Source organism: Mastigoproctus giganteus, chromosome 2, assembly GCF_048544385.1.
Source record: "Mastigoproctus giganteus isolate SK-2022 chromosome 2, ASM4854438v1, whole genome shotgun sequence".
In the NCBI taxonomy this organism is placed as follows: Eukaryota; Metazoa; Arthropoda; class Arachnida; order Uropygi; family Thelyphonidae; genus Mastigoproctus; species Mastigoproctus giganteus.
This window is the reverse complement of record NC_143576.1, coordinates 179,824,644-179,896,732: the sequence shown is the minus strand read 5'-3', so window position 1 is coordinate 179,896,732 and position 72,089 is coordinate 179,824,644.

Genomic DNA, 72,089 nt, shown 5'->3' with positions numbered 1-72,089 from the left:
TTTTTTTTTTTTTTTTTTTTTTAAAGAAAGAGAAGTTCCTCATCTTGGCTTAATTTAAATCTTACTTAATTCTATTGTGGAAAAACAACATGATGGAATAGAAGTATCACATAAGCTGCATTTTCCCGTTCATGACATGCAATTTTAATTCATGTTTTTATTATTTTTCAGTCATTTATGGGACGAAGGCTTTTGCACTCTAAGGGATACTATAAGGATTTTTTGGAAGAGGCTGAAAAAAAATTCAATATATGAAATAAACAAAATTTAACCTTGCTGTTGCTTTCTTTGTTAATTCTACTGGTGTTCGGAGAAAATGTTTTAATTTTTGAACTAATAAATCTTGTAAATAATAAATAAATAAATAAAGAAATAAATAAACTAATTAATAAATAAATCTCCCACTAATATAATCTTGAATTCAGAAGCAGAATGATAAAGCTGAAATTGCAGAACCCATTACCTAATTCCAATTTTACATATTTTCTAGTGTATACTACAAAATGGTAAACCGTTTCTTCTAATTGGAAGACTTACTATACTGGTTCCAAAACATCCAAGTTACCATCTGATTTTCCTCCTTATCCATTGGATGCATTCTGTTGAAAATCTTTGAAACCTATTTGTCCCTACAATTTTCGACCACTGCTTGAGCAATAGACCGCCACGTTACCACACATCACTGGAACAAAAATCTACCATAATAAATCTTGATACATTATTTCCGATTCATCTTATCACCTACAGCAGTTCTTAAACAGACATCATCTTCATTGACATAAAATAATCTTTACATAATGTATCAATTCAAGCACTGCTTCAAATATTTAAAAAAAAAATAATTCAAGACAATCGACTCATTAATTTCTGTTCTGCAGAAATTTCCTTAAGGAAAGGAAACCATCATATCGGATTTTTTTTTTAGTAGTTGGCGAATCAGCTTCTGTGGCCATTATGCGTCTCCCAAAGCTTTTGCATTTTTACTCTAACCCAATCCAGGGGCGGATTCGAACTCGCGATCTTTGGGTTGGCAGGCAGGCACTTTACCCACCTGGCTAGCCCAGTCGGCCATCATAATCATCATATAGGATGGCAACTACCAGATTATAACTACAGAAAGGAGGTATAAAATGGTAAAAAGATGAATAAAGAGGTATAAAAGAAGTATATCATATGGCAGGCTGTTTTCAACCACCTCTTTGCAGTCGTCCTAGAACTATGTCTGGTAAATTGAAGTTTTGTATCTGCGCTGGTAGCACTGTGGACCGTCACCGTCCTCCCAACACCGGGTGGAAAAGGCGCAATGAACTTTAATGGGCCTTTTTTCACTCCGTGGCTGAGTTAATCGGTCTCAGGCGAAGGTCTCCTATAAGAAACACTGTTTTTTTTTCCGTAGAGACAAATCGACCGTAGACCACACGCAATTAACATAAGACACAGCACGGCACATGAATTTAAACGTTAGGGTGGCCTAATATAATCATTCTTTTTTTTTGTTTGGAAGTTGCTTGTCACCTCTAATAATCCCAAAACCGACGAAGAAATGTATGAAAATACTGCTTCATAAATCAACCTATTTTTAAATTATTCAGAGATTTCGGGGTTACTATTAAACAAACCAAAAGCAGTCATTTGAAATATCCATCACAAAAATTCATATTAAAAAAAAAGATAATTTTTCATTGATAAATGCCAAACAAATTAAAACATTTGATCACATAAGGATTTTGGTCTTTCTTGGGATGATAACCTTTATTTCGGGAGTAGTTCGTTTACTAAAAAAGAAAACCTATGAAGCTTTCTGGGCAGTCAGCAAAGATTTATTTTTAGGTTTTAAGGCGCAATGGCAACAAGGCCTTAATCAGCTTAACTGTAGTCATGTTAAATGCGTAGTTTTATTTGTATAAATGCTGTTCAAGTTGACACTGGGTTCTAGAGATATATTCCTTTGAGAAAAGTAAGAATTTTGGCCACGTGTGGCGTATTTGTTAGGTCAGCAACACTAAAAGAATTATTCGTCGCGGAAAATGAGGTAAACATAATTTGTGGCTCACTGTTGTATTGGGTGCAATCAATGAGTACATATTGGAGAGTAAGAGGGGTTTTTCAATATGTGACTCCTGTAATTAGGTGCCTCTAAGCACAAGATGATCTGTGAGGTTTGTGAACCCTATTCGTAGTCGAGCTATTACGATTTATTCATGTTTGTTCTCGCGTATAACTGATTTCGACGGTTTGAGATCTTTATTCATAGAGAGTTGCTTAATTACCTCCATGTCTTTGCCAGATGTGTTGCCTCAGTTCAAGACATCGCTTCTTTATAATTAACTTGTAATCTGAGACCGGTATGCTAAAGGATTGATCTATAGGTTATCTATAACCTTCACTCAGTAAAGTCCAGTGAGGCTGCGATATTACTAGATAATTGTGTCAGTAACCTAGACAGATTCTGTTTTCCTTGAAGGTAGCACTTCTGGATAGCTAATACTAAACGCTGTTTTATCTGCATTGTAGGAAGGCATATCGGAGGTATGGGCGGTGTTGAAAGATTGTTATTTTTAAGACTGAACCGAGTAATGGATAAAAATGGTTTGACCCTGCCTTACCAGTATGGTTTCAAGAGAGAGCATTCTACAGACGATACCCTTAATGATCTCATGAATTTCACCAACCAGGCAGAGGACAAGTATGTGTTAGCCATCTTTATAGATTTTACTGGAACTTTTGATATGGTGTGACACGAGAGTATTCTGTCTGCATTGAGGGGTATGCAATGTCCAGATTTCTTGTATAGAACGAACGATACAGAGTTATTTGTATGGTAGTAAAATTATACTTAAACTAAGCATCTACAATTTAATAGGAATCTTTCAAGAGGGTGTCCTCAGGGGGTCTGTATTGGGCCCACTTTTTTTGGAAATTAGAACTTAATTTATGGCAAGAACAATCAGTTGAAAATCTGCATAAAATTGCATATGTGGATGAATTGGTTTTATGTGTTATTGGTAAATCCTGGTCAGTGCTTGAAATAAGAGTGGCACAGGTACTAGAAAGTCTAGTGTTATGGGCTGAGCTGCATAAGCTATTGATATCTACAACTAAAACTGTTATGATGTTTCTTAGGGGGAAACTAAATTATGCGCGACCGCCAAAAGCTTTAATTAAGGGGAGGTAGATTCCCCTAGTATCTGAGGTGAAATATCTAGGTATAAGAATTGATGATAGATTATCGTTTTCTCTTCATTTAAATTACTTCCACGAAAAAGTTAAAAATTTAGTGCAGCAATAATTCGATTAAATAGATCAGATTGGGGGTTGAAAAGGAGAGTTCTAAATTTATACTACAAGGCAGTATTCTTACCCATAGTTGCGTACGGCGCATAAGCATGGTACTTCATAATTACTAACGTTAAATTTAAACAGAAATTTTTACTATTCAGCACTCAATGCTTTATGTTATTTCTAGTTTGTGCAGAACAGTCTCAACGAATTCTATGCAGCTTTTGGCCGGGCATTTCCCTCTACACTTGTACATTGTGTATCGGGTCCTTTGTTTTTACGTAAAAAAAAAGGCATAGTTGTTTCTTTCATGAATATTACATCTGATGTCAATATAGAGATAGCTAAAGCTAAGAAAAATGTTCTAACACAGTTGATTGGTATGTGGCAACAGAGATGGGATCTTAGTGTAACTGGGGAGGTGACTAGATTGTTCATTCCAACAGTTACATTTACTTATGATAGTAACAAAAAATTGTTTTTTCCTTCCATGGTAACATCGTTTATTTTAACTAGCCATGGGTCATTAAATTTTAAACTACGTTAATTTCGTCTAGTCAGCTCGCCTGTATATACCTGCGGTCAACCTAAGACTTGGAGTCATTTATTATATAATTGTAGATTGTATGTTAAACATAGAGAAAGGTTAAAAGTGAAGATTAGTGATCTAGTTAGAGGATGTGAAAGTGATCTTAATGCTAACCAGGCTAAATTTCAAGCAATGCAAGAGTTTTCTGTAACTGTTTTTCAATGGAGAAGACATTGGAATAATTTAATGCTTACTAATTAAGACTTTGTTATATATACTTTGATTACCTGTTTTGTTTTTCTACTTTGTTTACATCGTGTATATATATCCAATATTTTAAATAAAATAAAATAAAACATTAGCCAGTAGTATGGCAAAAACTGTAGAGCGAAAATTAACATAAAAATTAACCCAAATAAACAAACCAACAAAAAAAAAAGATAGATATAAATAGTAGCCCAGAAACCCTTGTATAATTTCGAACTTTAAATCCAATTAACAAAATCTTTACAAAATTTAGGATAATGCCAATTACATATTAATTTAGCGGTACCCCGCCCCCCCCGAGAGGTACCAGATTATCACCAAAAGTTAATTTTATATTAATTTTCCTCTACAGTTTTTGCCATACTACTGGCTTATGTTTTATTTTATTTAATTTAAAATATTGGATGTATTTCAGCTTCATATGGAGGAATTGCAAGTCGCTGCCTTTAATGAATGCTTAATTATTTATTTATTTATTCAGTTTATTATAATAACTTATGTTAATAATTAATATAATTCAATGATAGTATATATATATATATATATATATATATATATATCTCCAAGTATGAAAAAGCAAATAGTAAATGTTTTAATAAATATAACTATTATAATAAATATTAAAATAAATATAAATATTATAATAAATATTAAAATAAATATTAAATATTCACATAACCAATTAATGCCATCTAGGACGATTAAACATTACATCGGTCTGTATAAATATGAATATGAGTTAAGTTAATAGTGGTAAGAGTTTTTAAAGGTAAAATATGATATACTAGCTTAGCAGGTAAACCAAAAACCATGGTGGGTACCCAACGTGACCGGGAAAAAATTATTAATATATGCCATGACCTAAGCAATAAATTATAATATATAAAAAACACTATTAAAATGTTAATTATGGCAATAAGATACATTGAAAGGGACTTTTTCGAGGGCTATCTCTTCAATGTATCAACCATAATTAACGAGCTATCCGTTTCTGTAGTCGTCGTCCAGCATAACTATGTCCAAATATATGTAAAATAGTAGTAAGTTAGAGCCAAAAGGTTGTTAGTAACGAGAATAAAATTTTGTTAATTAATCCCAAATTTAGCAGTAAGCTGGCAAGATGACTGTTAGCCCGACGGATAGCTAAAATTTAAATTAAAATTTTAGAAAGAGCTATAATTATTGTTAGGCTTATGTGCGTAGTTGATAATAAATTTAAAGTTAATTTAAATTTTAGCTATCCGTCGGGCTAACAGTCATCTTGCCAGCTTACTGCTAAATTTGGGATTAATTAACAAAATTTTATTCTCGTTACTAACTTACTACTATTTTACATATATTTGGACATAGTTATGCTGGACGATGACTACAGAAACGGATAGCTCGTTAATTATGATTGATACATTGAAAGGGTTAGCCCTCGAAAAAGTCCCTTTCAATGTATCTTATTGCCATAATTAACATTTTAATAGTGTTTTTTATATATTATAATTTATTGCTTATGTCATGGAATATATTAATAATTTTTTCCAGGTCACGTTAGGTACCCACCATGGTTTTTGGTTTACCTGATAAGCTAGTATATCAAACTTAACTCATATTCATATATATATGTTTTTATGAAAGTCGTCTGTTTTCATAGTATGGTTTGTTGTTGATCTCTCAATGTTTACTAAATATTAAGTAGCCTTTTAACACCCTCATCCACCTATAAGTAGCCTCTTAACACCCTCATCCACCTAAATCTCTCTAATTTTTCATTATGACATAAGCTGGTCAGGGTTGTGTTTTTTGTCAACCTGCTACCTCAGTAGAGTGGAAGCCGCCTTCGCACATGGAATGAAAAAAAAAAAAATAGTGATTTCATGCAATATATTAATATACAACAATAAAATAAAAGGCTACAAAACCATGTTTTTACAAGCTGATTAATCTTCCTTTTTAAAACCTCTAGTGGATTCTGAAACACTGCCTTGCAGATTGATAATAAGTTCAGTGACGTTTCGCGATTGGAAAATGATCGAACGGCTGATCAAGCCGGGATATAAACAAGAATCTCTTCTCTCTCTCTCTCTCTCTCTCTCTCTCTCTCTCTCTCTCTCTAATAAACATAACATAATTTATTCTTTTCTATTTCAGGCAAAATCTACACTACCTTTACTTCTCACATATATAATTATATTATTACGCAAAGATAAGTAATAGGCATAGTGTACTATTCTAATCAGAACTTTCCTTCACGATTATTCAAATACAAATTATGTTCTTTACCATTATAACCAATTGCTGACAACTCTCCCCCTAACACAGAAGCAAGTATTGCTTTATCCTTAAAGCTTGGTTTGAACCTTAAGAGAACCACAGCAACTGTTTCATCTTGAGGCATCGGACCTTTAAAATGTTCAGACACGACAGCATTTCTTGGAACAGAGGGGCGTAAACTCTTCGCTCAAGGCTGTAGTTATGGATCTCTAAAAGAAGTGCAGGGGTGTGTCTGTCCTGAAAATTCAGGTTTTATTCCAAATATAAGCAAACTGGCCGGAGGAATATGATCTCGCGCGTAGCACAGTTCGTAAATTCGCCATCCTCCTTATGCTGTGTGGAAAATACGTGAAGAATAATTATGATTTTTTTTTAACATGGCTGAGTTAGTCGGTCTCAAAGTCGGATGGCATGGCTTTTTATTCCCTTAACTCAGGTTTTTGATTCAGCAAACCAGAAGTCAATCACGGAACACACGCAGTTTTGCTCAAAATGGCCTAAGTCCTTGCAAGTTCTTGAGGTGGAGTGTAAACTGAGTAGAGATTGAAAGAAATGTTTTTAAAAGAAAATGTTGAAAGAATAAATAAATAATTTTAAATATATTTTAATATTTTAATTTTTTCGCTAACTAAAGTACATTAAAACGTGCTGTACGTATGGATTAAGAGGGAATGCAACTTAGGCTATGAGGTATCAGTTAATATGACTGCAAATTGCATGTTTTCTGGAGGATAAACCCAAGGTTCCTGTGCGAAAATCCATGTTACTCGCCTAAAAGGGCTAACTCTCTCACGTTGAAAAAAAACATCCATGAAATTTTTCCATCATTGACTGGACTTGAACACGGTTCTTTTCCATCCATTGTGGAGAAGATGGTGATTATATCCACTATGCTATTCGCAATGGCTCAAGTCATATTATCTCCTTTACTATATATGCAAACGTTTACTGTATTTCTTCAAACAGGCCTCTGAGGTTGGGTATATTCATACTGTAGTTTTTAGTGTTTTGCACCAACCTTGCGTAGAAATAAAAATAAAAACACCAAGGAAACTGAACTTTTGATAACTGTGTTTATAATAAATTACAATAACCTGTATTTACAATAAATTTAACTTTACAATAAATTATACATACGAATTATTAAAATCTGCTACATTACAATCAATAAAATGCATTAAAATATACTAGATTAAAAGCGATAAAAATCGTAGCTTTCAAAGGCTCCAGCCTTCTTCTTCAGCGGTGTTTTCTTGTTCTGCAGTACATCTTTAAATATCAGTAGGTTAATGGTACTCCTCACGTGTTTTCATTCACACGTGTTCCGTTCTCTTGCGTTGTGGAACCGGAAGTGGCTCGAGCGGAAGTCATACGGAACCGTTCATCCCTTCTGAGGATAGTGGTCTCAAAGATGGGATGAATCCGCGTACCTCTATCTCTATTAATGTTAATTGTAGAACAAATCCGCAAACTCTCGAGCCACTTACGGTCCCAGAACTTATGCGCCCGATCGGTGATGATAGCATCGTCCGGGGAGATCTGGTGTTGCTTCTCCCAAAAATGCTCGGCCACGGCGGACTTGCCATATTCCGCATTTCTTATTGCCTTAGTGTGTTCCCCCAGACGATCTTTAAGACGGCGTTTTGTTTCCCCTACATAACATTCCCCACAATCCGGGCATCTAATGCTATATACGACCCCACTTGTGTTCTCTTTTTGAATGGGGTCTTTAACCTGAGACACGATTGTGTGCAGCCTCCGCCCTGGAAGCTGCACACAACGTGTCTGGTACTTTCTTAGTATTCTAGCTATATGATCAGTCAAACCCGGATAGTAGGGAATGTATGCAGTGGCTATTGGTGTAAAAGGCTCGCCTCTCCTCTGATTTCCTTTAACATATTTCTCTATAATCCTCTGGGGGTAACCACATTTTGCAAGATCCGTCGTGACCCGTTCATACTCTAACTTTCTATCATCGGAGGTACTGCAATGCGATTTTGCTCTATCAACTAAAGTTCTTATCACACTGTTCCTATGATGGTTGGTCTGAGCTGAGCTGTAATGCGAATACTGCCCTTTACACATGGACTTCCTATATACCCTAGTCTTTAGCTGTCGATCTTCCCTACAGACCAACACATCTAGGAACGGCAAAACCCCTCCTTCTTCCACCTCCGATGTAAATTGTATGAATGGGGAGAAGTCATTTAAGATGTTCAACACCTGATCTTCACTCCCCTTCCGAATAATTGAAAACGTATCATCCACATACCTTTTCCAGGGGCGCATAGGGAGAATACTAGCATTAAATATTCTGGCCTCGAGCTCCTCCATAGCTAAATTAGCTATAATTGCGCTAATGGGGGAGCCCATGGCTGTACCATTAACCTGCTTATACATAGTATTGTCAAACACCATAGTGGTGCTTGAGAGGCATAACTCTATTCCTTTCTCAATATCCTCCAGCTTTAGCTGCGTTCTAGTATTTAGGGTGGTGTCCCTCTGTAACGTCATGTGTGCACACCACACCCCATGCTCAATCGGAATACATGTAAATAGCGATTTCACGTCGAAAGAGATCATGATTTCATTCTCTTCTATGGGTTGGCTTCTAATAAACTGCACAAATTCTTTACTATCTTTAATACTGTATTCTGAAAGTCCCACTAGTGGGGATAATAATTTGGCTAAGAAACCAGAAAGTGCATAGGTTGGACTGCCTATAAATTAGACTATGGGTCTAAGTGGCACATCTACTTTGTGAATTTTAGGCAAGCCATAAAATCTTGGCATTTGGCTACCTGTAGCGTGCAACATCCAATATTGTTCCTTAGAAATTTTGTTAGACTTAAGCCAACCCTGCACCATTCTGTTCACTTGCCATTCCAAACTAAGAAGTGGACTTTTCTGAATAACTTATAAAGTTATTCAGAAACTTTTTCCCCCGGACGATGCTATCATCACCGATCGGGCGCATAAGTTCTGGGACCGTAAGTGGCTCGAGAGTTTGCGGATTTGTTCTACAATTAACATTAATAGAGATAGAGGTACGCGGATTCATCCCATCTTTGAGACCACTATCCTCAGAAGGGATGAACGGTTCCGTATGACTTCCGCTCGAGCCACTTCCGGTTCCACAACGCAAAAGAACGGAACACGTGTGAATGAAAACACGTGAGGAGTACCATTAACCTACTGATATTTAAAGATGTACTGCAGAACAAGAAAACACCGCTGAAGAAGAAGGCTGGAGCCTTTGAAAGCTACGATTTTTATCGCTTTTAATCTAGTATATTTTAATGCATTTTATTGATTGTAATGTAGCAGATTTTAATAATTCGTATGTATAATTTATTGTAAAGTTAAATTTATTGTAAATACAGGTTATTGTAATTTATTATAAACACAGTTATCAAAAGTTCAGTTTCCTTGGTGTTTTTATTTTTATTTCTACGCAAGGTTGGTGCAAAACACTAAAAACTACAGTATGTTTACTGTATTTGTGAAATAAAATGGGAAAAAATACAGAAAGCAATTGTTGCATTCTGTTTAACAATTTCACATTCTTTATGCTGTTTAAAATCAGGATTTATTCTGTTGAAAACCCTTTTCGACTGAAACCATAACGCATCGGCGCCTGAAAGAAAAGAAAAAAAAAAAAACTACCGAATAATGACCTCTAAACCAGCCATATATGTATACTTCAAAGGTTGGTAAAAATGAAATGTACCTTGCACTTTTCTTGAGGATAAACCCAAAATTTGTCCTCCAGGAAACTGAAAGATTTCTAATGGTAAGGGCTGATTACGAATATGACAATAAAAAGTTTCTATCACGTCACATTTTTTTTTAGAAAAAAGACAAAAATAATTTAAAAAGAAAAAAAGTATAATAGCTTCAAATCAACGAAATCGTCCAACATCGCACGCCTGTACTTTTCCAGGTTGAATTTATTGTAGCAAGAGACAAATATATGTTGTTTAATGGTATACCGATATCTGTTTTTAGTGTTATAGCCCTGAGGAGTGGCCACTCTGAGTTATAATGCTATTATCCTTATTAAAAAAAAAAAAAAGTTGAATAGCAGCCATTATCAATCCACTGCATGATGGAAGCCTCCTCAGCAATTAATGTTGAGGGAGATGGACCATAATTTGCCACGCTGGTCCAGTGCGGGTTACCAGATCGACCGTTTTTAGCAGTGAGGGACTTGAACTGCGGCCTATTCAAAGAGCGTGTGCTTATGCACTCTCCTCTTGACCATTTGGCTATTATTTACCATATTAGAACGGGGAGGGGGATTCTTACGTTAAATTTAAATGCACTGATTTAAAAAAGGTAAAGATGGAATGTGCAGAGCGTGGTCATGTTGAGTAAAAAGAGAACGCGTGGACGAGGATGCTGAAGCAGTTACTGGACACAACTAGGTTATCGTTGCTGGGTACGTACATGGGCTGAGTGCCAGAGTTTTTCATGTTGTAACACTACAGACTCCATGATTGGGTGTAGTAGCATGCCTCTATTGCGATTAAGAAAGCAATATTTTTTATATTTTAAGTATGTATTCTCACTGGTCACGAAGAGATTCTTAATCTCGAAAGCTTCTGTTAATTACTTAAACTTATTTACTGTTCTTACCGGTTGAACTGACTTTTATTTAACTATGGAACTCGGTACCACAGACGTCCTCAATTTCAGATTTGAATACCAATGAGTTATTCTATTTTAACAAATGTTTTAACTGTAACACACCTGATGTATGAATTAGAAAACAGACAAGCGTTTCCAAATAGAGAATTCTCGTTTAGCAGCATCCAGTGGTGTATAAATATAAGGATAGACACCCGTAAATAAAGTTAATCCTCAAGAGAGATTGAACTTGAAGCTGCCTTGCTTCTCCGTTCTCCTTTTGGCCTTCGTCGGTGGCATGCACTGCGATCAGTACGAATTTGTTAGTCACGACTAGTGTTCATATTGTAGTAAGTATAGCGTAAAACCGTTTTAATGTAATAATAATAATTTAATCTTATAAAGAGAACTTCCTTTTGATTCTACCACTGCTTACGTTGTGTAGCGAGTGGTTAAGTCTTTTCTATTAATAGATATTTGAGTAAGTCTGTAGGTTTCAATATCTGTACAGGGTGATTCAGGCGGAGGGCAGTCGATTGCTGGAACAAACTTCCATCTGTCATTGTGGATGTTGATAGTTTAAATAAATTCAAGGAGGAACTGCACAAACGTTTAGAGGGAATGGATGTGTAAAATATTTATTTATTTTTATTTTTTATTTTTTGGCTGATGCTACGTAAGCTTGCTTTCTTGCGTCACATGCCTCGATTACTGTCACTACTAATAACAGTAATAATAATATATATTTTGGGAGGTTATAATATCGATTATTCGGAGTAAAAAAGTTCATCGAAACAAGTGTCCAGTTGTCAATGGATAGGGAGATACAGCTGCTTGAAACTGGCGGGCACAACTCCCTGAATCAGATGAGACCAAGACGCAGTTATAACCTTACTCTGTTTGGTGTTGGTAGTGTCGTTAAGAACTCCGCAAATTTTCAGACTTGCTGAATATGCCGTTATGGTGTTTGTCTACGGTTTTTGTGGTGGAAATGTAACTGCTGCTGCTTGTAGAGAATACCTTCGACGGTTTTCTAACCGGAGAATCGGTAGAGCGTAGTCCTACTTTTAGCAGACGAAGAATTTCTACGCGTGTCGGTGTCCACAGACAAGAATATGACGAACATTACGTGAACACGGCTTGTATCCATTTCATATACAGCGGGTGAAACACCTTCAACCAGGAGAAGATTGGAATTTTGTCGGTGGGTAAATGCTAATTCATCCAACTACAAAATATGACGTGGGTAAATGCTAATTTACTCACGTCATATTACCACAAGAGTTTCAAAGAGCATAAATGATCGAAAATGATTTTCGGTCCTTTTTCTGAACTGTAAAAAAAATTGTCAATTATTTGTATGTTGTATTATTCAAAAAGTCAATAAATGCAAACAATAAGTCATTAATCGTTCTTTAATACCTCACATAATGGCTTTGTGCGCTCGAGTTTCAAACAGCTGTATCTCCGTATCTATGAATTGGACACACCTTTATATGAACATTTTTACTCAGAATAATCGATACTATAACTTTCCAAAACATTTAATACTTTACTTTTTATACTTTACAATTTATAACAGCAATTTTAAATATTTTTCGATAAATCAAACAAATGAACTAATTTTGACTAAATCACATGGGAATGAAAATGAGAGTAGAAAGTTCGTAGCACTTCAGGTTTTAATACTAAAGCTTACTGCTCGGTTTTTTCCCATAAATTGTGAATTTTTACTTGTAATGAAATCACAAAAATGGAGGAAAAAATGGAATTGCATCTATATTAGTGATTTAATATACTAATCGCATTACTTACAGTTAATTTTACCTCTTGTGAGCAGAATGGTCCTCCCTTATCAGAAACTAGCAATATTCGCCCATCATCGCTGGATCCCATAGCACTTGATACCTCTGCTCCACAGCGTGGATATTTTGGTGGAATCATTCCCCCTACTCGTCATTGACAGATCCCAAGTTGTCGGAAAGAAGTCCAGGGGCGAATGTAGGAAGTGTATCTACAGCGAGATTCGGCATCCTAAATTTCATAGTTATGCAACAATTCTTCTATCAAGCCTTTATAGTTCTCTACTTTTTTTCCATAAAAACTGGATAACAACAGCTCGGAACGATTTCCACGCTGCTAATTCAGTGGCGTTAAGTTTAGTTTCAAAGATTTAATCCTTTAAAAGCAGTGTAATTTGTGGGTCTACGAATATACTCTCATTCAACTTTGCGTCACTAATTTTTGGAAACTGGCTTTCTAAGTTCTCGAAACCTTCACTATTTTTGTCCAGAACTTTTACAAACTTTTTCATGAGACCCAAGTTAATGTGCAAAAGCGGGAGAAGCATCATTTCAGATTTCACTATAGGTGTGCATATGATGTTCAGTATCCCATTCTTTCACAATATAATAGTACTAGTGGCACATGATGCAAGAAAGCAAGTGTAGGAGCTTACGCAGCATCAGCCATAAAAAAAAAAAAAAATCACACCATTCCTTCCAAATGCCTGTCCAGTTCCTCTTTAAATTTATTTAACCTATCAACTTCCACAACGACAGATGGAAGTTTGTTCCAGCTATTAACCACCCGCTGGCTAAAGGCAAATTTCCGCACATCTATTCTACATCTGTCCTTTCTTAATTTGAACTTATGTCCCCGTAGGTTCGTAATCTGAACAAGTGGAAGTATCCCATCAGAATTCAGTGTGCTCAACCCATTCAAGGCCTTATAGACCTCAATCAGATCACCGCGCAGGTGCCTAGTCTCCAGCCACTGCAATTTGCACTTAAGCCTCTCTTGGTACGAGGATCCCTTCATTTCCCTCACCAATCGTGTTGCTCTTCTCTGTACACGCTCAAGCAAATCTACATCCTTCTTAAATGAGGCCTCTAGACCTGTATGCAGTACTCAAGGCGTGGCCTGACCATTGCCTTATACAGAGGGACAATCACCTCTTTTTCCCTATTGCAAAATTCCTATATATCATTGACAAAACCCCATGACCTGCCCTAGCAGCCTGTCTGCATTGCTCAGAAAACTTCATATCTGACTGCACAATTACTCCCAGGTCTTTTACATTTTCTACCACCTTAAGTGTAGTACCACACAGTTGGTACGTTTCTCTGGGGTTACTTCTACCCATATGCAGTACTTTGCATTTGTCAAGGTTAAACTTCAGCTGCCACTTCTTAGCCCATCTGCCCAAATTATCTAGATCCTGTTGCAGTAGCATACTGCCATTACTGTCATTAACAACCCTGCCAACCTTCGTGTCATCTGCAAACTTCGACATTAAGCCTGATATACCTTCATCAATATCATTGATAAATACACAAAACAACAGAGGACCCAACACCGAACCCTGTGGGACTCCACTAATAACATTAGTCCACAAAGAGCAGCACCCATTGATTACCACCCTCTGTCTTCTCGCACTTAACCATCCTTTTATCGATTGTAGCAACTTACCTTTAATACCATTCTGCTCCAATTTGCAAAGTAGTCTTTCATGCGCAACAGTGTCAAAAGCTTTCCTGAAATCCAAGTATATGATATCAAAATTATTTTTTGCATCCAGTTACTTTGTGACCATATCATAATAACCAATCAAATTTGTCAGACAAGACAATGCTGTGGCTGAATTATTGCTGCAGTCTTGTCTAGATGATCCTGCAATGCATCTTTAACCAGTGACTCCATTATTTTACCCGGAACAGAAGTTAAACTAACTGGTCTGTAATTACTCGTGTCACCCTTCGATCCACCTTTGTGAATTGGGGATACATTTGCACATCTCCAGTCCGTGGGAACCTCCCCTGAGTCCAAGGATGCTCTCATAATTAGAGCTAAGGGTTTGCTTAGTTGCTTTGCCGCCTCCTTTAAAATAACTGGATAGATCCCATCCACCCCAGGTGCCTTTCGTATGTTTAACTTCAACAATTTCTCCTCCACTTTGCTCTCAGTTATTACAAAATCATTAAGCACACTGCTCACAATTTGGTAACCTTCTTCCATTTTCAAACTGTAATAATTCCTCACGTGTGAATGTAGATGCAAAATACTCATTCAGTTTGTTTGCTATCTGAGCAGGATCATCAACAGTCGAACCATCGATGTCAAGTGGACCAGTCATATTCATCCCCTTCCTTTTAGAGTTTATATAAGTAAAGAAATCCTTGCTGTTTTTCTTAGCATCTTTTGCCAAAGATTTCTCGTAATCCGCCTTCGCCTGCCAAACCTCCTTTCTGACCTGATTACGGACTAGCTTATATCTGCCACAGGCTTCTGCGTCACCTGATAATTTATATGCATCCCATGCATTTTTCTACTCTGTCACGAGTCTCATTAGTTCATTTGATAACCATTTAGGCCTAAACCTTGAACAATATTTCTTAATCGGCATGAAAAGTCTAGTAGCTTCCACGATTAATTCCTTGAATGCTTCCCAGTTAGAATTTACTGTTTGTAACATCGTCAGTCGATCCCACTGTACAGAATTTAAAAACTGTCTGAGACCACTGTACTCCCCTTTACGGAAGCAGAAACCCTTTCCTTTACCCCTGACGGTAGTTACCTCTTTGAGTAAATCCCACTTCAGCACACTGTGATCACTGCCACCTAGTGGTTCCTTTATCTGCAAATTCTTAATACACGAATGAGCACTGCTGATAACCAGATCAAGAGTGTTACTTCCTCTGGTTCCCTCTCGAACATGCTGCTGCAGAAAACAATCATCCAATAAATCCACAAACGTCTGACTAGTGTGTGAGTGACCAACCGACAAGTTCCAGTCAATATCTGGGAAGTTAAAATCTCCCATTATAAGACATTCTGATTTACTGGCTCACTCTATTTCTCTGTACAATTGTTCATTGTACTCATTCAAGTCATTAGGCCCGTAACACACTCCTACTCTTATTTTTCCTTTCGCAGTGTTTATCTCACACCAAACTGACTCAACAGAGCACTGTTCATCTATATTAACTGGGTGCACTTCCTTTGATTTTTATGTTTTTCTTAATTAACAGCATAACACCCCCTCCCTTTCTGTCCTGTCTATCCTTTCTGTACACATTGCACTCCCCAAATTCCAGTTCAGCATTCCTTATATCTGTTTGACACCACGTCTCTGCTATCCCAACAATATCCGCCTTTGATGTCTTGACCAACACTTCAAATTCATCAAATTTATTTACTATACTTCTAGCACTGGTATACATGCAAGCATACATGCTCCTATGCCTATTCCTTGTTACCCTAACACATCCCATATACCCAACTATTCCATGATGACTGCCATCCGTCCCTAAAACCCCCAACACCCCTCGCTCCAGGTCGCTTCTTATTCTAATAGAAGTTGCGCAAGAATCACCTTTACCTCTGCCTGCGGTTACTGCTAAACTATTAGTCTTTGTATCCCCCCAAACTAGCAGTTTTCCGACCCACCTAACACTGCCTCGATAGCATCAGCAAATATTCTTGCACCCTTTCTATTTAAGTGTATCCCATCCCTGTAGAAGCAATCTCTCCTGTTAACAAGTACAGTCCAGGCTGAAAAAAATTCTACCCCTTGAGCCTTGCACAATCTTTCCAGGGCCGAATTGATCGACAAGGCTCTCATCATATACTCCCTCCTATCGTGTCTGGGCAGAATTGCAGACACTTTAAAATTCAACCCTATTTCACGGCTTTTTTTCAACAGTGACCTGTACTTGTTGAGTAATTCCGCCGGTCTCCTACTCTTAATATCATTAGTGCCAACGTGTACAACTATATCACCTTTTGTGCCCTTGAAAGATGATATCCGCTCTACAACGTCATCAACCTTTGCCCCTGGCAGACATACTCTGGTCCTGTTCCACCTATCCTTTTTCAAAGGATGTTCCCCGTTTCCCTGACAATAGAGTCACCAACAACTACTAGTTCCTGTGGGACCAGCGCATTCTGCCTTAGGGGTTGCCGCTGTGTTGCGTGATGACCAAGTGCAAGCTCTGTGGCGTTGATGTGGGCAGCTGAGAGCCTGATGGGCCCCTCAATTTAGATCTTTCGAGAGCATCCACCCTGTCCTTCAAACTCTCATATAGGCCCATAACAACGCTGAGTTGTCGCCTGATTTCCTTACACTCCTTACATCGCGCACACACAAAGACATCCCCTGTGGCAATATCATGTTCCGTTCCAGAGAGTTCGGCAAACATTTCACAAGTTGCACATTTTTTTAGGCTGTGATGCGTTGGAGAATTTCCCCCCTCAGTTCTCCCCCGAGTCACAGCACTCCTGCCACTTTGTGCCAGTTGCTTTGCTGCTCTAGTTTGGGGCATGGTAGTTTAAATTAATTAAAACAATAAATTAAATGTCAATAGTATTTGAATAGAAACTATTAAATAGAAACAGTGAAGTGTAATACTATATAATTATGCGTTAGAGCTACCTAGCTACTCAATTAAAAAAATTTGAATTCCCTACCACTATATACAAAAACAATGGCTACAAAATGGAACGAAATAACGGTTTTACCTATCGTAAGTAAAATCCACAAAAACTCTCTCTTTATCTAAATTAAAATAAAAAATAACCAGCGTAACTATAACTATATGACTACGTATTAAGTACAATATAAAATAACAATCATGTAAATAAAAGGCAAACACTTATCGTTTTTGCGGAGCCTGTAACTGACAGCTGTAACTATTAAAGAGAGTCAGCGCCCTCACGTTTTAATAATGATGTTCTACTGCTCGACTATCACATAAACACAGGAAACAACAGTACTTAGTAAAACCACCCTGTAGTCCAAGCAAACAAGCGATTAATTTTAAATCATCACAGATTTTCCAACAAAATTTCTTATAGTTTAAGGCATTTAATAGTAATGACATGATATGATTCATATGTTTCTTTAATAGCCACTGAATGAGCCACTTTGACCAATTTTTTAATATTGCCATTGTGTAGCACAATTCCTTTTAAACTAAGTGTTCAAGAATCGATGAATAATCTCCATTATTCAGGAACACAATCTCCATTGTGTTCAAACCCTATTCATCCAATAATCCGTTGACATCTTTGCAAACACAAAGAGAACCTTCCATTTGATAATAACCCGCAAACGTTTCATTCTGGATTCTACACACAGAAATATTCGCGGTTTTTGCCAGCAAATTCCACTGTTATAACCTAGATGATAATAGCTCAGCCTGTTGCTTTGAAAGATTTAAATCCCTAACCAAATCATTAAGTTCACTTTGCTTAATTAAGCGTTGGGTTTTGTCATTTTCAGGATTGTATCTGGGATCGGCAGTAGTTTAGGAGGAGCGGGTATGGGCTCTAGTGACTCTTGCACTTCCACTGCGGACTGTATTTTTCCTTGTAAACCATTAGTATTTTTCAGGCCGAAATAACATTCTTTGAGATTACTTGTTGGTTCTCCGCAGATCATCAGAACAGCAAAAGGAATTTTTGAATTGTTTCCCCTTAATCCATTCAGTCAGATTTACATAGAACGTTATACTGATCACCCAGGTGGCAACGAAACAAAAATAATAAGCTTGTTTCATCTTGTCAGTGTTTGATCGACGTTGCGACTAAATAAATTGCCCACAAAAATAGTACGAACTGCTTGTCGAATTAACTCACACACAGAATTTCACTTCATTTCACCAGCTTTCTCAAGCCCAAAACGGAACTTAAAACACCCCAACCAACCACTAGAATTTATAAATTGAAATAACCGGAAAAAAATGTACATCTAATGGCTAAAGACAGTTTGTAAACAGTTTGTCTTTCACAGAGGCGCCTGGTCGTCGGAAATATAGTAGGGCCCAAACGTGCTACCTCTTAAAGAGTTATTCATTTTGTGCTGATTTTTGAACGAGGCTGTACTTATTTCCTCCTAAATAGTGCCATAATATACACAAGATATTTTGTTAAATTTACTTTACATTTTTTTTTTTTTTTCATTTACAATATTTGTGTAAACGCTTTCCTCTTTTTCAATTTGGTTTAATGCTTGTTGTTGTGTTTAAACTAGAAAAAACTTTCAAAATTGAAACACCAAATTCAAATGTTTTTTCTCTAATTTTGAAAGCCGATACGTTTCTTAACAACGCAAGAGTGTATGAAATGCAGACTGCTAAAAAGTAGTATTGCGAGTAGCTTTGAACCGAATGCTTTTCAGTACACGCGTTTGATTTGACGATATCCTGAGGGGGTTAGGAAAAGAGTTTTATGATATCTGGTGTTAGTTTGTTGTTCTCTCGGTACAAGATCGGATGAGCAGGCTGGATGGGGAAGTATTTCACAAGTGGATCTATGGTTAAAGCCCCAATAAGGTTCCAAATTTTAGTATCGGATGATGCTAGTATCCATGGTAACACTTTTGTAACTAATATCGTATTGAATTCATGCATAAATGTAGGTTACTTCTACCGTCCAGATCCAGTCACTGATAATCATTGAGCAACATGACTTACAACCCATTCAGATACCTTAATTAACTGATATTGTCATAAAATTTATGTGACTGTAGCTACATGAATTCTCAAAAGCTGGGGAACAAACAATAACAACAACAAAAAGGAATGCGTTTCAAAATACAAATAAATATAAAACTAACTGCTCGTAACAAATAATTAATGTAGAGCTCTTACCCGTACCATTATTTGTAGTTTAAAACACCGTAAATATGATGCCAACAACCAACATGGCCTCTTTATAATAATAAATGAAGGTAAAGTTTCGAAACACGCACTTTATGAATGTGCTTGTTTATGCCCTGTTAAGAAACATTCTTTGAAAGGTGAAAAATCTGCTCCAGAATTAGAATAACTTTACACACGCAGACAAGTTGGGTGCAGTCACCCTACTTGGCGATCAGCTGTGACAAAAAGTCAGATGAGCTTATGACTCATCAAATTTGTGTGGAGATCGAGATTTTCGACACCGGGAAAGTAAAAATTTCGTTATATTAAAGAGTTATTCATTTTGTGCTGATTTTTGAACAAGGCTGTACTTATTTCTTCCTAAATAGTGCCATGATATATACGAGGTATTCTGTTAAATTTACTTTATATTTATTTTTCGTTTATATGCCTTCAGTATAGAAAACGTCGATAGCTGCAAATCATCACCTAAATTTAATATAAAATGAGCATATGTCACTCACCAATACGAACTACAACAACGAATGAAGAAAGGGCAGGAGATATATTGAGATAAAGAGTGCTGCAGAATGATTGTGCTCGCTTCTATAAGAATTTAGAAAATGTCATTAATTCAAATTTAGCGGCGCCCCCTTGATGACACTTCCAGTACCAAAACCCATAAGAATTATGCCTTGTGCATTTCATTTTCAAATTACATTTTTATCAACACCTTTTGACATCTCTCATATTGTGGATATAACTTCGCAACCGTGATGGCATGTTGTATAACCAGGGTACTTGCCCACCTACTGATGTTGAAGCCCAATAGCTTCGAAACGATCGTCTGGGTCGTGGTATCCTCTTAAAATAAATTACAGTAGTCTTCTCTACTAGATAAGCATTATTATTTGAAGTAGTGCTACCTCGTTGTGAAGGCAACCACAATATGAGATACAATTAAAACGATGCCTTCTACACTACTGACGTAGTTCAAATTTATGAGTTAACTATGGCGTATTTAAACCGATTCTATATAGTTAATTACCAAATCACATAAGAATTATGCCTTGTGCATTTCATTTTCAAATTATATATATATATAATTATTAATTGTATAGAAGTACTAAGTAAAGATCAATTATAGATCATTCCAAAATTAAAAATATACCGTACACATATTTATAAAGAAATAAACATATAAATTAAAAAGCAAAAGTTTTAGAAACTTAAATCCGCATAACGTGGCACACCTGGAATGTTGTTGCGGCACGCCGATTGAAAACCACTGCAGTAGAATAACTGAGACTATAAGGCGTAGAAAATACTTTATTACCTCTGCAACTGCAGGCATCCTTCAGTGCTTTTGCTGTTTATAAAAAGCACGCAACCTTCGCCTGCGGTTGGCTAACCCAGTCATGAGAAAATCCCATAAACTTTCCCCATGTTATTGACAGGATTCAAACTCAGGATTTACCCCTCACCCGGTGTGCGAGGACCGCGGCTTTACCTACAGTGCTATCCTCGAGGATTTCTTACGAGGGAGTCTCAAACCTGGTCTCCTAATTATCATTTAGGATGTAATGCGATGCAACCATCCAAACTATACCATCGACCTGACGCCAGCAAATGAGAAGGATTTGTCACCCTTTTTAGGAACTGACTGGATATGAGCAAATTTCCAAGCAGAAGGAAAAACACCTGTGGAAAAAGAAGGAGGAAAAGAACAGGAGTAAGTTCAGAAGCGCAGGTTTTGAGAACAAGTAGTACCATCAAGACCTGGAGCTTTCTTAGCATCAAGGTTCTACAAAATCCTTCTGACATCGTTTTGACAGAAGACCACAGGAGTCATTGTATGGGGTGTGCTAGGAATGGTGGGAGGTGTTTAATCAAGATCATTTACGATAAAGTTTTCCTTTCAAGCATGGACTTGAAAGAAAAGCTTTATCGTATTAATAACAATAATAATAATACAATATAATATAATTTATTTTCATCAAAATGATTTGTTTACAATAAATGAACTTGTTAAGAAAAGTAAATTTCCTGACAACCAGTTGTAATTCTTCATATTCAACAGGTTTTCCGCACAAATTTGCTATCTAACAGAAAAGATAATGCAATCACAACGCATAGTACATTCCACACTGCAAACGGAGATAGAAATTTATCTTCATAGCAAATGTAATCTACTGTATCATTGAGTATCAAAAATGATCTTATTAGGAATTTTAATTTGGAGATAGAATAAGTTCTACTGAGCCAAAAATCAACACCATCCAACAAGTTGTTTTTATTCATTGTATTCCTATCTCCAAAAATTTTAGTACCACTAGTGTGAAGCAAAACAAGTGTTTTTTTTTTTTTTTTTTGGTTCCTTAAATTAGGTAAGAAATTCCTTTGCAGATTCAACTCTTCAAAAATAGTGTTAAGATTTTTAAAGATGTGGATAAAGTATTTTGTGTTTCAACAAAAATTTCCCTCTGTTATTCACGTCATTCCAAAAGCTTATCCCCATTATAAGTTTCAAAATCCTGTTAATTAAGTTTTTTATTATTACCCTTATTTCAGTTATATTTGCTCGTGCCCAATTCGATTGTGCGGTTTGATTGTGCGGAAAGATTGTAAAATTCTAATATTTGCCTGCATTTTGCTAGAGAAGCACGACATTAGCCCAGTAACACCTGACAGATTAGCTGACCCAGAATGTGATGCAGATGTTCAAGATGTGTTTGTTGTTTCAATTGGGTCATACTGTTCCTTAAGTTCTTCTTTGTTATCGCCCATTATTAATGTTTTTAGTTTATATTATTTCAAACAATCAAGTGTAAAAAAATTACCTAAGTTTGCTGATCTGAAACAAAAAAAAAAAAAAAAGTTACACAAACTTCCTTTACTGAAATACGTTCTTTAGTCAATAATTTCTCTTTAAATATACAATATGCGGGATGAAAGGCAGGATATTAGTAAAATAGAGAAAGGATCATAATTAGCCGTGAATCTGTCTATGGTGACACACTTTGCAATATCTTAATGCGGAACAGTGCAGTTCTTATCATGTTGAATCCAAACTATATCTTAAATTTGTGGCAGTTTTGAATTGCGACGTCGTTGCTTTTAGTCTCCCCCGCAGAAGCCATATTATAGGTCTATCCTATTCGGATAACATCAAGTGGATGCGCGTTGCTGCAAAACGAATTTTGTGGGTGAGCCAATTGGCATGCAAGGAAAGAGTGAAATTATTGAGAATGACCCATTTAATAACAAAAACAGGTAAAGATTTAATATACTATTTAATATTTGTATACCCTGCCGAATGGGCAGGAGCGGGAGTACAGTAGCACACGCTCTTTGAGTAGACCGGGGTTCAAGCCCTTGACTGCTGAATACGGTCGATCTGCCAACCCGCCCTGGACCAGCGTGGCAGATTATGGTCCATTTCCCTCAACATGAATTGTTGAGGAGGCTTCCCTCCTGCAGTGGGTTGATAATGGCTGCACTTTACTTTACTTTTACTATATATCCTGCCCTACTGTTAATATCTGGACACTTGCCTTTAGACAAGAAAGAGCTTTTATTGTGCCATTTAATATTTTGTGCTGAAAACTTTTGCTTTTATGATGGCCTTCAATCTTCACCTCATACTCTCAACCATCTTTTTATAAATGTCACGTGATATGTTCCTCCACTCGGCCTTTAATGCAGCCACCAGTTAGGCTTTGTTCGTTGGGCGATCTCTACGTGCACGTACCCTGCGATCCAATACATTACAAAGGTGCTCGATAGGGTTTAGATTAGCTTTGGGCTGGTCAATCCAACATCCATGTCCATATCAATGTCCTCAATCCACTCCGTAATGACCCGAGCAGTATGGCATGACGCGTTGTCTTGCTGATAAAGGTAGGCACCTTTCCGGAAATATTGCCATAAGGTTGGATGTGAATATTTATCCAGGTTGTCCTGGCATTGCACAGCATTCATGTTTTTTGTCGATAACCAAACCATGAAAATCATTCTCATATGATGACACTGCCTCCATCAAACGTCATGGTTGGGAGGATACCATCAGGAAGGAACTGTTCACGTGGCATTTGCCACACCCTGGAACGGCCATCAGAGTGGAAGAGTGCGAACCTCGACTCCTCTGTCCATATGACTGTTTTACACTGTTTTACAGTCCAGGATTCGCGTTCCTTACACCATGTTAAGCGGCGTCTAGCATTTGTTGAGGTGATCAATCGGTTGAACTCTTGAGGTAAATCTGTTGAACGCGTCATCTTGCATGCCCACTTTTGCAATTGTCTGTTCGAATTGCCAAATTGTGCACTGGACATACTGCCTGCGCTTTGATTGAAGGTTCTTTTGAACAACTTTACGTAATATCCTTGTACTGCCAGTGTTCTCAATACCAGGATTCAATCCAACCATTCATAGACTATCTTGAAATAGCCATCCAGAATTTGCTGGTTAAAATCATACTCTTTCTCATGGATGCAAACGCTAACTCGGTTTATTGGAACAGTCCTGGGACAGATGACAAAGGTGAATTATTAGAATATTTGATTTTAAATTCACATCGGCACCACCCTATGTGTGTTACTTCATGTGGTTCCTCGTATATTGATGTCTAGCTGGCCTCTCCCACTATTGCTTCTTGTATTACTGGATGGACAGTACATTCTGGTTGGTCTAGCAGTAACCACAATGCTATCACTTTCTCCTTTTGTGATAAAATTATTCGAATCAGGCGTTATGTGAAGGACTTGGCTAGATATCAAACAAAATTGGCCCGGTGGAATTCGTTTGAGGCTTCACTCAAGTTCACAATAACTTCTTTGGATCCTATTGAACTGGAGATGATGGATGCTGCGCAGCTGGTTAAGTTTGTTCAGGATTCAATCTTCAAGCTTGTGATGAGGGTATACCGTATAAGAAGAGGAAACGCTATCATGGGCCCTTGTGGTCTTCGCATTTGACAAACTTAAAATCACTTACCCGTACAGCTAGACGTGATTTTCAAAGGGCCAATAGGGATGGGAATCGCAGTTCATTGGAGATTACTGTTTTGCAAACTAGACACAAAGTTGCTCGTAGACATTATTACCAAGAAATTTATCGACATAAAAGGAAATCATGGGAAAATATTTCTAGTGATCAGGGTAACAGAGATTCATGGGGACTGGTCTATAAATTGGTTAATAACAGAATTGCTCCTGGTGAAGTGTTAACTTCAATCAAACTTGGTACTTATATGGAATCGCTCTCCTGGGCTAACTCACTTAACAAAATCTTGGATATAATAATTCATCAAGATAATGGTATAGTTAGTGACCCGGAACAACAAGTTATTATAGTAAGGAACTCTCGGTATTCTGGCCTTCCTCAAGAGCCTCCCTTTTCTACAGAGGAAGCTGGAAATGAATTCATTCCTTGCGATCGAATAAATGCCCTGGTTTCGATAGACTTAAATTTGAGGTCTTGAAGCGTGCGTGGAAAATTATCCCATGGACAATTGTTACAGTGTTCAATTCTTGCCTTCGTGCAGGTCTGTTCCCTAAGATGTCGAAGAGGGCTGTCTCGAAAATACTTTTAAAAGTATTTTCGAGACAGCCCTCTTCTTTTAAAAGGTACTTTTAAAAGGACCAGAGAAACCAGCCAATGATCCGCTGTCCTACAGATCTATTGCTCTGCTGCCCGTAATGGGCAAAGTCTTTGAAAAATTAATAGCTGGTAGACTTACTAAGGCCTATAACTCAAGAGGTTGGAAGTGTCAATTTGATTTTGTGAAAGGGCGTGGGACAGAGGATGCTGTTCATGAATTACTTGAGCGTTGTGACAACACAGATACAAAATATCTATTGGGTCTCTTTGTGGACTTCAAAAGGGCCATTGATACACTTTGGTAGCAAAGTGCCCTGGAGAGTTTCTGGGAGGCCCTGGTGTCTGCACCGCTCTATAATGTCTTAAACAGTTACTTCTTCAATCGATTTATAAGTGTTAGAAATGAATTTAAAGAAATTACAAGGTCTGCCTCAAGAGGATCTCCACAGGGGTTATTTTTTGGGAAAGAGTTTTCAAGGTGTAAGCATGATTGCTTATGCAGATAACCTTGTACTTCTGATTAAAGATAACTCGAGGAAAACTTTAGAGGATACGGGAAAATCTTGTACTAGCTGATTTACAGCACTGGACAAAAATTCATAAGCTTAAGGTCTCTATTACGAAAACGCATCAAATGCTTCTAAAGCGAAAGTTGGATCCTGGGCGTCCTCCTCTCATTAAATATTATGAGAAGCTAATCAAATATAGTGCTACAGTGAAATATTTGGGCATACTATTGGATGTTTTTTTTTTTTGGTAGTTGTTGGCGCATCGGCTTCTGTGGCCCTAATGCACCTGTCAAGGTTTTTGCAGTACTTTGATCCACGTCCGAGGCGGGATTCGAACCCGCGACCTTTGGGTTGCCCACTTCTGAGAACTGGAAGGCTTAGGAAATAAACCACACTAAGGTAAAGGACTAACATGGACGGGACCCAGGTCCCACGGATGACAACTCGGACATGACACCAGATTGGACACCACCAATTGGATGCCAGACTCAAATATCACACCTAAGATCAAAACAGAACAAACCTTCAGAAAATGTTAAAGCCTCTATATCTCAAGATACTTCCTCCAAGTTTCCAGCCAAAACCAATCAAACACAGAATGTAACTACTGCAGTAAAATCTCAGTTACTCAAACATAAGTACAATATCACAATTATTCCCACAAAAGACCGAATTTTTGTTTCTAGGCTTGGACCCGCCACTAAATCTGAAGATCTTATCAACTTAATTAAAGAAGAATTCGGTTTCGGTGTAGATGTCTGTTCTCTGAAAACACGGTGTCCCGCCTACTCATCTTTTATAATAACATGCCTTCCATCACAAACAGAAAAAAGTGCTGAATCTCAGATCCCTCTTTGTCAGGGGCTCTAGTAAAACGCTTCACGGACAGACCATCAAGGGAGTCCAAAATCTCTTCTCCACAGGCATAGCAATTAGAGACCCTGCTATCTACACATACTACGTTCTCCTCTCGTCATAGAATCCCCAGATCCCAACTCTTCAGTGTTTACCTTCAGAATTGCAGGAGTATAATTAGCAACCTAAACCACTTTAGAGCAATCCAAGGCTCATATATTTATGACATTTACCTGCTCTCTGAAACCTGGCTCTCCATAAATATTTATTATCAGGAGATTATAGATAGGCAATATATAATCCATAGAAAGGACAGAGGATCTCGTGAAGGTGGAGTAGCTATTACATTCTAACAATATACTCTGTGAAATTGCATCAAATTTCACAAATATTGAATCACTATACTGCCTTCTTTATCTTGGCAAGTTAAAAGTTTTAATTGTATTGCTTTACTTTCCACCTCCCTTAACTAATATCGACCTCCAGTACTTAGAAAGCTCGCTGGAATCTATCTTCCCACTAATTCAATCTGCTGACATAGCAATGGTTTTGGGTGACTTTAACTGTCAACTGGCCAATTTAGGATCTTCTCCATCACTGCAGACTAGGGCTCTCTTTAATATGCTTCCCAGCTATGGTCTTGAACAAATTTGCAATTTTCCAACCAGAGAAAATGCCTACCTTGACCTAATATTTTCCTCTACTCATATAGATGTTCACAATGACAACCCTATATTTCACTCGGATCATTCGCCAATTACTTTTGACATCACAGTGACTTCTCATAACTTCAAATGCAACTCCCATTCTCCAAGATTCAATTTCAGAATGGCTGACTGGCCTCTGCTCAACCTAGCTCTCAGCAACGTAGACAAGCAGCTCGCTGACGCTATGGATGACATCGATGTGCTCACCAGCAACCTGATCAACTGTGTCCATTCAGTTATATCTGACATTGTTCCTCAATCCCATCTGACCTCACGCTCTACCTACTCGCACTGGTATAACAGCGAACTAATACATAAAATTAAATCCAAAGAATTCTACAGAAACAAGTATAAGCAATCAGGTGACAGTCAATACTATGAAATATTCAGCCAACTCCGCAAAGAAGTGAAAACGCTCATATTAAACCGTTATAATATGTATACAGAATCAGTTCAGGACAGACTGCTTACTCACAGAGATATCAAACAAAATATTCTGGAATTACATGAAGCATAAGAATATAACTAGTAGAAAGTTACAACTCCATAACGCAGATGGAAATCTCTTATCTGACGAATTCAGTATTGCTCAAGAGTTTGCCAAACATTTTTCCAGAATTCAAACAAATGATACATTGAGACCTGCCTCATTTCCTGACTTCACACCTGTTAAAGATGATATCCTCACTAACCCCTTTATCACTGATGAAGATTTAAATTCGGCATAAAAAAGCATGAGAAATGATTATACTAGAGGCCCAGATCACATTCCAGGCTTATTTTGGAAAAAGAATGTCACTACCTTAAAATCCCTCATACTGCGGATCTTCAACTTGTCTCTCAGGCTGAGGAAGTAGGCGCCTCCGTAGCCAGGTGGGAAGGAGCAGCAGTGCGTAGCACACGCTTCTTGATTAGACCATGGTTCGAGCCTGTCACCACCAAATACGGAGGATGCGGAAAGGTCAGGGTATGACCACCGCATATCCCGGAGCAATATGGCCTTAGTTGCTAATGCTCCTAAAAACCAAATAAACAACAAACAACTGGGGAAGTATCCTAAGCACCTTAAGTCCTATCTTCAAAAAAGGTGATAAAAATGATGTAACTGATTACAGACCAATAACCTTGCAAAGCAGCCTGGCTAAACTCTTCGACACAGCAGTACACAAACATCTCTTCGAATTCTTCAGGCCGTTCATTGATGGGAATCAACGTGGTTTCTGCAGTGGCAAGTCAGTAGTCACAAATTTACTTCCTTTCTGGCAATACACCTCTGAAGCTCTTATTAACCACCTACAAGTTGATGCAGTCTACACAGACATATCTAAGGCATTTGATAAAGTCCCACACGAACAATTTCGGCAAAAACTTAAGCTATATAGTATCCGTGACCCTTTGCTCTCATGGCTAAGCAGCTATATTACGCATCGTTCCTTGAACGTTATCATCAATCAAGTGAATTCAGACTGTTATATACCACTAAGTGTGGAGTACAACAAAGCTCTCCCTTAGGTCCTCTTCTCTTCATTGTTTTCGTAAATGATCTTCCTTCTTTCATCTACACCTCCAATGTTCAAGTTGCTCTCTGTGCAGATGATCTTAAAATCTACTCAACATTGAAATAGATTACCGATTCTCAACAGCTTTAATGTGCTCTCAATAAATTCTCTCTGTGGCTATCTCTGAATGGCTTATCTGCTAACCCCTCGAAGTGCAAAGTAATCTCTTTCTCATCCGACAGATCTCCACAACTATTTAATACATACTACAGTTTTAACTCTGTGATCATCGAAAGGTGTGACTAAGTTAACGACTTGAGGATTCACTTCTCCAGCAGCGCTAAATCCGATGCTCATGTTCTTAAAATCACCAGCAAAGCATTCAAAACACTGGGATTCATCAAACGGAACATATGTACGAAAACTACAGATATGCGGTTTTCCTTTATAAAACTATTGTTCTGCCAATCCTTGAATTCAGTTCACCCATCTGGAATCCTCACACAATGACGTTAATTAACAAAACTGAAGCAATTCAAAAAGATTTTGTCCGTTACCTTACGTACCGCAATCCTCCATTCTATCACTCAGTGTATTATGAATCGCTGTGTGATTATTTTCATCTGAGGCCTCTGTGCACCAGAAGAGTTACTGCTGACATCACCCTTCTAGCCCAAGTAATCACTGAAACTTATGAAGCTTGTTATTATTTGGTGTTTTAGGAGCATTAGCAACTAAGGCCATATTGCTCTGGGATATGCGGTGGTCATTCTCTGACCTTTCTGAATCCTCCGTATTTGGTGGTGACGGGCTCGAACCCCGGTCTAATCAAGAAGCGTGTGTTACGCACTGCTGCTCCTTCCCACCTGGCTACGGAGGCGCCAACTTATGACGCATCTGATATCCTGAGTAAAATCAACTTCAATGCTCCTTGTAGACAAGTCCGGAATCTTACACCGTTTCGCCTTGACTCTGCCGCCACGGACTTTATGAAGTTTAGACCACTGAACAGAATCAGCAAATCAGCAAATGACTCCCTCAAATGACTCCTTCTTTGACAAATTGCAATCACTGATGAACTCCATCCACAAGTTTGGCTCTTCTCTTAAACTGCAAAGTGACTAGCTCTCATCTAATTATTGTAGTTTATGTTTTATTAATTTTCTGTTCTCTAACTGATTAATTATTACTTGTTTTACTGGTAACTTAACTTAATACAATCCTCTTTCGTACATATGATTTTAACGTTTGAATCTATATCAATGTTTATCTTCCTGTTCGATTGTAAATTATTGTTATTATGTTATTGTTCTGATCTCAGATATAGTTAATAAAAATAAAAATAAAAAAAATAAGCAGGGTCATTATATAGTTTTTTTGCAGACGCTTGTTGGCGATCGCACCAGTCTCCCTTGCCTGGTGCCTTTCCACCCTCCCCCCTGCGCTGGTGGTGGGACTCCCCCCGGCGCCCCCTACTTTCTCCTGGTGAGACATGGGCCTGCCTCACTGACTTCTGGGGTTGCCTACTCTATCATCCCCATATTTCCGCCTTAACCCTCCCAGCCTTCAGTCTCCCATCCACTCTATCTTTATGCTAGTGAATGTCCCACACACAAAAACTTAATTATGTGAAAATTCCCGTTCGTCCATACTTTCGGCCTTTATTATGCAAGCATTAGCCCCCTCACCTAACGATCATCAAACCGACGATGATGGATATAATATATATGGATCTGTCTGTACGTATGTGCATATAAAAGAGCGCGCGCGTTTTTTTTTTTTTTTTTAGATCGTAGCCTCTGAAATCTCACGAAATTAGGTGGCAGGATCTGCCACAGTCAAACTAGAACTAATGGGTTCCTGGTCTACCTCCACCGGGCGAAGGTGGGGAAACGTTGGGCCTCAGCAGGGGTTTAGCGGCTAAACGACCAGATGAACAACGGTATATGACACTACACATATGCAATATCCATACACTTTTAAACCTCTGGCATTTCCAGCAAACTGGTACACCCACAATGAAAGCAACGCGGAGATGGGGGAAACCCCTGGTGCCGTCTGACACTAAATACACCTTACACCTTTGGTTGCCAGGCAGCCACTTTACCCACCTGGCTAGCCCGGTCGGCCACTATTGGATGATCGAAGGAGTTTCTTACCGTCCGTAAAATATGTCAAGGACACGTGCAAAATTCTTTTCGCCAAATTTACGACAAATCATGCGTAAAGAATGGGATTTGAAGAGTGAAACCCTAAGGTTATATTATAACTGTATCTTTTTATCAATTTTAACCTATGGGGCCGGTGCCTGGGGCTATAGATCTGATAAAGTGATATCAATTGCAACAAGCTCAGAGCAGCCATGCTCCTGATGTCCAGAGCTTGCAAAACCACTTCTACTGCAGCTCTTCAGGTGCTCTTTGGTAAACTTCCAATTCAGTACCAGGTGCAATTTAGATATTTAGTTTATCATCATAGGAGGCAAATTCCTGCGACAATTGGTGGCACCAGTAGTAACTTGGAGAATAGCCAAAATCAGGAAAAGAAAAGGCTTCGGATGCTTTTTGTCAATAAATGGCAATCGGATTGGACTGCAACGGATGTCGGTATAATTACTATAGGTTTTTTCACAATATTTAGGGAGTTTGTCAAGAAAGATTCCCTATGGCTATTCCCGAGTCTTCATACCACGTTTTTAATTACCGGTCATGGTAGTTTAAACAGCAAACTGTATAAATTTAAATTGGTAAATTCGTCATTATGCCATTGCGGTGAAGAAGAAACTGTAGATCACATCTTGTATCACTGTTTCATCTTACATGACCTACGGATGGACTTAGAGGATCATGTTGATGAATTTTCTCACGGCAATAAAGCGGTGTTGGTTGCTTTTCAAACTGTGTTTGTAAAATTTAATACATTTGCCAATCGTGCTTTCAAAAGAAGAGAGTATTTGCAACAAGCTTCTTGATATGCATATGGTGAATTGTTTGTGAAAAATTTCAAACTTGGAAGTACACGTGGGAAAAAGATTTTTTTAATGTTTCTTGGATTATTTTGGAAGGCATCACTTACATATGTGGCTACTATATTGATCTAGTGAATCTCATGGTGCGCATGAATTTTCGTGACTACTGGAAGTCATTGCTGCTGTCATATAGCTCTGAATATACTGGTACTCATCTTCCTCTAGATTCTAGAACTTTCACTTTTGGAAGTCGATTATAGGACTTTTGATGAGTTTTATAAGTTATTGAATTGATCCTTCTAGATCTTGTGATACCTTGTTACTGTACGTATATTATGTATTTATATTGTTAATTAAGGGTCATTATAACAATTCTAACTCGGGTTCCTATGAACTTTCACCTACTGGAAGTTATGGGAAATTGGCGACCTTTCGCTTTGGAAGTCGAGGGGTTTTTACTACGTGTTATATAGATGATATATTTGCTATGTATTATAATCAATTTTTCTTTAATTGTTATGGAAAATGTTTTTGACATAATATTGTTAAATTGATCATGATGCTAGCTCTGGCTGGGCTAATCGTTGGACCACAATTGTTGGTATTTTGTGTGAGTTATTAATTGAACTGATATGATGTTTGTTAGTTAAACCTCTTTATTGCATTTTTACTTCAGTTAGCTGCTGTGTGCTAATTACTTACATTTTAAGTTTACTGATGTAACTGAATTTTCTTATTTAACTTGTAATTTTTGTACAGTCCTATGGTGTCAGTTTGATGTCTTGTTTGTTACTAGGAATTCCTATGTAATGGTAAATGCTATATGAGCTGTAATATGCTGTAAATTATGTAAATTGTTGCTATTCTTCAAAACTTGAAGATGTGTCTGGAAACAAACTCCCGATAATATATACACTGATTCCCCTATCATGTAAATAGTTGAAACTTTTCATGTTGTAAATAATGCATCTCTTCAAGGTTTGAAGATATGTTTGGACGATGACTCCTGCTTTTATTTGATGTAATTATATGCTGTACATTACTTCGTTTCTTCAGAGTTTGTGGAGGTGACAGTCGACTACTTCCACTCTCTTTTTTTGTCTGCTGTTTTATGTGATGTAAATATACGCTGTAAACAATTTCATTTCTTCAGAATTAGAAGAAGTGACACGAAGACAACTTCCACTTTCTGTATTGCTACTTTTCCTTTACTTAACTTGTTTATGTATATATACATACGTTTTCTATTTCTTCTGAATTGCACTTACAGAGTCTTGACCTCTGTAAGTGGAGAAAGATGTAAAAGATCCAGGCCGCTTTGCATGGCCGGAATTTGCTTTGCTTCACCAGAAGACGTTTACAAGAGGCTAATGGGGGAAACCGTAGGGTCCGCTAATTTTAACAAATGAATAAAATGAATAAAAAAAATTTGTCTGTTTGAAGCCCATGGAAGATTACAAAGAATGATCTAGTACAAAGATTTTGTCCAAAGGATAGTTTCAAAATAAGGGAATATGACAAAGAATGCGCTGCATAGTTGACTACTTTAAGCTTCACAGAAACCCTAATTAAGGGTTCAGCTGCTGAATTTATGTAAGTCTGAAACATACGTTCAGCACAGACGTTCACATGTCATGATGTTGACATGTGAACTTCTGTTTCGCATGTAACTATCACATATGAGACACGAGTCGCATGCGAATCGCGTCTCATGTGTGTGTTTATCATCAGTGATGTAACAGGTTTCTCAAGGGCCCTTTTTTAAAATTGGAAGAAGCAGCCAACCCCTAAAATAGAAATATATATACGTATAAATCTTAAAGAAGGATCCCCTGAAGTACAGTGACGTGGAAGAGTTGGTGACCCCTTTGTGCCAATGTACGAGTGCGAGGGTTATTTATGAAAAGTAACTCACAAAAGCCGTAAATTTAAAATGGATTTATTTTACAACTTAATTTAATTTAAAAGTACCTTCAATATGACCGTTTCCCAAAGTTCGGATAATTTTTTAATGCCATTTAATCAAAACCAGCGGTACACACTGTATGATATAATTCCTGTGTTCGTGGAGTGGCCGCTTCTGATGAATTTTGACTAAAAAATGTCGTCGTAGAAAGATCATTTACTGATCTTTCAAGTGGCACACAATCGGTGGCAATAAATATCCTTATAGTCGTAGGCTATGATAACTTTTCGTTTCACATTTAATTGTTGCCGGTTATATTAGCATTAGTTGAAGCATATGATGCAAGAAAGAAACCTCGTACAGCATCAACCAAAAAAAAAAAAAAAAACTTCCCATTTCGCACTTGTGGTCACTCCAAAGATGTGCGGAAGTTTGCCTTTAGCCTGCGGGTAGTTGATTGCTGGAACAGACTTGACTTAATCCATAAATCCACAATAGTCTTGCTAGCGTGCCGGTGACCAACCCACAAATTCCAGTCGATATCTGGATAGTTAAAATCCTCCATTACAAGACATTCTGATTTACTGGCCACTCTATTTCTCTGCACAACTATTCATTGTACTCATCAGATTCATTAGGCATGTAACATATTCCCATCCTCACTTTCCCTTTCCGAGTGTTTTTGTCACACCAAACAGACTCAACATTGCCCTATCCACCCATATCAACTGAATGCCCTTCCTTAGATTTTATGTGTTTCTTAACTAACAGAATAACCCCTCCTCCTTTCCTGCCCTGTCTATCCTTTCTGTACACATTGTACTTCCGAAATTCCAATTCTGCACTGCTTATATCTGTGTGAAACCACGTCTCTGATATCCCAACAATATTTCCTTTGATGCCTTGATCAGCATTTCAAATTCATAAATTGTATTCATTATACATCTAGCATTGGTGTACCTGCAAGTATACATGTACCTGTTCTTACTCTCAGTTACCTTAACACAACCCATGTATTTACTTGTTCGATGGTGACTATCAGCAACTTGAAATCTCCAGCAACTTGCTCTCTAGGCTGCTGTTCATTACAATAGAAGCGGTGCAAGAATCACTTTCGGCTCTACCTGCAGAAGCACTTTCGTTTCTGCCTGACCTTTAGAGGAGCGTGTGATTTTATTTCTGGTTCAAATTGCGTGTCCACGTCTCATCAATGGCAACAAATTCTTCCTTCGTTTCCGTGACGTGCGCGCAACTGCGCTGAAATTTCTTTAGGCCTGATGCGTCTTACACCTATACAGATTTACGCTTCTCAAATGTGGTCTCTGTACCAGCCTCTTACTTGAATAAATACATCGGATTAGAATATTGGTTATAGGTTGAATGAACAGGGTGGTAGGCAACCCTGTTACTATTTCCAATTCTATCTTTCAAGCAAATCTGGACACCACCCCCTGGAGTTATCTGATGGCTGCAAAATTAGCCTCACTTTACCAGTTATCATAACGGGGGGGGGGCGGATATAGATGCTCCAATTGTAACATCTTAATCTCTGGACGAAAGAAGACGAGAAGAGATTGTCTTGACTCTTGCTTTCCTCTCTCACTAACTATTACAAATATTAATTCTCTGATAGGTATGTTTCTCACAAATATCCTAGAAATCTTTAACAAATTAAGCATCCATCCGTTTAATTCTGAGAACATAAACTATACAGAGAGAAAATCCGTAGAGAACTCTCATCAGTTGATGAATCTGTGAAAGGCTTTCTCCTGATCAGTAAATCAGGTGAAACTGTCGTTACCACCGAGAGCGATGACCCAGTAGTAACGACACTGAACTACCAACCTGATGGACCCGCGTTCGAGCCCCGTTTTGGCGAGAATCGGACGACACTCTATCACACTGGAAGACTGGTATAATAATAATAGTGATAAATAATATTAACGGGGGTCTACCTTCCCCAAAGTCGACGTCACGATTGAGGCAAATAGTGGCGACATCTGATGTCACTCACAAGAATTACCGCTGGACGAAAGCCGAAGCTAAACAGATCCACTTGCATAGATGGATGATTTCGAAGAGAAATAATAACAATACTGCATCGAGTGAGGCGTAGGATAAAGTCGTTCGCGTTAAAGGCTTAGCCAGATGGGTTAGTTAGTAAAATAGGAAACAGTTTTCCGAAGGAAGGTCAAGACCATCCAGTCCAATCAACTGGAAGTGCTTCATGCACAATTGCGCTAGTGACCACCCAGTATGGAAGAAAACGCCAACACGCAAGTGGAGCACTGAAATGAATACGTTCATCTTGCGGGCATGCCGAGAAATAACCAAGCTCGAGACCATGTATGAAAATGTAAAGAATGGTTGGAACGATTCCCGGATATTAAGGTCACCGAATAGTGGAAGAGAGAAGGGCCATCGTCACCAAGAACCTGATGGTTCTTGCAATTCTGTGAAAAACCAAGCAAGACGTGAGCGATCGACTTCAATGAACAAAGATTATGGTCAACCAGAGGAGAAAGAGAAAGAAGAAATACAACCTAGAGCAACTGAAGTGGAAAGAGACGAAGTCGTGATATTCAGAATAGAAGACGATTGGAACAAGGCACTAACAGAATTCGAAGGATTCGACTCCACAAAAACCCACATGTTAACAAAGTAGATACCAATAAAATCCTGAGAAGAGCCACAGACCATCTCAACCGGCAAATAATACCACAGTGCCTCGATAACACCTTTCCAACATTGAAGTCCGACCACACAGCGTAAACTGTGCTGCCAGAGCTGGCGTTAGGATTAATGGAAGAGAAAGAAGAGACCAGGTGAAAAGTGAAAAGTGTGTTAGTTGTCTGACAGCACCAGGGGTTCCCTCATCTCCGCGTTGTGTATTCTTGTAAGATGTAAAATCTTACAAAGATAATATTTTGTGGAAGAGGGAGATTTATTTAAAGTAAAACTTATAATATGGCAATATGGGGGAGCGAAACCATACGTCAAGAATATTACTAAGATCACTCCGAAGGGATTAAATTAGACAACGTCCATACAAGGGGAGCGGTAAGTGAAAAGCTATTAGCAACCTACGGACACTTCGACTCCCAGCTCACACAGGCAAACCAAAACAATAGAAACTAGTAGCAACTGCTATTAGTAGAAGGGTCAACTCTGGTAAAGAATAGCGGGGTGGACCATGTGTTGTCGGGACATTTCTTTAATCGGTGACACCTCAAGAGGATAATAAGGTGGTAAAAACGGAACAAATGCTGGGAATTAGATTTAAGATTGGCGTCTGGCTGGCAGTGATGGCAAGTTTTATAGATCGTGTGAAATTAGTCTGCTACAGTATAACTATAAGCGGCTGACTTCAAAGGTACTGACAGCCTGAGAAAGTTTGCAGACTTCTTAAAATGAGAAGTTAGATCGAGCAACAAGGAATCAGCTTGAGAAAATTAAAATTAGCGAATAAGAGGAGAGAGAAAGTTGATAAAATGAGTGAGGTTGGTTAAACAGAAAACTAGGGCGTATTTGACATATGTAGGCGGTACAGAAAAGGAGATGAACAAAAAGTGAGTGAACGGAGAGAAAAGGGAGACAGAGTTGAGTTTTATGTGTGTGTTTATGGAAATGAGTTAGAGTACACACAGAGTTGAAAATTTGGGAGTGTTTTGCGAAGATGAGCTAGTGACAGATCTCCAAGTAGAGTTATGTGGGTGTTTTGCGAAGATGAGCTAGTGACAGATCTCTGAGTTGAGTTATGTGGGTGTTTATGAAAATGGGTTAGTGGGATTCTAAGTTGAGTTTTTTTGTTGGTGCTAAGGAAAATAAAATAATCAGTGGACACAGCAGTCGAGATTTTCGTTGAGATAGGTAAAATGAGTTAGTAACATGGACAGTTGAGGGTTCTGTTGTGGTAGGAAATATGTGTCATTTAACAGTTGAGGGTTCTGTTGTGGTAGGAAATATGTGTCAGTTAACAGTTGAGGGTTCTGTTGTGGTAGGAAATATGTGTCAGTTAACAGTTGAGGGTTCTGTTGTGGTAGGAAATATGTGTCAGTTAACAGTTGAGGGTTCTGTTGCGGTAGGAAATATGTGTCAGTTAACAGTTGAGTGTTTGGACGTGGTGGAAAAAGAAAAGGGTAGCTAAAGAGTTCTTAATAGGTGGAGCGGAAAAACGAGGGTAGCACCTTATGAGTTTTTCCTTGTGATAAGTTTTAATAAAGTGGATAGAAAGGGAGCGAAATCCGCAGAATCGGTAGCTCGAGAGAAAAGAGCGAAAATGCGAAATTAGTAGCTCAATGAGAAGGAAGGAAGCAACGAATGGAAAAGATAGAAGTAGCCCGAATAAGGTGGAGAAAGAACGCTAGTCTCATGCAGTAAAGAGTTCCTAAAAACTACCTGTAGCAAATTCAGGTGTAGTTGATGAAGGAGAACCTCAGTGAGCCAAAAATGAAAGTTTGAAACCGCCCCGGAAAGCTAAAAGGAAGAAAACAGATAATAGTAAGTACTGTAAGTTAACAAAGACTATTAGTAAAACAGTACAGTGATTAATTAATGAAAAACAGAGATAGTACTAGACGTAAATGGATAAATAAATTATCTCTTAAGTAAATTATATATATACTAACAGAGTTAATTAATTCAAAATGTTTGGTTTTTAGGAGCATTAACAACTAAGGTCATATTGCTCCGGGATATGCGGTGGTCATTTCCTGACCTTTCCGTATCCTCCGTATTTGGTGGTGACGGGCTCGAACCCCGGTCTAATCAAGAAGCGTGTGCTACGCACTGCTGCTCCTTCCCACCTGGCTACGGAGGCGCCCATTAATTCAAAAGGGTTATTGTAAAATGCAAAAGAAACGGAAGATAAGTAATAGATTAAATTGTTGTTCAAATGATTATAATATGTTAGAAGGATAATAAAGTTTATAGTGAGAATCTTTGAATGTTTTAAGGATAGGTAATTGAATATAGTGTTTGTATTAATGAAGAATTGTTGGTCCAACTGAAAGACTAATAACAAATAGAGACTTTAGGAAGGTTAAGATTAGTCTTCAGTGTATTGTAACAGAATGGCGAGAACACAGAGTATAATAATGCAGTTGCATATTGATTGTTAATATAAGAATAATATATGCAAAGTATCCTTGATTTAACTTACATGCATATTACATGTTTTTTATTCAATTGCATATTATGTTGTATATATAAGTGTAAATAAACTATGTTAGGTTATATATTAATGTGTGCGTTGTTTGTCATTCCTGAACACCCAAGAATCCGAAGGGAATTATACACAATTGAGAAGTTCCCTTGGATCTGGAATTCTCCTGTAAAGCAAAGTCAGATGCGTAAGTGGGGGAAATAAGAATAAAGTGGACAAACACATAATAGGGAACAAAACGAAATAAGAATAAATAAATAAGAACAATATATAAATATATTATCTAAATCATCATCTATTAAATTCCACCTCCCGAACTCTGTGAAGGCCAGAGATTTAGAAAGTATGGGGAGTGGGCGAATGTGTAGCGTTGTGTACCCTTGTTCTTCAGACCATTTAGCCTTTGGGCCCCTATTGGAACCCACCGTTACCGAACTTGGCCCCGAGGAAGCAGTTCAGGTACCCAGTGGATTTCTTGTACTCTGGCACGCCCTGCCACCTAGTTTCCGAAGATTTCAGTGGCAAGGTCCTATGAGAAAAAAATAATAAAAAGAGATAGGATTAACGCTAGAATATAAAAGGCCGAGAGAGGTTTATTTAAGCACGGTTTAAATTTGGACGTCATTCTCTCAGAGCATTAGAAATGTAGAACAGCAGGTTTTACTGTAATCAAACTATAAAAGTTGATAGCGTGCTGCTAGATTGTAATGAAAGAAAATACAGATAGTTTATTATACAGATAGGCTACAACAACATAAAGTGTACAATATTTGCTAAATGTGAGTACATATCAATTTATTTAAAAATTAATTATTAATATATTTCCGCGTACAGTTTTTAAGATTATTTTTTGGTCGGTGGCCTCTACCTCCAATATGAAAGTGGTCCGTGTGTGAAAAAATTTGGAAAAGGTTGCATTACATTATAAGGAAAGGAGAGTTCATGCTTAAATAGAAAAGTATTGCACGTACATCGGATAATTATGTAGATTCTGAATAGCGATTAATAACTGCACGTTTCGATTCAGTTAAAGTATTAAAAACGCCACATACAGGTTTTGCGTTTTAAAATTAATTCTGAAGTTTTCTATTTCGAGATGACCTAAGATAAATGAATACTTATAAAAGTGACCGTAGTGGCTGTCGTTTTGTCTAATCCAAGGCTGCCACTTTAATTCAAAACATAAAACATAAAAGCAGTGAACGTGTATGAAATGAACGCAGTTGTCGTGCAATCAGAACTGGTCCAAGGTTTAAAAACATTCGTTTTGTAATATCGTATCGGTAAACAACGAATTATAATTTCGAAACGTGTATATAGAGATGCTGTTGTACTCAGAATGTGTTCTGTTTGTTTTACACACCGGAAGGAATATAAATATATGCAATCTGATCTGATAGGGCTGTTCTGAATATTCAGTATAAATTTAGCAAAAGGCGGTGTCGTTTCGGTGTGAAAGATTTGCATAAAATGATGCTTTATATATTGTGTCGGTTCCTGGATGTTCATAGAATGAACCGCAGTATAGGAAAGTAAGTTCTGTAGTTTGTCCATAGCTTATAAGCCTCGATTTTCGGAAAGTCTATTAGCTTACAGAGAAAGGCTAACACGTAAGTTGCAGTTCCCTTAGTTAAAAAAAAAAAAAAAACAATTTACAATTTATTCCTTTTCAAACATTTGTGAGCAGCAAATACATTTTATCCTTAAAATTATTATGATGTTTTATAATTAAACTGATGCTTTCGTCTATTTGAAAAAAATTACTGGTTGCTTAATGCAAACTTTTCGCTAAAGTTAAGTCTTAATTGAGTTTTTAGACTGATTTATTGCTTTGAATTGCTCTGGTATTGTACTTTACAAATAGACTCTACACACTGTTTCACCCTAGGTTGATAAACAAAGAAAAACCCATTTAAACAGTTTTGTGTAATAATCCGACGTACAAAAATACAATTTAACTTTAATAGAATTATTAATATAATTAACATTAATAGAATTTAACTTTATATAAACGAATCAGCCTGTTGAATGTATACAGTTTTATGGAAGAATGTTTTCCCTATTAATCATATTTTATTTTTCCGTGGGTGGCTCTCACACGAGGTGACTCTGGGGAACGGTGTCTTTTTCTTTGTGTCCTGGATGGTGTACAGCGTTTTTTAACGTGAACGACAACATGTGAAGGTTTATCGTCAATATTGCAATCTAAAAACTCTCTGCTTCTCAGAAAAAGGAAACTTTTGAAGAGTAGTGTGTTAGGCAAAATATTCAATACATAAATATATATATATATAAATGAATCAGTTAAAAATTCTTATACATATTTTTATTTTATTGGAACAAAGCCATATGTTGATATGGTATAGATGGAAGTAGGGCGTATTAATACATTTTTTTCTGAGGAGAATCAGCATCTTTCTCTTTCAGTCAACTTAAGTTGAAACAGATTATAATACTTCTGTCTGGGACACAAGTCTGTCAGTCCAAACGAAGAAGTGTTCCTTTCACACAGATATCTGTTAAGGGAAGTTTCACATAATAACACAGTGGCGAAATTACTGTACCGTCGAGTCGTTTAAAAAGCTTTGCTTTCACTCTAATTTCCATATCATTTTTGTGGTCTGAAACAAAGGAAGTTTCATAAATTGCATTTACCATCAGTTTGGAATAATAAAAAAAAAAGTGAAGTGAGGTATCCAATGATTTCAAATTCTTGCTTGGGTGTCGAATAATTTTTTTGGAACATCGTAGTAACTGCGTCAAAAAGTTTGGAAAGAACTGGTAAAATGTATTGAAAAAGTACCACATGCGCTTAATAATTCAATATTACAAAAAATGAATTAAATAAAAGCAATACAGTAAATATACGAAGTTAGGTGGACTATCTTACCTTTCATATTTTTTTGAATTAGTTACATTTCAACTGCTTAGTTAATGTAATTGTCACGGAAAAACAAACTTTGTTATCAAAATGAGTTGCCCTTGTGTTGCGGTACTTCCGAGAAAATAGTCGTAACAACCTGTCATTTGTTCAAAATATCAGCGTGTTATATACTTATTTAAGCTACTGTGCTTATTCTAAAGTATAATGTTTCGATGTATGACCTACTTTTTAAAAATTAATGAATCTTATGTTACCGTAATTTTCAGTTTTGTTTTTTTTCAGATTTAAGGCAGGCTGTTTAGTACGCCATCATTTCTCTAAAAAAGCAACCATATAGAGAGAAAGGTTCCCTCTAAACGTAAGCGGACATGTTGAAGTTACTTTCATTTTCAGTCCTCTTCAGTTTGGTGCTTTGTGATGTCTACGAATATGAGATCTTACTGCAGTGCGCTAGGTGTTGTGAGTAATATATAAAATTACGTAAATATAAATAACAGTTTCACTTTCAAAAATATTTTTGGAGTAACCTTAATATAAATAATGGAAAAATATTATATATATCCTAGAGAAATCATAAGTCAAAGTAAAATGAGATTATCATAAAATCAAAGAATCCAGATGTAAGAAATGTGATCAAGTTGTCAGCAGTGCAGCAAGCCCTCGCTGTTCGTCAACCAATCATTCGTCGTTTCATTAATTTTCCATCATTTATCATAGCACGTGCACATCACAGTCCCTGATACCTCACATTTGGCCATATTAATTTTAAATCAGTTGAGTTTTGAACATTTATTGAGAATTTCTCAAAATTTCTTATAAATTTCATTGGAACCTTAATGTTGCTTTCAATTATTTAAATATTTTCCAGAATAATTTAAAAATACTGCAATATTTTAATATTGCAGTATTTTTAAACTCGAATTGAAGGATATCTCTATTGTTAAGTGAATATGTTTCATGATATCAGAATTTGAAGAATACACATTAAATGTAGTTAATTTCCGTGGACATCCAGAAGTTTACATAATGTTAAGCCATAGGGACATCAATATTTTTGAAAATACTTACGGGATACGTTTTATGTCAGATGTGTCTTCCAATACAAGAAGGAGGTTGTCGAATGATGGGTCGTAAATCGTGTGGTAGAAAATAGGTCCCTGAAAGTGTTATATAGAACCAAAATCTTTTGTACTGCTTCGATTTTGTCACATTGTGTTTCGGGATAGAGGTTACAGAAAGGAGGATTTGAAGTACCGTTGGTTTTTAGAGTAGGGCTGCATATCTGTACTCTTTAAACATGAATGTGTTTCTCTTGATAAGTGTAAGGGTGTATTTGCTAATAAATTGTAACGCAATATATTAGATTGCACCGAGAATACGGTGTTCAGTTAGGGAAATCATCACTGAAAAACATATCACGCATCTTTAAAAAGGATAAGACAGGGAAATGCGCCTGGCAAAAGGGCACCCTTACGAGAAGACGCTTTAGATATGTAGGTAACAGTGCTTAGCAACTAAGAAACTTGAAGAAGTCCTACAAATATCCGCTGTTTTTTTTTTTTGGCTCTTGGTTGAGAGGTTCCCTATAAGTTCTGTGACTGCTCTTCCATGAATTTCTTCAGGATCAAGGCTTTCGGTGTTAGCAAGGCATTCCCTCATTCGAGAGAGATCTATTTTTCTTTTCATTTTCCCCCTTGATTTCTGATTTTGCCTCTCAAGATGCGGGGCACCCAGATTTCGTGACTAAATTGGATCAGCTCTTAGGACACCTGCGTAAGCCACCCTATTTAATTTTTGGAATTGCAATATATATATATATATATATATATATATATAAGATAAATGAACCAATTTATTTAGTGCAGAATATAATATATGATAAAAGGTAGAAGCAAAGAAAGTACAGTGCACCCCGGTAGCGAAAGGCTGTGTGAACGAAGTAGGGGGGGGGGGGTAAAGAATTCAGCAAGGGTAATAATTGAAAGAATATGTACCAAGTGAAAATTTGAACAAACGACCAAGGAGGAAATACATTGCCAAGTCTTTCATAATTTTTTTTAAAAAAAAAAAAATACATTGCCAAGTCTTTCATAATTTTTTTTTTTTTAAAAAAAAAAAAAAATTATGAAAGACTTGGCAATGTATTTCCTCCTTGGTCGTTTGTTCAAATTTTCACTTGGTACATATTCTTTCAATTATTACCCTTGCTGAATTCTTTACCCCCCCCCCTACTTCGTTCACACAGCCTTTCGCTACCGGGGTGCACTGTACTTTCTTTGCTTCTACCTTTTATCATATATTATATTCTGCACTAAATAAATTGGTTCATTTATCTTATAGACATTATGGCTGTAGGGTACTTTTTGCGATAGCAATGTCCCTGAGCCATAACTTATTCTATTAAAACTCTGTCTTATCTCTTTCTGCTTTCCTACATCTTTTCTATTACTTTATTATTATTATTATTATATATATATATATATATATATATATATATATATATCTGTATATATATCTGTATAGTATCGGTGTAAATACACCATAGTTAACACATATATTTAAACTACGTATGTAGCGTAGATGGTGTATTTACAATGTATTTACAACTATGGTTTATTTACACCGATACTATATAGTTAATTATCAAAACCCATAAGGATTATGCCAGTGCATTTAATTTTCCAAATATATATCTGTTTACGACATCCGATAAAAATCTATGCCGTGAATGTACCACCTCTTAGTACCTGGCACACTCTTTCTCTACGAATCGCGACGACCCCACTCCTTCCCCCTCAGCAAAACTGCCTATATTCCCTCACACTTTACCAGACGAAGATTTTGTATATACCCTATAAGAATCTTTTATCTCGTTTTTTAAAAACATTTTTTTAAAAATTTTCATAATTTTTTTTTAAAAAAAAAAAAAATTATGAAAGACTTGGCAATGTATTTCCTCCTTGGTCGTTTGTTCAAATTTTCACTTGGTACATATTCTTTCAATTATTACCCTTGCTGAATTCTTTACCCCCCCCCCCCTACTTCGTTCACACAGCCTTTCGCTACCGGGGTGCACTGTACTTTCTTTGCTTCTACCTTTTATCATATATTATATTCTGCACTAAATAAATTGGTTCATTTATCTTATAGACATTATGGCTGTAGGGTACTTTTTGCGATAGCAATGTCCCTGAGCCATAACTTATTCTATTAAAACTCTGTCTTATCTCTTTCTGCTTTCCTACATCTTTTCTATTACTTTATTATTATTATTATTATTATTATATATATATATATATATATATATATATATATATATATATATATATATATATATATATATCTGTATATATATCTGTATAGTATCGGTGTAAATACACCATAGTTAACACATATATTTAAACTACGTATGTAGCGTAGATGGTGTATTTACAATGTATTTACAACTATGGTTTATTTACACCGATACTATATAGTTAATTATCAAAACCCATAAGGATTATGCCAGTGCATTTAATTTTCCAAATATATATCTGTTTACGACATCCGATAAAAATCTATGCCGTGAATGTACCACCTCTTAGTACCTGGGACACTCTTTCTCTACGAATCGCGACGACCCCACTCCTTCCCCCTCAGCAAAACTGCCTATATTCCCTCACACTTTACCAGACGAAGATTTTGTATATACCCTATAAGAATCTTTTATCTCGTTTTTTAAAAAAAATTTTTTAAAAATTTTCATAATTTTTTTTTAAAAAAAAAAAAAAATTATGAAAGACTTGGCAATGTATTTCCTCCTTGGTCGTTTGTTCAAATTTTCACTTGGTACATATTCTTTCAATTATTACCCTTGCTGAATTCTTTACCCCCCCCCCCTACAGCCGACCGGGCTAGCCGAGTGGGTAAAGTACCTGCCCGGCAACCCAAAGGTCGCGGGTTCGATTCCCGCCTCGGGCTTGGATCAAAGTACTGCAAAAACCTTGGGAGGTGCAATATGGCCACAGAAGCCGATGCGCCAGCAACTACCAAATCAAAAAAAAAAAAAAAAAAAAAACCCCCCCCCTACTTCGTTCACACAGCCTTTCGCTACCGGGGTGCACTGTACTTTCTTTGCTTCTACCTTTTATCATATATTATATTCTGCACTAAATAAATTGGTTCATTTATCTTATAGACATTATGGCTGTAGGGTACTTTTTGCGATAGCAATGTCCCTGAGCCATAACTTATTCTATTAAAACTCTGTCTTATCTCTTTCTGCTTTCCTACATCTTTTCTATTACTTTATTATTATTATTATTATTATTATATATATATATATATATATATATATATATATATATATATATATATATATATATATATATCTGTATATATATCTGTATAGTATCGGTGTAAATACACCATAGTTAACACATATATTTAAACTACGTATGTAGCGTAGATGGTGTATTTACAATGTATTTACAACTATGGTTTATTTACACCGATACTATATAGTTAATTATCAAAACCCATAAGGATTATGCCAGTGCATTTAATTTTCCAAATATATATCTGTTTACGACATCCGATAAAAATCTATGCCGTGAATGTACCACCTCTTAGTACCTGGCACACTCTTTCTCTACGAATCGCGACGACCCCACTCCTTCCCCCTCAGCAAAACTGCCTATATTCCCTCACACTTTACCAGACGAAGATTTTGTATATACCCTATAAGAATCTTTTATCTCGTTTTTCTTTTCATGCCTCACAAACTATGTCCACCCTAGTTAAAAACAGTCCTACCGTGGGGAAAATCTTGAGTTTGGTCGCATTAGCGTGACTTTCAGCGCGTATGATGTTATTTTTCTCTGATCGCGAATGGGTTATGATTCAAGGTGTTCTCCTACAATCTTTGGAAGGTAAGCTGCTCCAGGGATTAGTGTTTCAAGCTTCTGACATTAGGCCGGTTGTCTCACGGTCACTCCCACGCTACATATTAACCGGTCCTTATTTATTATTTCTATAATATTCAAATTTCAATTATACTGATTATCTAATTAATCATTATAACGGTTTATTTATTATATATTATTATAAGGCTATGTCATTCCCGTGCCTCCATGTGTATTGAAATTGCGAACTTAGAGAAGAGAAGAGACACAAGCGGTAGTGTTTTTTTTTTTTTTTTCCTTTCTTTTCTGGTCCTGAAAATTTTGGCTTCCTAGCACCGTATCGTCAATACTTTATTAATATTATTACGATCAGATTTGTAAACAGCATGAGAGCTCTTTGTCAAAGTTGCTACACTGTGAGGAGTAATAATATTTTCACATAAATGCCTGAATTTTGAAGGAGTGACCAGCAGTTTTGAACAGTGAAGATCGCACGACTATATTCATGAAAATGATGGCATAGTTAATTTTTAACTCAATCTAATTAAGTGTTATAAGAAAACCTCTCTCTTATTATAAAAACGTTTTTTTATGGGATTTTACAGTTATAACTTGTCTTTGTTGCAATACTAGTGAATAATAATATAGTTTAAATAGCAATATTTGAATTTGTTCGAATTTAGTATGTTAAATTAAACATTTTAATTTGTGAAATAAATTAAATATTTGAATTTGTTAATTTGAATATGTTCTCTGATATCATAAATTCAAAATTTCATCACTCTAGATCCTCTAAAGAAGAAACATAAAGCCTAAACGAACCTTTTTTATTTTCATTGTAGTTTTAACAGAAGAAAAGCTTATAAACTATCTGCATTGCTTTAATGAAAAGTTCTATAAAGTAAATATGCTTCTTTATTATTTTTTCTTCTTTATCTTTATCTACAATTATTTACTTAAAATATAATGCTATAATACCTACTTGAAATAGGTAGGTATTATAACATTTGTCTGGTTATAACATTTACCTGCCTGAAATTTATAATATCTAGATCAACCAACATACTTATTTTCCTGCAGAAATTTGGATCTATGTTTAAGTCTCTAAAAAAGTTCCAAATTTTAGTATCGGATGATGCCAGTATCCATGGTAATATTTTTTTGAAACTAAAAACGTTTTGAAGTCACGCATAAATGAAGGTTACTTCTACCGTCCAGATCCAATTACTGATAATCATTGAGCAACATGACTTATAACCCATTCAGATACTTTGATTAATTTATAAATTCCTTGATAAAAATCATAAAATTTATGACTGTAGCTGCATGAATTCTAAAAAAGCTAGGGAACAAGCAACAACAACAACAACAACAAAAGGGAATGCCTTTGAAAATACAAATAAATATAAAACGAACTACTCCTAATAATTAATTAATGTGGAGAAGTGACCTGTACCACTATTTGTAGTTTGAAACACATGAAATTTGACTGCAACAAATGATCTGTACCATTATTTGGAGTTTGAAACGCGTGAAATTCGATTGCAACAACCAACGTGGCCTCTTTGTAATAATAAATGAAGTTTCGAAACACGCACTTCATGAGTGTACCTGTTTATGCTCTGTTGAGAAACATCCTTTGAAAGGTGAAAAATCTGCTCCAGAATTAGAATAACTTTACACATACCCACACACACACACACACATAGTGCAGTCACCCAACTTGGCGTACAGCAGTGACAAAAAGACAGGTGAGCTTCATCATCATCATCATCAGCCATTTTCAATCCACTGCAGGATGAAGGCCTCTCCAGCAACTTTCCAGTTCCTTCTGTTTTGAGCACTGGCCATCCATTTACTACCCACAAAGTCATGAATTTCATCTATCCATCTCCGACTTTGTCTTCTAGGTTTTCTTCTAGCCCCTCTTGGATACCATTCTCTTATTTTCTTAGTCCATCTGTCATCATGTCTTTCAGCTATGTGTCCTGCCCAAGACCATTTTAGTTCTTTAGTTTTGATACGAATGTCCTTTACTTGAGTTTGCTGCCTAATCCATGTGTTTCTCTTCTTATCTAACAGTCTGATTCTCAATATGATTCGTTCCGTTCTTCGCTGCGTAGTTCTCAGCTTCTCTTCCATTCTTTTGGTGAGTGCCCAAGTTTCACTTCCATAAGTCATGGTGGGGAGTATACATTGTTTCATTATTTTACGTTTCAGACAAACTGGGATATTGCTCTTCAGTATGTGACTATATTTCCTGAATGTTATCCATCCAAACTTTATTCTTCTGTTGACTTCCAGCCATTTATCATTATTACAGCTAATAACTTGTCCCAGAAAATTATATGACTCCACCTTTTTAATCACTGCTCCTTCAATCATTAATTCCCTTTCTGTGGCATACTTGTTCATCATTACTTTTGTTTTAGCCATATTCATCTTTAGTCCAAAATCCTTACTAACTCTGCATAACTGATTAAGATTTTCCTCTAATTCTTTGGGATCATGGCTTATGACCACAATGTCATCTGCAAATCGTAAATGATTTAGGTACTCTCCGTTCCTTTCTGCGACCGGTCTAATCTCCTGAAAGCTTCCTCAAGAGCAGCAAACAGCTTGTGTGTAAACAGCTTCGGAGATATTGTGTCTCCTTGTCGAACTCCTTTCTCAATTTCACATTTCTTACTGTCTTTGTCTAGTCTAATAAAGGAGATAGCACTCTCATATATTTTCTTCAAAATCATAATATATGGGATATCAATGCCTTGTCTTTCCAGTGCCCGAAACATTGCCTTATGCTGTATGGAGTCAAATGCCTTTTCATAATCCACAAATGCCAAGCATAATGGTGTTTTATATTCATTTGCTTTCTCCATTAGCTGTGATATTACGTGAAGATGATCCATAGTTGAGAATCCTGTCCTAAAGCCAGCTTGCTCTTTTGGTTGATTCTCATCAAGGATTCTTTCTAATCTGTTAGTAATGACCTTTGTGAACAACTTGTAGATGTAGGATAACAAGCTAATTGGTCTATAATTTCCAATTTCTGATTTATCTCCTTTCGTATGCAGCAAAACTATGATTGCATTATTCCACTGCTTAGGGTCACACCTTTTCTAAGGCACTTTGTGAAGAGCCTTGCCAGTTTTTGTGTTATGTCTCTTCCTCCCAATTTTAACAACTCTACAGTAACTTCATCTTCCCCCGGGGCTTTCTGATTCTTCATTTTCTTCAATGCATGTTCTACCTCATCAGGAAGAATATTGGGTATGTCGTATGTGTTGGTACTTTGCAATCCATCTTACTTATCGGTCCTCGCTCCTTGTATAATTCTCTATAGTAGTCTTCTGCTATTTGAATTATGCCCTCTCTGCTGTTTATAAGTACACCATTGCTATTCTTCAGTTTCAGTATCATTTGTCTTTCTGTATTACTGCTCGTGGCTGCTGATTTAAATCCATTGTTTTCCCTTAATGCCTGTTCTACTTTTCTTGTGTTAAATCTTCTTATGTCCTCTCTGAGTCTCTTTCTAATGGCTTTGCATAACTCAGTATACTCAATTTTCTCCCTGTCAGTGTTTTTCTTGCTTTTCATTTGTCGTCTTCGGTTCATCATGACAAGTGTTTCTCGACAAATTTTTTCTTCTTTGGATTTCTTTTTCCCTGTAGGTTTCTTGGGCTTTATCACTTTCAAAAAGTTGTAATAGTCCTCGTCGATATCTTGGTCCTGAACAGTCTGCAGAAGCTCAAACTTGTTCTTAAGTTCCAGTACATACTGCTTTTTCTCGTCTTCTGTTATCTCAAAGACCTTTGTATTATTTACTCGAGTCAGTTTTTTCCTTTCCTTTCCTACATCTATATCAACTGTACATCTTACCATTCTGTGATCACTTCCAACATTTACCTTATTCAGGACGGTAACATCATTCACAATATATCTTCGGTTAGTGAGGATGAAGTCGATTTCATTAGTTGTTAATCCAGTTGGACTCTTCCATGTCCACTTTGTGTTCACCCTTTTCTTGAAAAAAGTGTTCATTACTGACAGTCCTTGAGATTCTGAAAATTCCACAAGTCTTTCATCTCTTTCACTTCTTTCACCAATTCCAAAATTTCCTATAGTTCCCCTTTCTGCGCTGTTTTGTCTTTTTCCAACCTTAGCATTGAAGTCTTCCATAATAATAGTGTAGTGGGTTTCTGCTCATCTAGAAGACTCTCAATTTCGGTGTACATTTCTTCAATCTCTTCATCATCAAAGTGAGCTTATGACTCATCAAATGTTTGTGGAGATCGAGTTGGGCGAGATCGGAAAAGTAAAATTATCGTTTTATTAAAGGGATTCATTTTGTGCTGATTTTTGAACAAGTCTGTACTTATTTCCTCCTAAATATTGCCATGATATATACGAGATATTTGGTTAAATTTATTTTACTTTTTTTTTCTTTTCATTTCTATGCCTTCAGTATAGTAAACGTAGATAGCTGCAAAGCATTACCTGATTTGATTATAAAATGAGAATATGCCAGTCACCAATACGAACTACAACAACGAATGAAGAAAGAGGAGGCGAAATTTGAGATAAAAAGTGTTGCAGAAGGAAGGTGCCCCTAATAATTCTTCAAAAATCACATTATTGCGAATTTAACGGCGCACCCTTGATGACACTTTTCTAAATATTCCCTCATTCCAACCATTCTTTTCTGCCTAGAAGCTCACCCTAACCTTATCTCAGAATCCTTCAGTTTAAATACTGCACATTTAATTTTAACATTTCAATTAATTTTTTTATAATTTGCCTATGTGTACATGCATGATGTTAAGACGGGAAGGGATTATTTCTCTATTTAGCAAAAATAAATAACTAAATAAATGACTCAACTTATTTTGAGTTTTTGGTTTTTACAAGTCACTTGAATCAACCTTTATTCAAAAGGAACTCACAAATGTAAGGGTTTACCGTAACAGAGTGGTGAAGTTCAAAACTAAATGAATAGTGTTAATATTTCGAGCTTTTACCAAAGCAAATTGATAAAGCTTAGGAATCATTAAATTTCTTGGTAAAAGACAGAAATTCGGTGCGCATGCATCTCTCCATGTAATTATTTACTAAATAATTAACCTGCATGCCACAATATATTTTATAATATATATTATTTAAATAAACTAGATGCAAGTAGGCATAATATTTTAAGAGACTAGGATTTTATATCTATATAATATCGGTGCAGATACCCCACAGACAACTCTTAAAGGAAAACTACGATCGTAGTGTGAAAAGCATAATTTATCTGTATCTCGTATTGGGCTCATCCTTCACAACGAGTTACCAAATATTGCACTAACAGTGAAGACTATCGTAATGAAGCGTTAGTAGTATTGGGAGTAGGTTTGAACCGAACGCTTTTCAGTACACGCGTTTGACTTGATCGTAGCTTGAAGGGGTCAGGAAAAAAGTTGGTTTATTATTTCTGGTTTTAGTTTGTTTTTCTCTCGGTAAATGGCCGTAGTTGTAATTTTAACGTTAATTTTGTAGTGTTGCATTGTTGGTTTTACTTCGGAAAGTCTATTTGTGGGTAGTTATGTTTTCGAGGGGGGGATGGTCGTCTTAAATGTCAGAATTAATTCACTTATTGTCTGAAGCTTAATTCTAAATGAACAACACTCACACAGCACATTGAAACGGGACAAGTCTTAAAAGAAGATAAACTTGACTGTTTAAAGAGATTAATCTGATTTGTCAAACGGCGGTTAGTTAGGGGCTCCTGGCCAGGTGTCCTTTGTTCGGTTCGGTTAGCAAGTGGGACTCCCTTGCTCAAACTCGAGTCAGGCTAAGTTTATTTTTGAATCTCTCCAAACCAGTTACGTTTAGCAGTTAATTTTAAAATTTATGTTGTAATGCTTCTTATCCTTAAAACCGAATGGTAAGAATTCTTCGCTAATGTTAACACAAGAAGGAAAGTGAGATGAACATTATCAAAGCATTGCCAATGTGACTTTAGACCTTTTTTTTTTTTCTGTGGTAGTAGCAAGGTGAAGGTGTCAAGGTGTGTTTGTTTCAATTGAGATCTCCAGGGTTTCCCCTATATGCCGCTGTAGCATCTGAAAAGGCGAAGGCCGGCAAGTGTATGTAGGTGTGTAAGTATGTCTTGTTATGTTGAGTGTTGAGTGCCGGCACTAGCGACTTTGCTGCCAGGCCGCAGGAGGCACCTTGTCCCCTACTCCCTTACTCCCAACCTTGGCCACCAGGAGGCGCGACAGGCTCCACTTTCTAGCTGAGACTCTTACTCGGGCTATCAGGCCAGCCTGGGAGCCCCAAGGTGTTTAGGGAAAGGAAGTGGAAGTAGGAATTGAAGTATGGGGATTGGAAGGAATGGGGAGGTATAATAAATAAATAAAAAAATTCAATAAAAATATAAAAAAAATAAAAAAATAAAATAATGATAATAAATAAATAAATAAAATTTAAAAAAGGTACCTATATACAATGTTTACTATTAGCTAAATGTCCTCCTCATGGGGGACTTAATCATAAAACCAAAACCATAAATAACACTTCATTACATTAATTAACACCATTTCAAAAGTATTACTCTTAGGCCACAGCAATCAGACACACTTTACTAGTCATTATACAGGAGTCAACCACTTTGTCTCTTAATAACTTCTTTTTTTTTCTGATGCTATGATTATCTGAACCAATACTACCAGATTTCAGCATTAAACTCAGAGGCAAATGGCAAGGCGCTATCCATGTACAAACATAGGTAGCACCTTGTCACCGTTTTACAATTCAATATCATATTTACAGCAGGCATATACAACTTTTCTTCTGTACACAAAATCGCTATTAATATCCTGATAGTATTTACAAGTCACATCTTGACAGAAACCACATTCGGCTCAAGAACCACCAACACAAACAACAGACAACCTCTTTGTTAAGTCTACTAAATCCAATTTTATATTTATAACAAATAATCTATAAAACACAACATCATTACCATCGTGGAACCAACATATTTATTTAAGAAAAGAAAACTAAGGTCGTATTTACAGAAAACATATTTAATGGACAAAAAAGCATAATAGTTCTTGACTTTGAACACAAATTCTGGATTACTTGCCATTATTCTTTACAGATCAACTCCAATTAGTCTCTTCCTACGTGCAAACAATTTATCTCAAAATTACACACTACGGTCTTAGTTTTTCTTTACGAGTTGTCTACGGTGAATCTACACCGATATTATATATAATAACATATGCAACAAATAATAATATAATATTGATATAGTTTTCCATTTTATTCTTACAGATAATAGATATGTATTTGGATTGTTTGAAAGCTGTCGGAGAAGATTACTGCGAGGGCTACAAAGATGTTGTCAAATTCATCTGCAGAGATGTTTGGATAAATTGTAACTGTAACCATAACGCTAGTGAGGTAAATTTACATATGTCTCTGGGTTTTTTTATAAATGTCATACGCAAGTTATGATTAAACTATAGTCGATCGCCGGGGAACGTTCTAGAGATTTCATTTTAAGAAAAAGAAATAAATGGGACTAAGAATGTGGGCAATTTATTGACAGATGGTCGTGTATGCGAAACTATATTTCGTCCACTCCCCGTCAGTACAAAAAATAAATAAATAAAATAAATACTTCGTCTTAATGTTGTTAATTTCAATAAAATAATTCAAATGAATTTCATAGTAAGAATTTTACTGTTTCCATGTGAAACTATTAGAGGATTCAACGTTTTCCCAGAGAAGTCTTTGGATTCTCTTCCACAACTTTCTTCAGGTAATCGATGATCCCATTCGCTCATTATTTCTGCTTACCTGACCATCAGTATTCACGCATTTACACACGCCTACACTGTCACGTCCTTCCCTTTTTAATTACATCGGCTGTGTTGTTCATTTTTGAGACTCAAATGCATGCTTGTCAAGCAATTAGAAATTTTGTAGATTGGTATTCGACACTTAAATCTCTTCGAAATTCCTCTTGTTTGTGATATCTTTGCATTCTACTGGCTTTTAAACCTGTTTCCTCTATTGCATACATGTCGATTGTTCGGTTCACTACTTTGGATAGGTTGTCTGAATTCTTTTGGTGGGACAGTATATGAGCATTGACTACTAAACTGAAATAACAATAGAAATTATTTTTTAATTATATAAAATAATTTATTCATATAGTTTCGGAAACAATGGGCGAACTGTGTCGTTGAAGAATTCGAAAATGCTACTGGCGTAGTTCCGACTTCAAAATTAGAAGACTACTTCAAAGCAAGTGCGGTAAGTTGGATTTCCTTCAGACATCAAAACGAAATAATTTTCACAGCTACGCCTGCACTATTATTATGCATTCAACGGAAATGTACACTGAGTGCTACTTTATTAAGTATACGTACCCTTTCATGAAATGGAGTTCTCCTTCAGCAAAAATATTTTATTCTTAGCATGCGATATAAAATACAATAAAGTTTCAGATAAACAGTTGGTGTATTACATTGCAGTTATTATAAAACAGAACATTCCCAACCCTAGAGGCCTACACAGAGATACTACACGTGCGTGGAATGCGAGAATAGGGAAGCCCAAAGATTTAATTGCCTTTCAACGTAGCATGGTAGCCTGCATAATATGCGCCGATATGAGTATTTCAGAAACTGTAATCTTGATTGGGTTTCGACGTACGACCATGCGTTGGAGGTAGCAAGATTGGTCCAATAACCAAATAACATCCAGCCAACGGCGATCCAGTGGTCGGAAACAGCTCGTTGATGCGAGAGACAAAATGATGCTGACAAGCTTGTGCAGGGCAACAGAAATACTACAGTCAGTCAAATAGCAATCAATTACAACAGTAATAACCAAAGAGCCATTTCAGAATGCGGAACTCGACGTACTTTGTTACAGATGAGGGTATCGTAGCTTCTACCAAACTAAGTTTCACGTTTGTCAAAAAAAAAAAAAAATAATAATAATAATAAAATAATATAAGACGGTGTACAGTGGCTTTAAGAATAGCAACATTGGACAGTGGAGGATTCGAAAAATGTTGCCTGATCTGATGATTCCTAGTTCCTAGTGTTTTACGCTGATGGGAGGACCAGAACACCTGTAAATCAGAAGGTACCATTAAATAAAAGATCGAAATTGAAAGGAAAGGTAACTGAACCTAATAATTCCACGAATACAGACAAGTCGAAGTCCCCGTCAAGAGCCAACGAAGAAAACAGTGGTGTCAGGCCTGCAACCCTAGGCAACTCATAGGACCACGCAGCTGTCAATAAGAACGAAATTCCTTGTGAGGTGCTAACCAACAACAATGAGGCTGTGCATTGCGCCGCACGATCAGGTCAAAAAACATTCGGAAAGCTTGAGATTCCAAAAATTCCTACTAACGCAATTCACCTATCAATAAACGGTGTAAGAGTGGTAGGCACTTTGTAGAGTCTGAGAAGGACAGCCGTACACAATTTCATACTAATGAAGCATAAGAAAGAAACCTCTCCACCAAACCGGGCATTCCCAGCGAACAAGCTCTCGCGCAGGATGATATCGATTCAGATAAAGAGTCATGTGAAAGGGCGTCTTCATAAGGGCGTCTTTATGAAGAAAGACTTCGAATATGTGGGTTACAGTGTTTGGAAACTAGGCACCTTAGAGGAGATTTGATTGAGGGGTTTAAGGCTCTGAGAGGCATCAGTAAAATGAATGAGGACGAAATTTTCAAGATTATAAATGACGCTAGAACTAGGGGACATAAATTAAAGTTACGGGGGGTGATGTTTTGATTATACTGCAGGAAGTTTTATTTTAGCTAGCGAGTTATAAATTACTGGAATAAGTTGCCTACATGGGTGGTAGAGGCTGACGTTTGGGGAAATTCAAAGGTCATCTGGATAGTTACCTTCGGGTGAGGGAAACGAATAGGATGATAGGTTTAATTTCCTTTTCTTTTATTAATTATTAGTTTTTTATCATTGTTTTATTCGGGTATTTTTTTTTTTGTTTTTTTTTTTGGCTGGTTCAGCATAAGCCATAGGCTTTCTTGCACCTCGCGGCCATTACTAATACTAACACTAAAGAATGACTATGGACGAGCCTCAGCTTCTCTCTAAAAAAAAGGAACGGGAATGAAGTCAGCTAGTCAGAAATGCTACCCCGAAACTCCTGATGTAAGGAAAGAGCTGTAAACTGTCCCAACCACCCTCCTTCTCGCATCAACCATTCATCCCACACAGGAAAGTACCTACCGGGATCCTCTTCCTCACAACTTTAGTAGGTCTCAAGGCACAGTCTTGAAGATATGGTGAAACCGATGAAAAACAATCTGATAAAACATCTGAGCGATAATTATCGACTCAAAATTCAGAACGCGGAAATTAGAGATGAGCTACTTCTGGTCATAAAAAATTAAGGATATGACATTTCTGGTCACGGACCTAGTTAACCTAACAGACGTCTCTAAACCGGGTGATACCTCGGTCATTACCAACGTCCTATCGTCACAGGAACTTGTTAAATTATACAAATATAATGCTGATGCGTAGAGAATCGCACAGGTGGAGCTTCATGCTACACAACTTAACAACAGAGCAGGTCCAGCGAACCCTCGCAACCTAACTACAGAGAAACTGCAAAATCAAAGTGAACAGATGCCACCCAAACAGGCACCTCGGTGTCTTCGCAAGCATTCACAGGGATACCAATTTCCCGCTCCCCTTTAACAACTACTCCTTCGACAGAACTCGAACAAGCCTTCGGCTGTTACTGCAGAGAACCTAACTCAGCCGTCTCCCCTCCTGCCAAGCGAGCAGTACATTAACCCCTGATTGACTCCAAAGGACCCACCAGATCTTATGCACAAGTCGTTCAGACAGCAGTTACTAGCACAATGTGGACAGGTCTACCTGATGCACCATGTCAAATCCAGACGGAACGGACGCCCATAATTCAACCACTAAGCGTACTCACCTTTATACCAGTGGAGCAGGTTATTTGGAAATTATTTCTGACCAGATGCATGAGCAACCCGTCATAATTTTATTATATACTCTGAAGGTGTTTGTAAATATTGCTTTTTGAATCTTCATTGTCAGAAGGCCAGTGACTTCACTGGAAGTAACAAATAATTATTTTGAATCGCAAAAGTAATTAACCCATTTTGGGCGTAATGGCAAATTTCAATGCATCGTTTCATTTTGAAAAATATTTCTTCTAATTTCTAAGAGTATTAGCAGAAGACTAGCGGTATTTTGCTCCAGGCTGAATTTAAGGTATCAGCAAGTTCCACAAAAGAATGGATCGCCTTGGGCTTGTCTTAATTATTTGCTCCAACTCGGAATTATTAAGGTATTGAGTAATAGAATACACATAGACATTTTCCCCTATATTATGCGTAGCTGTTATTTCCATCAGTGGGGTGTTCTCATCATGGAAAACCCCACTGATAGGACAGTGTAGAAGCATATCTTATAGTTTGTTCCTTTAAAAATTAATTTTGTCCTATAGTTTCATTATATTTTATAGGTTAGTTGTAACTTAAAATTTTTATTCTTTTTTTATTTTACAGGAATGTGGAATTGATGTCAGTCCTATGCTGTGTGCATTAGAAGGAACCTAAACAATTTATAGTTGCTTAAATCTCTAATTGGTATTGATCAGAAACAAAAAGCCTTCACATTTTATTAATTTTATGCAAAATGTATGATGTAGAAATTCTTTTATTGGCAAATAATATATTTTTGATAATGTAATGAAAATTGAATAAATATTTAAAGTGATTTGTTTTTTATTTTTGTTTTCACATTTATTATTTGTGCGAGTGTTCCTTTGGTTTTGGATATTCTTTTGAATAAATTATTAGACTCCTCTGGAAACCTTTTTACATCCCGCAAAAAAGAAAAGATACAATGGTTTCACATGGGAGGAGTTTCTCAGGTGTAATGATTCAAAGCAGCTCAAGTACTCCGTGAACATTATAGTAGTTTCGATATGCACATTAGTTATTTGGACAGAGCTAAAATTGAATCCATCCCGTCAGAGACTGGAAAATTCTCAAAATCCTCTGATTAGCAATCTTAGATGTCAGATGTCGGAATTTTTCTCCCTGACTTTTCTGGGTTTTCATCCCTTACAATATGAAAATTCCGTTATAAATACTTCTATATGCAGCAGGCATAACAATCGGGGTGAAATGGAGTATAAAAACTAAACAAAACAACAAAAAAAAACTCAATAAACTTGAGCATATGAGTAGCCGATGAAATACATAGAGAGGAGAATAAGAGAACCTCCCACCACAACAAATTACTTTGCTGTGTTCGTACTGCAAATGCACTGTTTCAGCTCTGTTATATCATTTATGTACTTTTAAATTTAAGTTTATCGAAAATATTTGGAAAAGACATCGCCTTACTTTTTCTTTAAGATGCTATTGCGAAACTGCAGACGGCAAGATAAAATTAAAGGAACTCAATTCTCCTAGCTAACTTGAAGTGTTACAAAGATTCTTTTATTGAGAGTATGTAGTGGAGATTTAAGTTAAATTAAGAAGAATTACTTCGAAATGCATAAGCGATCACTACTTCGCTCACAGAACGTTGTACTTATGCAGTCATTCTAAACAGGCAACAGTCACACTACTGCTAGGAAACTCCACTTCGGGATCGAGAAAACACTGAATAACTAGGAACAAATGAAAGTGATTTTTCTTGATATAAAAAAGTTTTCTCACCGCAGAGTATGGGTGTGTATGTTGCGTGCGTTAGAACAAGAACAGTGGTTTTCGACCATTTTTTAATAACGGCACCCCTAAGTAATTTATTTTATTTTGTGGCACCCCTAAGTAATTTATTTTATTTTGTGGCACCCCTACTCAATTTAAGAGGGGTGCCATTTTGTGGCACCGTTCTTAGAGCATCCGATCTAAGAGGCAATTTTCTGCCTCTTAGATCGGATGCTCTATATATATACTGGTTGCGGAGAAACTCTACCGACAAAGTTGAACAGGTAATAGATGGTACCAAAAGAATCATTTTTTTGTCAAATAAACATAGGTCGTAAATGAGGCGTTAAAGCAGTAGAATCTATTAAAGTGTTATAAAACTTACTGCGACAATCCGTGCTATAAGTTCCTCCACTATCATCTGGCGTTTCATACACAAGAGCCTTCATGTACAAAGAATAATTCCAAACAAGTCAGACCAGGCGATCTTGCTGGCCAGGCTACAGGACCACCTCGACCAATCCATCTGTCTGAAACGGTTGTAAGTAAGTGTGCGCGTACGCGTTTGTCAAAATGTGGTGGTGCGCCATCATGTTGGAACCACATTTGTGCTCGGACAATCAGAGGAACATTCTCCAACAACTCTGGAAGTGTTTGCTCTAGAAAACGCAAATAGAGTCGTCCATCTAAACGTGCAGGTAACATATATGGTCCAACTAAAACATTTCCTACAATTGCAGCCCATACATTGACACTAAAATTGTGTTGATAGTCATGTTCAACAAATGCATGGGGATTACTCTCTGCCCACACATGAGTGTTGCGGCAGGTTGAACAATCCCTCTTGAGTAAAACATGCCTCATCAGTGTAAAACACATTATTGACAAAATCAGGCTGTAAGATAGTTTCCTGTAAAAACAAGTGGGAGAACTCGACACGGTGGGCAAAGTCAGCAGGTTCTACTGAATGCACCTTCTGGCATCGGAAAGGATATAGTCCCGCTTCGTGCACCACATCCCACACCAAACGCTGCTGCACACCTAATCGTTGTGCAACGGCTCTTGTGCTGGAAGAAGGAGTATTAGTGAAGACCTGCAAAACCTGTTCCTCAAACTGGGGTGTCCTAGCAGTGCGTCGACCTCCATGTATCATGCATATTCCAACCTTCTGTCTGGGAAGCGTTCTTGATAGATTCTGCGACACTCTCTTCTGTTTCCATTTGCTGCGCGGTATATTACATGGATATCCGCCATTTCTGCAACAGTGAAACGCTCGCATTCTGTTCCCGTACTGATCATAATATGACATTACACGTTCATGCTATTAGCGGTAGGTACGCAGTACCTCCAAGAACCTCTCAACTCATGCAGCACTGTTATGGATTGTTTTTTCTCTTTTGTGGGCAACAGCAAATGATTTCTATACATTAAACGACATTAAAGTATTGAATGTGTTGTTCTGATTTTTACAAACATTTAATTAAAATCCTGCTGCTATAATGACTCATTTATAAAATGCACTGTTTGCTTGTTGTTTGCAGAGCAATCGGGTACGGGACATGATACTGCCAAGGGGGATGTCTTTGTGTGTGGGCGATGCAAGGAGTGTATCGATATCAGGCAACAACTCGGCGTTCTTATGGGCCTATATGAGAGCTTGAAGGACAGGGTGGATGCCCTCGAAGAAACTAAATTGAGGGGCCCATCAAGCTCTCAGCTGCCCACATCAACGCCAGAGCTTACACTTGGGCATCGCGTGACACAGAGACAACCTCCAAGGCAGAATGCGCTGGTCCCGAAGGACCTAGTAGTTGTTGGTGACTCTATTGTCAAGGAAACGGGGAACATGCTTTGTAAAAAAGATAGGTGGAACAGGACCAGGGTATGTCTGCCACGGGCAAAGGTTGATGACGTTGTAGAGCGAATATCATCTTTTAAGGGCACAAAAGGTGATATAGTTGTACACGTTGGCACTAATAATATTAAGAGTAGGAGACCGGCAGAATTACTTAACAAGTACAGGTCACTGTTGAACAAAAGCCGAGAATTAGGGTTGAATTTGAAAGTGTCTGCAATTCTGCCCAGACACGATAGGAGGGAGTATATGATGAGAGCCTTGTCGATCAATTCGGCCCTGGAAAGATTGTGCAAGGCTCAAGGGGTAGAATTTTTTTCAGCCTGGACTGTACTTGTTAACAGGAGAGATTGCTTCTACAGGGATGGGATACACTTAAATAGAAAGGGTGCAAGAATATTTGCTGATGCTATGGAGGCAGTGTTAGGTGGGTCGGAAAACTGCTAGCTTGGGGGGGAGACAAAGACCAATAGATTGACAGTAGCCACTGGCAGAGGTGAAAGAGATTCTTGCACTGCTTCTATTAGAATGAGCAGAAGCCTGAAAAACAAGATGCATGGTATTTCAGAGACTGCTGGGAGCCATTGCGGTACAAGTAAACACATGGGTTGTGTTAGGGTAGCTAAGAATAGAAACAGGTGCAGGTATACTTGCGTGTACACCAATGCTAGGAGTTCAGTAAATAAATTTGATGAATTTGAGGTATTGCTCAAAACATCGAAGGCAGATATTGCTGGGATATCAGAGACGTGGTGTCACACAGATATAAGGGATGCGGAACTGCAATTTGGGGAGTACAACGTCTACAGAAAGGATAGACAGGATAGGAAGGGGGGAGGTGTTATGCTATTAGTTAAGAAACACATAAAAACCAAGGAAGTGAAGCCAGTCGACATCGCTGGACAGTGCAGTGTGGAGTCAGTTTGGTGTGACATAAACATTGGGAGATCAAAATTGAGAGTAGGAGTGTGCTATAGGCCTAATGACTCTGATGAGTATAATAAGGAACTGTACAGGGAAATAGAGTGGGCCAGTAAATCAGAGTGTCTTATAATGGGAGATTTTACTTTCCCAGATATTGACTGGATTTTGTGGGCTGGTTACTCACACACTAGCAGGGCTTTTGTGGATTTATTGGATGATTGTTTTCTACATCAGCATGTTCGGGAGGCAACTAGAGGGAGAAATACTCTTGATTTGATTATCAGCAGTGATTCTTCATGCATTAAGAATCTGCAGATAAATGAACCACTAGGTGCAGTGATCACAGTGTGCTGAAGTGGGATTTACTCAAAGAGGTAACTACCATTAGGGGTAAAGGGAAGGGTTATTGCTTCCGTAAAGGCGACTACGATGGACTGAGACAGTATTTAAATTCTATACAGTGGGACCAACTGATGATGTTACCAACAGCAAATTCAAAATGGGAAGCATTCAAAGAACTTATCTTGGAAGCTACTAGGCTTTACATGCCAACTAAGAAATATTGTTCAAGGTTTAGACCAAAATGGATGTCAGATGAACTAATGAGGCATATGGCAGAGAAGAAAAATGCATGGGATACTTACAAATTAACACATGACACAGAAGCCTATGATAGATACAAGTTGATATGCAACCAAGTTACAAAGGAGGTTAGGCAGGCGAAGGCAGATTATGAGAAATCTTTCGCAAGGGATGCAAAGAAAAACAGCAAAGAGTTCTTTACTTATGTAAACTCTAGAAGGAAGGGGATGAATCAGATTGGTCCACTTGATATTGATGGGTCAACTGTTGATGATCCTGCTCAGGTAGCTAACAAACTAAATGAATATTTTGCATCGACATTCACACATGAGGAGGTATTCAGCTAGGGGAATGCCAGAGGTGTATTCAACTCTAGCAGTAAGCTACAGAATCTTGAAATAACTGGGAGTAAAGTGGAGGAGAAACTGTTGAAGATAAACACAAGAAAGGCACCCGGGGTGGATGGGATCTATCCAGTTATATTAAATGAGGCAGCAAAGGAAGTAAGCAAACCCTTAGCCATAATTATGAGAGCTTCCTTGGACTCAGGGGAGGTACCCATAGACTGGAAATGTGCAAATGTGACCCCAATTCACAAAGGAAGATCAAAGGCTGACACAAGTAATTATAGACCTGTGAGCTTAACTTCTGTTCCAGGAAAATTAATGGAGGCACTGGTTAAAGAAGCACTGCAGGATCATTTAGACAAGACTTCAATTATAGCTCAGACACAGCATGGTTTTGTTAAGGGGAAGTCTTGCCTGACCAACTTGATTGGATACTATGATGCAGTCACAAAAGAACTCGATGCAGGGAATAACTTTGATATTATATACTTGGATCTTAGAAAGGCTTTTGATACTGTTGCACATGGAAGACTGCTACACAAATTGGAGCAGTGTGACATTGGAGGCAAATTGCTGCTCTGGATAAAGGGGTGGTTGAGGGGGAGAAGACAGAGAGTGGTAATCAAGGGACACTGCTCATCGTGGACTGATGTTATTAGTGGAGTCCCTCAGGGCTCAGTGTTGGGTCCATTTTTGTTTTCTGTATTTATAAATGATATTGATGATGGTATATCGGGCTTAATGTCCAAGTTTGCAGACGATACAAAGGTTGGCAGGGTTGTCAAGGACACTACTGACACTATGCTGCTGCAACAGGATCTGGAAAGGTTGAGCAGATGGGCTGAGAGGTGGCAAATGAAGTTTAACATTGACAAATGTAAAGTACTACACATGGGAAACAGCAACCCCAGAGCAACGTATCAACTCTGTGGTATAACACTGACAGTGGTAGAGAATGAAAGGGACTTGGGGTGGTTGTGCAGGCAGATATGAAGTTCTCTGAGCAGTGCAGACGGGCTGCAAGAGTAGCTCATGGAGTATTGTCAATGTTATACAGGAATTTTTCCAGCAGGGTTAAGGAGGTGATTATTCCATTGTATAAGGCGATGGTCAGGCCACACCTAGAGTACTGTATACAGGTCTGGAGGCCTCATTTCAAGAAGGATGTAGAGCTGCTGGAACGAGTACAGAGAAGGGCAACAAGATTAGTGAATGGAACAAAGGGGTGCTCTTACGAAGAAAGGCTTAAGTTTTGCAAATTACAGTGTCTGGAGACTAGGCACCAGCGAGGTGATCTGATAGAGGTGTATAAAGCCTTGAATGGTTTAAGCATGCTCAATGCTGATGGGATTCTTCCTCTAGCTCAGAAAAATCACCTGAGAGGGCATAAATTCAAATTGAGGAAAGACAGATGTAGGATAGACGTGCGGAATTTTGCCTTTAGCCAGCGGGTGGTTGGTTGGTGGAACAGACTGCCATCCCTTGTGGTGGAGGTTGATAGCCTAAATAAGTTTAAGGCTCAGCTGGACAGGTATTTTGAACGAACAGAGGGGTGAAGTGGAAGTGGTGTTTTTTTTTTTTTTTTTTTTTTTGGCTGATGCTACATAAGCTTGCTTTCTTGCATCAAATGCCTCTACTAATGCTAATGCTAATGCTAATTTACGGCCTAAGTTTATTTGACAAAAAAATGTTTCCTTTGTTATGCTCTATCACCTGTTTTCAAATTTGTCGGTAGAGTTTATCTGCCCACTGTATATATATATATATATACAGTGTGTGTGTATATATATAATATGTATATATATGATCATTGTATAGAGTAATAAGTAAGCATCAATTATAGATCATCACAAAATTAAAGAGATACCGTACACATATTTATAATGAAAAAAAAAAAAAAAGAAAGAAAAAAAAAAAGGTTAAGTAACATTTAACCCAAATTACGTGGTACACTTGGCAGGTTGTTGCGGCACCCCGATTGAAAACCACTGCACTAGAACAACTGAGGCTATAAGGCGTAGAATATACTTTATTACCTCTGCAACTGCAGGCATTCTTCAGTAGTTTTGCTGTTTATAAAAAGTATGCAACCTTCCCCTGCGGTCGGCTAACTCAGTCATGGGAAAATCCCATAAATATTCCCCATGTTACTGACAGGATTCAAACTCAGGATTTCCCCCCCCCCTCGTCCCGGTGTGGGAGGACGGCGGCTTTACCTACCGTGCTATCCTCGAGGGCTTCTTATGATGGAATCTTCAACCTGGTTCTCCTAATTATCATTGAAGTAAAAGCAGCCCTTCTGCAAAGCTATATTAAAGTGTAAAATAATAGTGGTACTTATATTTAATGAACATTATAACATGATCTTTTCTGAGATGATTCTGCCATTATAGCAAAGTATTCGATGGAATTCAAAGGCAACAATTTATAAATAGGAAAGCAGAAGGACAAAATTGGTACATTTTAATATAACGTTCACTTAAATGCAAATTAATTCAAATATTGGGAGCTAATGAATGTCATATTTTACAATATTGAAACCAATCGCACGATGATTAACAGAAAATGCAACTTGTGTGACTGCATAAAGCCAAAAATAATAATAAAAAAAAAGCATGGTATTCAAAAACATGCTAAGTATCCTTGCACTTTTGCCTGCATTTCCATAAAGCTTCCTGATATCATTTTCCCATGAAAATTAAACATGCAGCCGAGATTGGCTTATCCAAGTTTAACTTTATATGGAATTATGACACTGCGAATTTAAACACGATTTTTCATGAATGCATTTGAAACCACTAGGGAAAGAATGCTTATTCACTTATACGAACAGACTGACCATTTCGTCCATTCAGAACTCCAAGTCGTCAGAGTCCATAATTTACTTTTATACTATTTTCAGTGTAACTCAACTTATGAAGGCCGCCGTAGCCTAGTGGTCAGGCGCGTGTGTGCCTAAGTACACGTGCCTTGAGGAACCGGGGTTCAAGCCCGTGACTGCTGAATACGGTGCTGTATTCTGTGTGTCTTGTAAATTCCTCTGACCGTTTGGTCGTCCCGGAGTATAAGCAGAGAATTTATTTATTATTCCAATATACATTATCACTATATTGCGCTAGAATATTATCGTATTCTATTTTGCACTGGAAAAGAAAGGTGCGGTCTTATGCATGTCCATCCGTCGAGCGCGAACGAACACGTGGTGTCACTACTGTCTTAAGAGCCTGATATCAACTGAATTTTTGTGTCTGCAGTCAGCTGGTTTCAAGTCAGTCGCAGAGCAGGAAATTACTTAGTTTACCTATAAGTTTTAAATCACAAATTCTGAAGAGTCTCTCAGATTATAGAACACGCCTAAAACATAATTTGCAGTTCCTTTTCTGTAGAACAAATTAATCCTTCTCTAATATTTGGGAATAGTATATATATCTTTATCCTAAAATACAGGATATGTTTTATAATTAAACCGATGCGCTTTCATATATTTGCAAAATTAGTGGATTGCTTAATGGAAAATTTTCGCTGAAGAAAACTTAAAATTGTTCTTTTAAATTGTTGATGACATTGCTAAAGAAAACTTTAAATTATTCTGGTATAACTCTACAAACAAATAGCAGTCTTCAAAGAAAAGTGTGATGCTGTTTTTTTGTAATGCGACGCAACCATTCAAACGATACCTTCGACCTGATGCCAGCAATGGAAGGAATTTGTCATCCTTTTTAGGAACTGGCTGGATATGAGCAAATTTCCAAGCAGAAATAAAAACACCTTTGGAATAAGTAAGTGAAAAAAGAACAGGAGTAAGTTCAGGAGCGCAGGTTTTGAGAACAAGTAGTATCATCAGGACCTGGAGCTTTCTTAGCATCAAGATTCTTAAAAATCCTTCTGACATCCTTTCCACGGAAGACCACGGGTGGCATTGAATGGGGCGTGCTTGAATGGACTTGAAAGGAAAGCGTTATCGTAATAATAATAATACAATACAATAGAATTTATTTTCATCAAAAGGATTTGTATAGAATAAATGAACTTGATAAGAAAAGTAAATTTCTTGATAACAAGTTGTAATTATTCATATACAACAGGCTTTCCATACAAATTTGTATCTAAGAGATAATAAAGAATCCAATCACAACACATAGTATATTCCACACTGAAAAAAGAGATAATAATTTACCTTCATAGCAAATGTAATCTACTGTATCATTTAGTATCAAAAAAATTTTTATGAGGAATTTTAATTTGGAGATATGATAATTTCTCCTGAGCCTGAAATCAACACTATCCTACAAGTTGTTTATTATTTTAATTGTATGCCTATCTCCAAAATGTTTAGCAACCTAGGGTGAAGCAAAACAATTGCTTTTGGGTTTCTTAAAGTATATAAGAAATTTCTTTGCAGATTCATCTCTTCAAATATAGTGTGTGTTAAGATTTTTCAAGATTAAATTTAACTTCAGTGGTTCAACTGGATAAAGTATTTTGTGTTTCAACAAAAATTGCCTGGAGGACGCATAGGGTAATCCAATCATTCAATGGAGTGAGATATGAGAATCGGAGTGACGTTTTCCCACCTCAAGCAACACTAAACTGAAAAATGGGATGTATACGGACCCGTTAATTTCTATTGAGAATATATCTGGTGCTGCGCATGTGGGCGAATTCCCACCACATATACTCCAACCAGGAACGGTTCTAAAGTCCCGTGCATAGCAATGATTTTTTCATTATTTGTCATGAAGCTATATTCCTCCAGCCAGTGATACACGGGAGGGTGAAATATAATCATACTTTACAAATGATAAGGACAGACAGACTAAAATAAAAAAGATTAGGACGGATCTCCAGAAATGTGACTTATCAGAACAAACTTTAGACTATTTGGAACTTTTCTTTATCCAGAAGCAGGTAGAAGGCAATATTTTCTCCCTCACGTTAGCATTAGTAGAGGCATATGATGCAAGAAAGCAAGCTTATGCATCATCAGCCAAAAAAAAAAAAAAAAAACATCCGCTCCCATTTCACCCCTCCGTTCGTTCCAAATACCTGTCCAGCTGAGCCTTATATTTATTTAGACTATCAACTTCCCCAACAAAGGATGGAAATCTATTCCACCAACCAACTACTCGCTGGCTAAAGGCAAATTTCCGCACATCTATCCTAATCCGTCTTTCCTCAGTTTGAATTTATGCCCTCTCAGATGGTTATTCTGAGGAAGAGGAAGAATCCCATCAGCATGGAGCATGCTCAAACATTCAAGGCTTTATACACCTGAATCAGATCACCTCGCAGGTGCCTAGTCTCCAGACACTGTAATTTGCAAAATTTAAGCCTTTCTTCGTAGGAGCAACCCGTTGTTCCATTCACTAATCTTGTTGCCTTTCTCTGTGCTCGTTCCAGCAGCTCTATTTCGTTCTTAAAATGACGCCTCCTGACCTGTATACAGTACTAAAGGCGTGGCCTGACCATTGACTTATACAAGGGAATAATCACCTCGTTATCCCTGCTAGAAAAATTCCCGTATATAATTGACAAGACACCATGAGCTACTCTTGCAGACGGTCTGCACTGCTCAGAAAACTTCATATCTGCCTGCAAAATTACCCCGAGGTCCGTTCTCTACCACTATCAGTGTAGTACAACAGAGTTGATACGTTACTCTTGGGTTGCAGCTCCCCATATGTAGTACTCTACTTTATATTTGTCAATGTTAAACTTCATTTGCCACCTCTCAGCCCATCTGCTCAAATCCTGGAACCTGTTGCAGCAGCGTACTGTCATTAGTGTCCTTCATAACCCTGCTAACCTTCGTATCGTCTGCAAACTTGGACATTAAGTTTGATATATCATCATCAATATCATTTATAAATACAGAAAACAACAATGGACTCAACACTGATCCCTGAGGGACTCCACTAATAACATTAGTCCACGATTGCAGTGTCAATTGATTACCACCCTTGTCTTCTCCCAATCAACCATCCCATTATCTATAGCAGCAATTTGCCTTCCATGCCACCCTGCTCCAATTTCTCAAGCTGTCTTCTATTTGCAAGAGTATCAAAAGCCTTTCTAAGATACAAATACATGATATCAAAGTTATTTCCGGCACTCGTTTCTTTGTGTCCACATCATAGTATCCAATCAATTTGGTCAGGCAAGTCTTTCCCTTAACAGAACCATGCTGTTTCCGAGCTATAAACAAAGTCTTGTCTAGATGATCCTGTAGCGCTTCTTTAACCAGTGCCTCCGTTAATTTTCCTGGAACAGAAGTTAAACTAACATTCTATAATTATTTGTGTCACCCTTTGATCCTCCTTTGTGAATGGGGGTCACATTTTGACATCTCCAGTCTATGGGTACCTCCCCTGAGTCCAAAGAAGCTCTCATAATTATGGCTAAGGGTTTGCTTACTTCCTTTGCTACTTTCTTTAATATAACCGGATAGATCCCGTCCACCCCGGGTGCCTTTTTTATGTTTATCTTCACAATTTCTCCTCCACTTTCCTCTCAGTTATTACATAATCATCTAGGTCACTTCCAGAGTTTAACTTAACTCTGGCATTCCCTCCCTGAATAACTCCTCATGCTTGAATGTAGATGCAAAATACTCATTTAGTTTGTTAGCCACCTGAGCAGGATCATCAAGAGTTGAACCATCATGTCCAGTGGACCAATCTGATTCCTCCCCTTCCTTCTACAGTTTACATAGGTAAAGAACTCTTTTTTTGTTTTTCTTTACAACCCTTGCCAAAGATTTCTCCTAATCTGCCTTTGCCTATCTAATCTGCTTTGTGATCTATCATAGGGTTCCATGCCATCCAGTAATTTATATGTATCCCATGCATTTTTCTTCTGTGTCATGTCTCATTAGATCATTTGAGACCCATTTAGGCCTAAACTTTGAACAATATTTCTTATTTGGTATGTAAATCCTAGTAGCTTCCAAGATAAATTCTTTCAATGTTTCCCATTTTGAATTTTTTGTTGGTAACATCATCAGCTGTTCCCACCGTATGGAATTTAAATAGTCTCATATCGCCGTAGTCACCTTTACGAAAGCAAAACCCTTCACTTTACCCCTGATGGTAGTTACCTCTTTGTTTAATTCCCACTTCATCACACTGTGATCACTGTCACCTAGTGGTTCCTTTAACTGCAGATTCTTAATTCATGAAGCATCACTACTGATAATCAGATCAAGAGTATTACTCTCTGTAGTTGCCTCCCGAACATGCTGATGCAGAAAACAATCATCCAATAAATCCACAAAAGCCTTGCTAGTGTGTGAGTGACCAACCCACAAATTCCAGTCAATATCTGGGAAATTAAAATCTCCCATTATAAGATTCTCTGATTTACTGTCCTACTCTATTTCCCTGTACAGTTTCTTATTATACTCAGCAGAGTCATTGGACTTATAACACACAACACTCCTTCTTTGAATTTTGATTTTCTCTGAATTTCTCTGAATTTTGAATTTTATTTGTTTCTTAACTAATAGCATAAGCCTTCCTGCCTTCCTATCCTGTGTATCCTCCCTGTATATATTGTACTCCCGAAATTCAGTTCTGTATTCCTTACATCTGTGTGACGCCACGTCTCTGAAATCCCAACAATATCTGCCTTTGATGCTTTGAGCAATACCTCAAATTCATCAATTTATTTACCAAACTCCTAGCATTGGTATATACGCAAGTATAAATGCAACTGTTCCTACCCTTAGCTACCTAACACAACCCTTGTGTTTACTTGTACCGCAATGATTCCCAGCAGTCTCTGAAATACCCTGCGTCTTGTTTTCCAGGCTGCTGCTCATTCCAATAGAAGCAGTGCAAGAATCACTTTCACCTCTGCCAGAGGTTTCTGTTAATCTATTAGTCCTTGTATCACCCAAAACCATCATCATCTAGCGATAGCATCAGCAAATATTCTTGCACCCTTTCTATTTAAGTGTATCCCATCCCTGTAGTAGCAGTCTCTCCGGTTAACAAGTACAGACCAGGCTGCGAAAATTCTACTCCTTGGGCCTTGCACAATCTCTCCAGAGCCGAATTGATCGACAAGGCTCTCATCATATACTCCCTCCTATCGTGTCTCGGCAGAATTGCAGACACTTTCAAATTCAACCCTAATTCACGGCTTTTTTTCAACAGTGACCTGTACTTGTTAAGTAATTCTGCCGGTCTCCTACTCTTAATATCATTAGTGCCAAAGTGTACAACAATATCACGTTTTGTGTCCTTAAAAGATGATATCTGCTCTATAACGTCATCAACCTTTGCCCCTGGCAGACATACCCTGGTCCTGTTCCAACTATGGTTTTTACATACCATGTTTCCCGTTTCCCTGGAAATAGAGTCACCAACAACTACTAGTTCCTGTGGGACCAGCGCATTCTGCCTTCGGGGTTCCCGCTGTGTTTCGTGATGGTCAAGTGCAAGCTCTGTGGCGTTCACGTGGGCAGATGAGAGCTTGATGGGCCCTCACTTTAGATCCTTCGAGGGTATCCACCCTGTCCTTCAAGCCCTCATTTAGGCCCATAACAATTCCGAGTTGTCGCCTGATTTCTTCAAAATCCTTACATTGCGCACATACAAAAACATCCCCTTTGTCAATATCATGTCCCGTACCTAATTGTTTCACAAACATGAAGCAAGCCGTGCATTTTAAAAGGTAGTGATTCAGAGGACAACCATCCCCCCCTCAGTTCTTCCCTGAGCCACTGCACTCCATTTAGCTTGAGCCTTTTGCTTGGCTGCTCTGGTCTGGTTCATGATGTCGATTCAATTTCAATTTCAGTACAAAACTATAACCCTAAACTTGTATCCCGACAGAGTTATAACGCTATATATATTTTCCAGTATCAAGTATTATCTTAGAGTTCCGTTTATATAACTTCCGTATCAAATTATGTATTAATTAATTATGTTGCGTTTGTAACATCTAAGCCGTTAATGTGTTTAGTTAAAAAGTACAATTTAATTGAGAATGAAGTTTAACAAGAGTAATAAATTTTACTGACTAATTGATATTATGTACTATACGTACT